Source organism: Silene latifolia, chromosome 11, assembly GCF_048544455.1.
Source record: "Silene latifolia isolate original U9 population chromosome 11, ASM4854445v1, whole genome shotgun sequence".
NCBI lineage: Eukaryota > Viridiplantae > Streptophyta > Magnoliopsida > Caryophyllales > Caryophyllaceae > Silene > Silene latifolia.
The window spans coordinates 42,260,381-42,332,469 of NC_133536.1; the positions used below are offsets into that span (position 1 = coordinate 42,260,381).

At 39.3% G+C, this 72,089-nt stretch overlaps 1 protein-coding gene across 1 annotated transcript; it reads right to left on the reverse strand.

Moving 5' to 3' along the window:
• Positions 1-20,602: 20,602 nt before the first annotated feature.
• LOC141613295 (protein FAR1-RELATED SEQUENCE 5-like) lies at positions 20,603-43,029 on the reverse strand. The gene is made up of 7 exons (XM_074432031.1): positions 42,817-43,029; positions 41,500-41,595; positions 41,349-41,417; positions 24,313-24,331; positions 23,400-23,947; positions 21,555-22,589; positions 20,603-21,127 (listed from the first exon to the last, which is right to left on the reverse strand). The coding sequence occupies exons 1-7, from the start codon at positions 43,027-43,029 to the stop codon at positions 20,603-20,605; spliced, it is 2,505 nt and encodes an 834-aa protein (XP_074288132.1).
• Positions 43,030-72,089: the final 29,060 nt, after the last annotated feature.

Consider the following 72,089-nt stretch of genomic DNA (forward strand, 5'->3'; position numbering starts at 1 on the left):
CTATAAGCCAAAGCTAACTGTATCTTGGTCCAATTATCTTTCATCGGCAAAAAGTGAGGTGACTTAGTCAGACGGTCAACTATAACCCATACCATGTTATTACCCTGTTGACTCCTCGGCAAACCCACTATAAAATCCATAGAAATGGACTCCTACTTCCACTCGGATACCTCAAGAGACCGAATCTTACCTTGTGGTCGTCGCTGCTCCCCTTTAACTCTTTGACATGTCAAACAACGAGCCACAAACTCAGCTTTTTCCTTATTCATCCCAGGCCACCGGAAATTCTTCTTCAAATATTTATATAACTTTTCAGCGCCTGGATGTACCGAATATGGTATGCAATGAGCCTCTGTCATGATCAGCTTCCTCAATTCCTCATCATTAGGAACACACCATCTCCCATCAAATATCACACTACCATCTGTATGAATAGAGAATCTAGACACCGTCTCGTTCCCTACTCCAGCTCTCCACTCCTCAATCTTAGGATCCAAAGCCTGTTTCCTGCGAATATCATCATAAAGGTCTGGCTCTACTGTCAAATCTCCTCTAGCATCCCTTTTCTGTATCATATGTATCCCCATCTTTCCCACCTCATCTCTCAACCTCATTAAAGACATAGCTGTGCATAGAGAATGCACACACTTCATGCTCAAGGCATCTGCAACCACATTAACTTTCCCTTCATGGTATATAATATCCATGTCATAATCCCCATTCAGCTCCATCCACCTCCTCTGTCTCATGTTCAACTCCTTTTGAGTGAAGATGTACTTGAGACTCTTGTGATCTAAAAACACCTTAAAGGTCGCCCTATAAAGATAGTGCCTCCAAATCTTGAGAGCAAACACAACCGCACCCAACTCTAGATCATGTGTCGGGTAGTTCTCCTCATAAGGCTTCAATTGCCTAGAAGCATAGGCAATCACTTTCCCGTTCTGCATTGATACCGTCGTTTCAGTACCAAAAATAAATACCTAAGTACTACTAACAGAAGTCAGTGGTAAGTAGGGTCGATCTCCACAGGGAGGAGGTCACTATCTACTTGTCAATTCGATCTGTCTACGGTCACAATTTGGAGGTTTGAGTGTTGTTACTAAACTAATGAAGTCAAGGCAAGTCAGCTGAAGATAGTTCAGTCGATCTAATGTGAGAAGGGTAAATGAAAGGTCCTTTCGGTCCGCTATCCGCCCTAAAATAAACATAGCTTAGCTTCCGCCCTCACTAGTGTAGTCTATTGCTCATAACTAGTTCAATTGCACGCATTCAACCAATCGATTATAATTAAATTGTTAATGAAACAATTCTCACATAAAATCTCCTAACCAATTAAAGCATCATCGCTATACTACCATGACTCCCCTAATCCTAGCTTTAGAGAATTAGCTACATATAAATATAAATAAAACAAGAACAAGAGAAGAAGAAATAATAACCATCGCAAATTAAAGAGAGTAAAGAGAGAACTACAAGTTAAGATCTGGAGTAAAGAGAGGAAAGAACAAAGTAGCAGCAATTAAGAGAGAAGAACAGTGTTTAAGAGTGTATGAGATTATTATTAACCTAATGATGACTTCCTTTATATAGGGAAGTGTTTATTAACATAAAATAAAACTAACACGGAATAAAAATCCCGAGTATATATGCTAGACACTCGATCGAACAACTTTATATCACTTGATCGAATAAATCCAAACTAAAACCTCTCGACCGAAGACTTTAGGTACTCGATCGAATACTATCAAAAATAAGCCATTCGATCGAAGATAATAACCACTCGATCGAACAAGATAGTACTCGATCGAGTACTTTCCAGCGCACAATTCCTGCTTCGCGCATTGAACTTCAAACGGCCGCCATTTCTTTGTTACTTGGGAAAACAGAGCGTTTCCGTTGGCATTGGAAAGAAAAGAGGCAAGCTGTGATCTCCAATTGGAATCACCTGAAAATCAGTTGCAGAACTCGAGATGTGGCTCTTCAAAGTAGGCACTAGTAATTTGAAGCTCTTCCTTTGCTCCCCTAGCTATCTTACTTCTTTGCGCATCTCAATTAGTAGTTTCCAAGCTCCGGCTCAACTCCTCTCCTAAATGCAAGCATAGGGACATGTATTAAGCTTGACTTTGCTCCTCTCCGGTTCATTCCTGCAAATAAAACAAGAGAAACCAAAGTAGACAATTCGGGGGACATTTGTAGTTGAACATTACACAAAATACATAGAGATGCGTGCAAATATGATACAAAAAGTCTATATAAAATGCACGCATCAAACTTCCCCAAACCAAACCTTTGCTTGTCCCCAAGCAAACTATATGCAAAACTAATGAAACAGAAAAGAAAACTCAGAGCTAGCTACAAATTGACCACTTAAACCAATTTAATGCAGCAAACTAACACTAATAGCAAAACTGTCAAATGCAAACGAGTTGTAAGATGTTTATAATAAAGTTGAACTGTCGACCTTGGAGGACCTTTAATGATGGACTCTCACGGGTCATTCTTCTCTCATGAAGGAAAGGGTAAGCATATGAATTATAAGAGAAGAAGAAAAATAGTCGCTCACCTAAACTACGACCCATATAAACATGCATGCAACTAATATGATAGACAATTCTAGCTACCGTACACATACATTCCAACCAAGCAAGGTCCGTCACAGCCGAGGGCTTACAAAAATATGGTAAAGTGAGGTAATTGGTAAGAAAAGGCAAAACATTTAAGGGATATGTAAGGTAATAGTCAAGCTAGCTACCTAACGAAACCATACGGAACAATATCCGATTCTTAGCCATCTCAAAATTCAAGAATAATGCCCTTAATTTGGTATACAAACTCACCAAACCAAACCAAACATACTCCTCAATAGAGAATGATAAAAGCATAGGAGTAAAAAACGTCAACAACCAAACTTTTTTCCTTACTTTTTCATTCGATTTTTTTCTTTTCCACGGTTTTCTTTTTTCTGTTTTTATTTTCGAATTCTTTTTTTTCCTTTTCAACTTCTTTTTTTTTTCATCCTTCGTCTTCTTCATAAATTACCAACTCCAAATCAAAACAATACAAGCAAAACTCGGCACGATAAATTATATACCGCAAAAACATACACTAAACTAGCTTGACAAGGCAGGCTAAATTTGGATGTAGTTAAGGGTCAAGAGGCAAATTTGGCTAAATGTGGAGTTTAATGGGCAAAAATGAAAGAAAGGAAAAATTTAAGCGCCTCCCTGCATGTGACACCAACCACTAACCCGAATGTATGTAGGCAAAAAGCAACTGAATTTCATATACATGCAAATTAATGAACATGTTATGCAAAGAGTAACTACTCAAAATCGTACATGAATCTGGTCACAAATGACACCGGTTTATACGGCTCTAAATCTTAGAAATTATAAGTAGTTTGCCAAAATTTCAGGTCAAGTCTAATCGTTCATCTAAAATTTAAAATGACAAAGCTAAAAGATATTAGTTTATGCAAGGCTTAAGCAAAAGGATGAATTATAGTGCAATATCATCATTGAAATCTACCATTCCGACTCGACCTATATGCAAAAGTAAACATGAATTTTTTGAATTTTTCAGTTTTTTTACTTTTTATGATATTTTGAATTTTATAAAAAATGAACAACAATGCATACAGAAATTAAACGTGATAGCAGAAATGCAATAAAAACAATATGCAGACACAGATATGGATGCATAACCTCTCCAAACCAAACCGTACAATGCCCTCATTGTACCAAAAAATAGGGAAAGGAAATGCAAACTAGAAAGAAGAGTGAAGATGCGGAAAACTTACAAGATAATGCGAAGTAGGGAACTCCCCAAATCAGCCAGCAACATGGGAGGTCACAAACAGCTCCAGAATAACGTCACAGGAAGCAACACAAAACAGGCCTACTCGTGATACTCGATCGCGAAGATATAACACTCGATTGAGTACAATCAGCTTCCAAAGTATTCGATCGAAGAAAACAATTACTCGATCGAATGGTCCTGCAGGCTACAAATTTCGACCAAAAACCAAGTTCAAAATTATTCACAGTCTATGGTTGTAAAAACCAATTATTAAGCATGCAAAAAAAACTAAAATGTTTAAAAAAATAACTAAATAGTTTAAACTCCAGGTTGCCTCCCGGACGGCGCTAGTTTCAGATAGGTCCCAGCTCGACCTTCTTCTTATCATCCACCGACAGAAATTAATGGCCCACGACAAGGCTGCTGACTGAATGAGTTCCCATCAACGTCCATCAGCTTGACCTTAGGCCTCCATACCATCGCAACAACAGGAGAACAGAAAGTTATTGCAGCATAATGGTCCCTACCTTTGGCTCTCTTTCGCGCTTTCTTCTTGTACGGCCTAGCCTCGTCCAATCCTCCGCCTGGGTCATCAATCAACATTGTTCCAGTCTCCAAAGTCAACATATGATGCCCACCTCCTGGGTCCGTCAACCTATCAGTACCTATAGAAGAAGTAACAAAGGAATTATCCTTAATTGAAGAATTATCGTCTAAAATAAATTTGGAAGGCCATTTATTATTATCAGCAAAAAAATTACTCGATCGAGCACTTATGTAACCCGATCGAAGTATTTTTTTCAGCATTTATACTCGATCGAGCAACTTGTGTCACTCGATCGAGGACCTGATTTTCCTCATTGCTCGATCGAGAACAGTAATCCTCTCGATCGAGTACTTCCTCAGTAATTTCATTCGATCGAGCAAAGTAGGGCTCTCGATCGAATGTTTGAACATGGGTAGGCGAGATTGCATTGTATTCTCCCTCTTGAACGGTATCCTTAGCATCTAAGCCATCATTTTCGGCATCAATAGGCAGAACTAGTCCTTCATAGGGAGTATCAATCCAGGTGCGAATAGCATAGACCGTCTCAGGTTGGTTAGAAGTTTGCTCGGCAATTACTTAAGCCAACTGAGTCTCAAGTCTCTTGATAATGGCGTCTTTAGCTTGCATAACCTCTTGCATTTGCAGTGCAAATGCCTTTACTAAAGATGTCAATTCAGCAATCTCTTCTTTCTGCTTATCAGGAGGAGGAGTTTGTTGTGGTGATGGCCAAACAAATGGAGGCTTTTGATAGCCTCGTTGCTGCAACGGGTGCCGCGGCACATAAGCAAAAGATTGACTAGCTTGTCTACACCGCCTAAATGCATAGACTTTGCCGTCTCTTGGTAGACAAATAACAGCAGTGTGCCCCGCAGTACCACATCTCTCATAGTAGATCGCCTGTTGTGCCACAGTATGGAACTGAGGGGAACTACCCCAAGATCGTCTACTCTCCAGCAGGTCAAATCTTGAATTCTGTTCTTCAAACTATGCTATAATTCTGGAGACACTAGACATCTTGGCAGAAGAATCAAAGGTACTCAAGCCTTCCCTTTGATAATCTTTCCCCTAAAATCCTCTCTATATAGGTCCTGCGGGACCTATCAAAACAACACTAAAGGAAAAAGATAAAAACTGCCTCAAGGAATAAATTCCTTGAGGCGAAAGACAGACAAAAATAAAACAAGTAAATAAAATAGTTGCCTCCCCGGCAACGACGCCAAAATTTGATACCGTCGTTTCAGTAGCAAAAATAAATACCTAAGTACTACTAATAGAAGTCAGCGGTAAGTAGGGTCGATCTCCACAGGAAGGCGACCACTATCTACTTGTCAATTCGATCTGTCTACGGTCACAATTTGGGGGTTTGAGTGTTGTTACTAAACTAATGAAGGCAAGGGAAGGGATGAAGTAAGAGAGAAATCAAAAAGAGAGAAAAATTCCAGGATGTCGAGTTATCATGATAGATGCACAAGTCAGCTTAAGATAGGTCAGTCGATCTAATGTGAGAAGGGTAAAGGAAAGGTCCTTCCGGTCCGCTACCCGCCCTAAAATACAACTAGCTTAGCTTCCGCCCTCACTAGTGTAGTCTATTGCTCATAACAGGTCTATTCATTCCAATCTTCCGATCTAGGATTGAACTTAACCAGATTAACTAGTTCAATTGCACGCATTCAACCAAACGATTATAATTAAATTGTTAATGAAACAATTCTCACATAAAATCTCCTAACCAATTAAAGCATCATCGCTACACTACCATGAATCCCTTAATCCTAGCATTAGAAAATTAGCTACGCATAAATATAAATAAAGCAAGAACAAGAGATGAAGAAATAATAACCATTGCAAATTAAAGAGAGTAAAGAGACAATTACAAGTTAAGATCCAGAGTAAAGAGAGGAAAGAACAAAGTAGCAGCAATTATTAGAGAAAAACAGTGTTTAAGAGTGTATGAGGTCATTATTAACCTAATGACGACTTCCTTTATATAAGGAAGTGTTTATTAACATAAAATAAACCTAACACGGAATAAAAATCCCGAGTATATATGCTAGTCACTCGATAGAACAACTTTATATCACTCGATCGAATAAATCCAAGCTAAAACCTCTCGATCAAAGTCTTTAGGTACTCGATCAAATACTATCAAAAATAAGCCATTCGATCAAAGACAATAACCACTCGATCGAACAAGATAGTACTCGATCAAGTACTTTCCAGCGCACAATTCCTACTTCGCACACTGAACTTCAAACGCCCGCTATTTCTTCGTTACTTGGGCAAACAGAGCGTTTCCGGTGGTGTTGGAAAGCTAATAGGACAGGCTTTCATATCCAGTTAGAATATCCTGAAAATCAGTTGTAGAACTAGAGATATGGCTCTTCAAAATAGGCACTAGTAATTTAAAGCTCTTCCTTTGCTCGCCTAGCTATCTTATTTCTTTGTGCATCTCAATTAGTAGTTTCCAAGCTTCGACTCAACTCATCTCCTAAATGCATGCATAGGGACATGTATTAAGCTTGATTTTGCTCCTCTCTGGTTTATTCCTGCAAATAAGACAAGGGAAACCAAAGTAGACAATTTGGGGGACATTTGTAGCTGAACATTACACAAAATGCATAGAGATGCGTGCAAATATGATACATAAAGTCTATATAAAATGCGCACATCAAACTTCTCCAAACCAAACCTTTGCTTGTCCCCAAACAAACTATATGCAAAACTAATGAAACAGAAAAGAAAACTCAGAGCTAGCTACAAATTGACCACTTAAACCAATTTAATGCAGCAAACTAACACTTATAGCAAAACTGTCAAAGTCAAACGAGTTGTAAGATGTTTATAATAAAGCTGAACTGTCGACCTTGCAGGACCTTTAATGATAGACTCTCTGTTGGGGCTGGTGTCCTTTACAGTTAGTGCAAGGACTTAAAAATCTCTAAAAGGATCAAAGGGTATACTTTTGTATCATAATCAGTTGGTCCACGTTTATCAATAGCGGTTGGCTTGCTAGATAAGTTTGACGTTATTGTCATACAGATGGCGGTGATCAACTGGTCCCTAAAAGTCACACCTATAGGATACGTTTGAGAGATGTGACGGTATGAAAATACAGTCATGTAGATGCCAAATTTGACTAACCAGTTAGTCCGAGTTATTTGACTAATAATTAGTCAAGATGTGATGTTGAGATATTTTATTTAATTCGGATTAAATAAAAATGGCTAAGACGAATTAAGCGGTTAATTCGTAAATTGAATATAAGCGTTTTATATTTAATTAAATGTATATTGAATATAATTATACAATATTGTTTTTGTCGGACATGTATTAATAATTCAACTAATCCGTGTTATTAGTTGATGATTTAATATCCGATAACCGATGACAGTTTATAATAAACACCGCGTCGTATACATTTTAGCCTCGGACCACGAGTTAAAAATAAGGAGAAAATGGAAGCCCATTTCCTCCTAGTCCACTCGGTTTGGCCGAATGAGAGGAAACAAAAAGGAGACCTTCTCCTCTCTTGTAACCTAATTTTCATTTGCAAAACCAAATTAGGGTTTTGAGAAACATTTCTCTCAAAACTTTTAGATCTCACATCTAAATAAAATTCACAAAACAATCCTCTCAATATTGCAAGGCAATTAGAGGATTCATTCTAGCACAAGGGCATTTCTCAGACGATCTTGGGTGCATCATTTAGGAGGAGATCTACTTTGATCTCTCATTGCCAATTTGCACTAGGACCGAAGGTTAATCCTTGTTCTTTATCGTTTCATTGTTGTTTTCGTTTATGACTATAAATCACGTATTAAATTTGCGTTATAATCCTTCAAATTATGGGTTTTATACGGATATTACCCTACACTCTCACGGGTCACTCTTCTCTCATGAAGGAAAGGGTAAGCATATGAATTGTAATAGAAGAAGAAAAATAGTCGCTCACCTAAACTACGACCCACATAAATATGCATGCAACTAATATGATAGACAATTCTAGCTACCGTACATATACATTCCAACCAAGCAAGGTCCGTCACAGCCGAGGGCTTACAAAAATATGGTAAAGTGAGGTAATGGGTAAGAAAAGGCAAAACATTTATGGGATATGTAAGGTAATAGTCAAGCTAGCTACCTAACGGAACCATACGGAACAATATCCGATTCTTACAAACATGATTCTTCAACAATGTGAATAAAACCATTCTCAATTATCACATGAATGAAAAGTATGATTATTACAATCCTTTGATGCTTTCTTAAGACCATTCTAGGATCTCTTAAGTAAGCTTTGCATAATATATTAGGATTCTTATATCTTTATCTAAGGTTTTGTGTTCCGTACACATCTTTCTCTAAATTCCCATTTTAGAAAAGCAAATTTTTAATATCATTTGCCATTCTTCATCAAAATGATATGTGGCAATTCCTAACATGATTTATATTGATTAACATCTTCATGTTTATATTTTATTTTAGGAACTCTAAAGCTCTATTTACCTTAAATAGACCATCGCCTTAAAGCAAATCTACTCTTGAGATTGTAATGTTATGGCTTGTATGCAACGAAGTCGATTTGGGACTACTCGCAATTTATCATTCAATAGGTCATAATTCCATTACTTTCGAAAAGTAACATATTAACAATAAGACATGTGTACTATACTCCCACTCTATCTTAATAGATTATAGTTCCATTACTTTCAAAAAGTAACACATTAACTATAAGACATGTTTGTGACGATCTACTCCCACTCTATCTCTTAGAAATACTTCTCTGCTTAAGAGATAGCTTTGTGAGTTACAAACATATATGGTGAAGTAATACAAGTTCGTCTTGACTGACGTGTTAGCTCATAAATAGACCAGCTCTATTATGGCAGCTTGATTCATTTAATATGCGAGTCTGATCTATGTCATTTGTTAAATAGACTTGCTATTTTAGGTATCTCCAGGTTTACCAGTCGTTAAAATAATGTGTCCGTTTTGGATCGCAAATCCCAAAAAGTGAGTTCGACAAATAAACCCGACTTATATTAGTTTGATCTTATAGGTAGTGACACAAGGTCATAATCAATAAGTGAGAATCAAATTCATTACTTAGATATTCGCCACCACAATCCGATTGTAATGCTTTAATTCTTTTGTTCAATTAGCTCTCTACTTCATTTAGAAATTCTTTAAATTTCACAAATGATTCACTTTTATATTTGATTTAAGTAAACATACCCATATCTACTTAAATCATCGGTAAAAGTGATGAAGTAGTCATAATTTCCCCTTGCGGTGATGCTCATTGGACCACATACATCGGTATGCATTGGTCCCAACAAATCACATGGTCGTGTCCCTTTACCACTAAAGGGGGCACAAATTATTTTTCAAACGAGACAAGATTTGCATACCCCATATGATTAGAAATCAAATGGCTCAATAATTCCAGTCGACACTAGCCTTTTAATGCGTTTCTCATTTATGAGACCTAATCGACAATACCAAATGTATAAATCATTTGGATCACTTGTTTGAGTCTTTTGGATCGTTTGATATAGATACATTTGCGTGAGTTGGAAGTGTCTAAAACATAAATACCATTAAGAGAAGTGACTTGGCTCACGGCCAAGTCATTTTTAAACAAAAAACAACGATTGTTTTTGATGGTGAAAGAAAATCCTTCCATGTCTAACATAGAAATAGAAATTATGTTTTTAGACAAAGTGGGTACATAATAACAATTATTTAGATGCAACTTAAAATCACTTAGCCAAGGCAATCACATAGGTTTCATTTGAAATGGCGGCTACTCTAGATCCATTTGCTAATCGGAGATCCACATCACCCTTGCTAAGTGCTTCCACATTACTTAAATCCAACTAGAGTGATAAGTCCAACTTTGATATTTGCCAAATATTTGGGGCAATTTCGCTTCCAATGGCCCATGACATTACAATAATGACATTTATCGTAGGATTGGGCACCCTTCTTGGTTTTGGTTGTGGTAGTCTCACTATCCACTTCCAATCTATTATCGGGTTTGGGTTTCTGACCCTTCTTTGCCTTTCCTTTAATAATACCATTACTCCTTTCAGTTGCAAGGACATTCTTGCTAGAACTCCCACTCAATATAATATTTCTCCTTGCTTCTACAAACAAGGATGCCTTGAAATTAGTAAGATTTTCTTCACAAGATTCTCTTACCAAAGAGGTGGGCATGTATATGGGAGTGGGAGGTGTGGAAGTGGTAAGGTAGCAAAGATTTCCATCCTCACCAATGCCAAAGAGTAGTTCTCTAGTCGTATCATTGTCATACAAGGAGCATTTTTCATTGAATGATTGGAGCCACGAATTAATGGTGATCGGTATAAGAGTATTAGATGAATCCATTGCGGAAAAATAACTACAAAAACGGATATGAAGGAAAATAATTAACATTTATCGTTATAATACTTGTAAATATTAATACAAGTATAGCATTTATATAGTGACCTCTACCCAACTATAATACATGATTCCGAGATCCAAAATTTATATTAACTTGGATGTGAGCCTCCGGGCCCTCTACGTCTTTACTTATATAACTTGGTGGGTTAACCCTCTTAACCGATTCTACAATTAGAACTCTCGGTCGATGATTTTACATTAAATTCATCTTTAGCCCGAACCTATTGCGGCTACGGTCCCAAAATACCTTCGTTGAGATCAATCAAATTTTCGAAGTGTAATAACTACTTATTACCCCACTTACCCAACGTCAATAGAAGCACCCCGAAAAATCGTATTGTACCCCTTATGAAATTGAGATTCATGGGCTCCTACTATTTGGTAAGCTAAGTCTTAATCTTTTAAAAGTACAGGTCTTGTCAATTTATTATCTATCAATTTTAAGTGAACTAAAAGTCGAATTCTCGATAATTATAATTGACACGGTCAAAGACTCGATATGATATGCATGTTTTGTTATGGCGATTTGGCAATGCATGCAAGATATTAAAAGAAATGCAAAGCAAATAATAAATACCTAGTATGGCCTTCCTAAAATAGAAAATCAAATAATCTATTACAAATTCGGAAACCAACTCCTTTGGTCCCTTGAATCTTCAAGTGGCACGCCTCCCAAGAACACCGTCTTTGTCGGAACGCCTTTCCGAATGGCATTGTCTTGAAGGAACTCCGGAAAATAATAAAATACAAACCTATTCCTATTATACACTTGTAATATGAAAAACTATTAAAATAAAAGTGATACGAGATCACATTAAATTACAACCGAATCAATATCCCCTTACATTACGGGTAATATTGATTAAAACGAAGGCCATACTAAGATAAAATTACATAATTTAAAATTACATAAATAAAATATGACATTCAAAAATGAAATATGCAGTATTATAATATGTGTCTATCTTGCCAAATTATGTGCCAAATCGCCCTATTTAACTTATATCAATCATATAACCCGGTTTTATGGAAATGCACGATTTTAACTTATATCAATCATAAATAAAATATGACATTCAAAAATGAAATATGCAGTATTATAATACAAGAATTTTAAACCATTTAAAAACAAACACCTTTCACGCCGTCGACATAATGGCCTTTTCAAAAACACATTTGCGTTGACATAATGGCCTTTTCAAATCCCAAAAATGACACACCGTTTTCGAGACCACCACAATTTCAAACTTTTCAAATCTCGATTTTCAAAACATTCACCTTTTCAATTTCGAAAACCCGTCTTCGAAAACAATGCATCATTTTCAAGGCCGTAATAACTCTATCTCAAATCGTCTTTTGAAAACAAACCTAAGACGACCTTTTCAATCTCAACTAGCCAGTTTTTAAAGATCCCTATTTTTGGAAACCGTGTATAAAGCAATAAACGTATTTTGAAAATTCCTATTTTAGAAATTTCAGTCCACTACTCCGATTCAGCCTCGTGTCTACCGAGTTAAAGAAATTGTACTTATGGGTCTTTACTTATGAGTCATCTCACCATCGAGACTCGTTTAACGGCGTCACACCATCATGTTGAACCTGAGTCAAGCCAAGTCAACATAGTCACACCGTCAATCGAGTCAGCACCGAGGCGCCATACATGGTCGCCCTCGTCTCTTTAAGTCCGAGATGTTTTTCTGCCCGTATGATTTTTGCTTCAGACAATGACCTCGTCTTCATCTTTGTCCAACAACAATGATGATAACAATTGAGACCCGTATCGACCCTCTGGAGAGCAAAGAGCAGGAGAACATAACCCTCCACCTTTAACCGAAATTGAGAAAAGGCTTAAGCTCTTGGAAGAGGAACTCCTAGTCCGTTGGAACAACATTATAATACTACGGTTTTATGTGTCGATGGGTACTCTATCGGGTGGGGCTTACTCTGTCGAGTAAGTAGCTTTTCACGCAAAACAATAGTCTGCCTGTAGGGTACTCGATCGAGTAAGTTGGGGACTCGATCGAGTAAGGGTCACTCGATCAAGTAAGTCACTTACTCGATCGAGTAAGTGTGTTTTACGGGTTGATTTTGACGGGTTTTGTTAATAACGCGAGATTAATATAAAAGGGTTCGTCATTATTTCTTAAACACCTTTTCAACATTCTAAACTTTTCAAGAGACGCTTAGAAGTTATATTCAGTGCATCTCTCGCGTTATTGGCAAATCCCATGGCTTGGTTAGTTAGATCATCTCATTCTTTACGCCGTTGTGATCGTTGTGTCGAGGGTAAGCTTCTTATATAATTTTTATAATATTTTGATAAGTTTGGTTAAACCCTAATTGGGTAATGTTGAGGTTTTTGGGTGTTTTGTATGGCATTGGTGGTAATTGTATGTATATATGTTATAGGAGGACAATTCATTGAGAAGAGATTCTGATTAGCTGCTAGATCGTCTGTGGTGATTGCTATTTCAGGTAGGGTTTCCCTACTTAGTATTGGTTACATAATGTGTTGGTGATTGTTGTTGTTGTTGTTGTTGTTATTGTTTTTATTGTTATATATCATATCGATAGTGGGGTGCGTCTCTGGCTGAGTGGAGTCACTTGTGGGAGTGGCTTCACGCCTTTAATTCGCCTTTTGTTGAACCAGCCACAGAAGGGATGTGCACATTAATGAACATGGGTTTATCTCTCGGATGAGATAAGCGGGGCTTAGGTGGGAAGGGTTGCGGTCCCCCACTGGCGGCGAGGAGTACTTATTGCGATGGGTATTCTGGCAGGGATACACACTTCAGTGTGTAGTCAGGTGTGTGGAGATGAGATGAAGTTGTGGTGATTGAGTTGTGCTGATTGAGTTGTTTGTAATACTGTTCCATTGCAGCTGTTGTTTTATGTATAATCAGTACTGACCCCGTTTAATTATTTTAAAAACTGTGGTGATCCATTAGGGGATGGTGAGCAGTTGTTAATCAGGTATGATGGCTTATGCGAGGGATAGCCGGGATGGAGTCATCACATGTCGTAGAGTCTTCCGCTGTGCTATGAACTAGTTCTTTTAGTCGTTTGGATTTTGAGAAAATTTGTACTTCTTTTTGTTAGTTTTTTATTTGACTTGTATCACTTAAACTTTATTATTATTTAAGTACGTTTCATTATTGTCCATTTGATTATCATTGCCTCGGGTAACCGGGATGGTAGCATTCTCATACCTTAAGTGGTCCTGGTAAGGCACTTGGAGTATAGGGGTATTACAAAGTGGTATCAGAGCGACGATCCTGAAACCTGTAACCAATGAACCTAATTAACATAGGGTGTGAAACTAAAATGAACCTGGGTAGGAGTTGTAGGAGCTAATGCAAAGACTTGGGAGACGCCTAAATTCGCGAACTCGCCTTACGACTTTGAACCAGTCACTATGGGGTGTGTGTCGGGATCGCTATGTGTTTATCTTGTGTTATGTATCTATATAGTAATATGTTGTGTGAATTGGTGGATGCAAGCATGTGGAGGATAGGAGATGTGAGGTAAAAAATGAAGATGATATGATTATATATGTTGTTGAATGAATGGTGTAATTGCATGATAGTTGATTTATAATGTGGCTTGTTAGAAAACAGGTGAAGTAAGTTGTTGTTTATCATATATATATATATATATATATATATATATATATATATATATATATATATATATATATATATAGAGAGAGAGAGAGAGAGAGAGAGAGAGAGAGAGAAAGGATCATGTAAGTCCTAGTTTTTTGGTTGAGTCCGTAAGTCTTAATATTGACCCTTAGATTAAGTTTGATGGATGGTTGAGATTAATTTGCCTTGACCCACATGTTTTACTCTCTCCCACACTAATCATTGCACTTTGTAATTTCCTATGCATGCAATTAAAATATTCAGTTGTCTTTCACGGTTTTTGAAACATGCAAATTAACTCTTCCGGCCTCTCTCATCCTTCCCATTTTCCAACCCTATTTTCATAGAATACAAACAGTTTCTACACTTTCATCCCCATAATCCGTTTCAGAGGAAGAAAAAATCCCCAAATATTCATTTACTCCTACGGTTTTCTACATTCTTCATCGAGCATCATCTTCTTCATCATTTATTTCCTTCATTACTTGCATCATCTTCTCCATCATCGACTTGTTCATCAGTGATACGGTATTCTTCTTCTTTATTGTCTACTATTTTCACTTTTTGAAGTATTATGCAAGATGAAATTTCTTAAATAACCTTTTATGCTATTGAATTACTTGATTCTTTGTTCTTACTTTTGTTTCTCGGATTAATAGAGATAGGTACATGTCTTTTTTTTGTGTATAATTTTTACTTAATTGTAATTTTAATTCATCTGCTTTTTTCTATGCTTTTCTGTATTAATTATTTTTTTTGTTGAAATCAACTTATCATGATCATTGCTCTGCTAAATCAGTGTTTTTTGTCGGATTTTTGATTGTATTTTCATTTTTTTTTTTGCATTAGCTATGTTGATTCTGTCTTTTGGTCTATTAAATTGCTAGATCTGACAATATATTTGTGTCAAACTTTGTATTAATTGTATTCGATGATTTTGTAATTTCAATCCAGTTGTTGTGTAACTTTAACCCAGATCTGACAATCTATTAGTGTCAAACTTTAGTCTTTTATTATTTAACCCCAGTCAGCCTTGTTTGTAACTTTAACCCAAAAAGATGGCCTAAATCAGTCAACAGTTTATTACCTTTGTAACTACAGTCTTTGATTTTGTAACTTCAGTCGACTATGTTTGTAACTTTAACCCAGATTTTGTGTAACTTTAACCCAAAATTATGTCCTGAAATCATTCAATACTCCATTAACTTTGTAACTGAAGTGATTAATTTTGTAACTTTGGTCATACTGTTTGTAACTTTAACCCAGGGAAAGACATTTGCAGTCTCAAGTACACCCTAAAATTGACCCAGATTAAAACCATGATTGGACACTTTGTAATTGCAGTCCTTTTGTTTGGAACTTCATTTTAGCTTTGGTGTAATTTTAACCCAGATTAAGACCATGATATAATACTTTGAGACGTCTTGTAACTTCAGTCCAATACTTTGTAACTGCATTCCTTTAATTTGTAACTTCATTTGGGCTGCTGTTTAACTATACTATTATTGTCTGTTTAATGTAGATGTCTGACGAACAATATGAGCCTGAAGTTGCAGAAGTTGAAGAGGGGGACCCTCCTACTCAACAAATTTCCGTGAAATGTCGTGCGAAGAGGTTATACGATCTACTACCTAAGCTGAATGAAGCTCAGCGATCCACCGTCAAGAGGATTGCTTTTGGTGGTATGTTGGAGTTGAAGTTCGAGAAATTCCCTCTTGAACATGTACTACTCTTTCTTGAAGCTTTTAAGGATGGCACATAAGTGTTTAGGTTGCCTGATTCGAAGGAATTTATGGTGAGCAAACACGATGTTCATGATTGCTTTCTTCTACCACTTGGCCCCAACGAGCTCGATCTTGTCCCTACTGGACAAATGAAAGGTTCACAGACCCCTGAAAACAAGGCCTTGAAAGATGGTTGGAGGAGGATGTTTGGTGTGAAAACTCCAAATGGGTCTATTTCGTTAGGAGTGATTAAAAATGAAATTGAGGCTGACAAAGAAGGAGGAGATAACTAACAATTGTCAGCTTGTTATTGGATCTACTTCTCGCACGACGACTGATAAGAAGTTCATTCAAATTGAGCTACCTGAAGGAGTCGAGGATGATGACCAGTTGAAAGCCCGTTATGTCGATGTATGTTTTTTTTTAAAACCATTTAAATAAATATTTAAATTTAATTACATACATTTCTGAATTTATTTTATTTTTTGATGTCGAACTTTAATGGTAAATTATGTAACTTTAACCATAAATTTTGTAACTTCTGTTGTACATTTTGTAACTTCAGTTTCTGATGTTTATTTTTCATCTTCAGGACGTGCATGAGCACTACTTAAAGATTCAGAGGAATGCGGTCGCATTTCACTCATGGTATGCCAATGCTATTTCGGTGATCAAAAATCTCACATCTAACAAAATTGGTCCACCTCCTCTCGTACCTTCGCAGTCAACCCAAGAATTTTGGGAATGTGAGGAGTTGCATCGATTTTGTGATGAAGTTGAAGGTGTAGCCGAACGGTTGAAACAATTAGTGGCCAATGCACCTGTACTCCAGCCACGCCCTTCAAAGGGTAATGTTAATGATGAAGACCAAGATGCTACAATTCTAGTAAGTGAAGTTCTTTTTTACCTTCAAAAAGGTCCATTGGAGGTAGATGTATCGGCGGGTGAAGGTCCTTCTGATCTTGATGCCGTGCGTCTGGACACTGATGAAGTGCCATCAGCAAATGAAAAAACTGCCCCTGATGAAATTTGTGACAGCGGGGTGTTATATAGCACGGCTGAAGTCAATGATATTTTGTTAGCCAACAAAGTTGTCATTCAAGGTCCTGAGGGGGACGTATCACATAATCAGTCAACTGAACAGCCCACTGAGCAATTTACACGTGCATGTCTACAAGAGGCTGGTTATACTGCTGATGAAATAGATGAGTCTATTCGAAAAACTCAGCTTGAGAATGCAATGATGATGGATAATGTTGCCCCTGAAGATGATGGTACCCATGTAAGTCGTAATGTGGAGGTCGTTCATAATGTGGATGTTGGTATTGATGGTGGGGAAGCTGTACCCAAGAGGAGTATTGATGATGACGGGAACTGCAATGTTTTTTATAAACGCCGTCGTTCCTCTACGTCTGAGACCGCTACACCAATTGTCATCAGGGATCCTGTGGCGACCCCCTCTGTTCGTGAACCGCTTTCACCTATCAGTAGCCGACGTCGCGGTAAGGGTGATGGCCTTGGTTGTTCCATCCATTGTGGGCAGGCCACTGGTATTGGTTTGACCGTCGTCTCTAATTTCCTAAGGAATAACCTAACATTATTCAAGAACGTGAAAGATGTGAGGAAACACGTGGCTGACTACTTTTTCCTAGACGACCACCCCTTGCCAGACTCGTAAGTTAACTGTCACTCTTAAAATGAATATTTTCTTAGCTAATGAACTTTAATCGTTAATATTTGTAATTTTTCTTAATTTTAGAGATGCCGCAGCTCACTACGGACCCAATGCTACGCTGCAAAGGAAAGACATCCTTTCTATGCTACCTGATAGATTAATGTCGTCCTCTGTGATTGAGTGCTGGGCAATGTTGGTAAACAGGCTAGAGTCAGAGGACAACACAGTTTCAACGATGGCTTTCTTTGGTCTAGGGCACACGGTACTACTCTGATTCTCTTTTAGTATTCGTTAACTCTCATGGCGTGTTATTCAATTTAGTCATTAATTCTGTAACTTTACTTCGCAACTTTAAAACTTCATAGTTGGAGCTAATGTAACTTTTTTTCCATTTCTGATTTTGTAATTTCATACGAAAATCAAGTAATTTCAGTGATGCACTTTGTAACTCCAGCTGCACTTCTTACTTCATAACTGTTGTTAGAAGTTCTATAACTTCAGTATCATTTTCTAACTTTAAGCGACATTCCTGTAACTTCAGTGCTAGACTTTATAACTTCAAGAATATTATTGACAATTATGTTTAACCATTTACATTTACTACTTTGCAGGACATTCTCATGCAACTTATGGATACACCTTCTCAGTCCACCCCTAGTGATAACAACTATGACTTGCTTTTTAAAGCTTGGGACACCTATGTTGGCGATTGTGGTAGCACCATCAACTTGTGTGCAAATTTTATTTTCATACCAATCAACATAGACGACCATCTATCATGTGCTTGTATCAACTTCAAGGCAAGATCTGTGGACATCCTTGACAACCAGAAATACACTGACCCCGACAACTCCCGCATTTTTAAAGCGTCTTCCATACTGGTAAGTATTACACCTATATTTATTTTAATGTCTGTCCTTGACATTTGCAAATCGTCTTATATACTACATTACTTATAGGTCTCCACTATGAGTGACTATTTGGACTCTAAAGGTTTTGAAAGACGAGGAAGCGACATTGCGGGTTTTAATCATCGTTTCGTTAAATTTGATTGGACTCGCCCTACCCCTAATAATGAAGAGTCCGGCATTTTCACCATGGCTCACATGTTAATTTATGAAGGTCAGCCTTTCAAACACGAAGACCTTGGCTCTAAGACCAATCGGCGTTTCTTGATTATTGAACTGGCTGCCTCCCTTGTCCTAGCTGATATGAACAGCCATCGTGATCAAGTTATGGAGAAGGTCGGTCAATTCATAGCCGGAGAAGAGGAACTTTGGGAAAATATTCAAGCCCGGCGCAAAATTTCAAAGATACTTTTAAAATCTTCCAAATCGCAGGGGAAGTCTAAAGTTAATTAGATGATGTTTTAATTGTTATCAAACTTGAATGAATGGTGGGTCGTTTTGTATCTGGAGAAAACAATATTTTGCTTCTCTTTAGACATTGTTTTTATGTAGCAAACAATATTTCCTTAAGATTATCTACCCTTGTGTTCATGAATCATTTTCACCATTTTTTTTTTAGCAAACTCATACTCACTTTTCAATTCATTCTTGTACTAGGTTACTTCACTTTCCCATGATACACTATCGTAGATTTATCTAATCCCCTACCACATATGTGATTGAGTAAGATACGCTATATAGTTACACTGTTATTCTTTGAAGTTACACAATTAACCACTGAAGTTATCCTCCATGAACATATTTTTAATCATTAATTTATGTAACTTCAGTCATATTTCTTGTAACTTAAGGCAAAGACTGTGTAACTCCATCTGAAATTACACATCACACGTACATAAGTTGAAGCCTCATTTAATAAAGTTCATATTCATAAACTATTATTAAATGGGGCTTCAACTTTATTTGTTACTGTAACTTCATGTCGCATAAAATATAACTTCACTAAAATTTTCATCCATCAACATATTTTTTTTATCAATAAATTTTATAACTTCAGTCATAATTCATGTAACTATAATCCAAGAATGTGTAACTCCAACTGAAATTAAACATTACACGGACAAAAGTTGAAGTTACACAATTAACCACTGAAGTTATCCTCCATGAACATATTTTTAATCATTAGTTTTTGTAACTTCAGTCATATTTCCTGTAACTTAAGACAAAGAATGTGTAACTCCAACTGAAATTACACATTACACGTACAAAAGTTGAAGCCTCATTTAATAAAGTTCATATTCATAAACTATTTTTGGAGAAACCAAATTAGATAAATTTATTACTGTAACTTCATGTCGCATAACATATAACTTCACTGAAGTTTTCATCCCTGAACATATTTTTTTATCAATAAATTATATAACTTCAGTCATAATTCCTGTAACTTTAATCCAAGAATGTGTAACTCCAACTGAAATTACACATTAAAGTTGAAGCCCCATTTAATAAAGTTCATAGTCATAAAGTATTTTTGCAGAAACGAAAATAAAAAAATCTGTTACTGTAACTTTATGTTGTATAACATATAATTTCAGTCATACATTGTGTAACTCCAATGGTCAACCAATTTGGAAATTTTTGCAACAACTTTGTTATCTATGATTATAATATACACTACGGAATCTCAAGTGCGCAACCATACTTAAAACAAAGAATTGGAAAACCAAAATAATTAAATTACGAACTGTAACTTCATTTCACAAAACATATAACTTCAGTCCTACATTTTGTAACTACATCTGCAAAATAAACTGCTCACTAACAGTTTTCCCAAAAAATATGAAAAGTTATTCAAATTGCTACTCCCAGTCCTCTTCTTCTTCTTCTGCCTCATTCTCACTCTCCTCTGAAGAAGATTGAACTGAAATCGGTGGACGCTCTGCAAACGGGTTGGGGCAATTTCTCTTGTCATGGTGTGCCATTTGCTTACAGTTGTTGCACATCCTCTTTGGTTTAGCATTTTTTGCAGCAACTTTACTCTTCGTCGACAACATTATTTTTCCATTCCCCTTGTTTTTCGCCTGCTTAGGAGGAAGTATTGTAATTTTCTCGATAGGCTTACATCCAAGTAACTGTTCTATTTCTTGTTCCTTCGTCAACTCGTCCAATGATGGTCTTAACTCTTCTTTAAACTCCCGAATTAAAATGCCCAACCTCTCTACATTAGTCTTATCCCTATCTCTCAATAATCCAACTGTTTCATAAACTTCTGACCACAACTTTGTCATTTCAATTTCTTTCCCATCAATAATATCCTTTACATCAGACGCGTAGCCGACTGCATCCTTTGTCCATCTTCTAGCCACGTAAGCATCCGGTATTTCCTTCACACCATTACCTGAGTAAACCGAAATTATGTGTCTACAAAGTATTCCAGAACGTTCGAACATTCTACACGTGCATGTCGCCTCATGTGTTCCTTGTTGACGCACAAAGAAAAAACAAAGTTAATTCAATATGGTGTCGTCATCCAGTAAAACTAAAGTAAAACTTCAGTAAACACAATATTTCAACAATACAATAAGTTATCCTGTTTTAATTACATTATTTATCACTTAAGTTACAAATTAATTGAACAAAAGTTCTAAACTATGATAGTAAAATTTTAAGGAGACAAATATATTAATTAATACCTGGTTTTTACTGAATGTCGTAGACTCTTCCCGTCATTCCATCTTTCCGGTTTGTCACCTCGACACCATTTCTCTCGTTGGATCCCCGATTACTAAGTCCGGTTGTTGATCTAATTACCTCCTCTTGGAACACATCGAATACCACATGTGTATACACTCTTGCCCCGTGGCTCTCTATTGGCAACCGAGTTGCTAATTTCGGTGATGTCTGCCTGTTCTCATTGTCAAGCTTTTTTTGTGTGTGTCTTTGCTGGTCTATAGCACTCTCATACCGCGACCAGAACTCGACTAACGTTCCCGAATTATTCTCAAATTTCTTAAACAAACTGTTTTCGCTCTCGGATCTCTGCGTTGTCCTCATAACACTCCCCATATTTAAGTCCCTACAATGGGCCATCACCCACTGCCTTCTTTTCTTGTACACTTCCTCAAACCAGTCACGTTCGGGACCAACTCCATGTTCCTTCATTATCTCACACCAACGCATGTCAAACTCATCTGGTTCAATGCTTTCGTCCCACACTATGGCATTCAACTTCTTCGTGAAATCTGTAAAATCTTTCGCGTTGCCCCCGTATTTCACAGGTACCTTGTTCATGATGTGCCACATGCAAAAACGGTGCCTAGCCGTCTTGAATATGTGCTGAACAGGTGATATAATTCCTGGGTCTTGGTCTGTTATAATATACTCTGGTTCCTTACCACCCATCGCAACCAAAAACCGGCTGAAAACCCAATCAAAATACTCATCCTTCTCCCTAAAAATCAATGCACCCGCAAATGTTACCGATCTTTTATGATTATCAACACCTGTGAAAGGTGTAAAAACCATGTCGTACTTGTTTGTTGAGTATGTCGGGTCGAAAGACACAGCATCACCATATACCGAGTAGTTTCTTCTACCAACTCCATCCGCCCATATTGCCCTGATCAGGCTCCCATCAACATCTACCTCATAATCGAAAAAGAAATCATCACGCGTTTCTTCCATGTTCTTAAAACGGTCTATGAACAATTGACCATCCTTGTCATTAATGTAGCACTTTACGTCTCTGTGAAAATTCTTGAAGTCGGTTACACTCGCTCCTATATTCTGAAACCCATTAACATGTTCCTTGCACATTTTGTATGTCTTTGTTGCACCTATCTTCAGCTGCAGTTAATCTCAATGTCAGTTCAATTACTGTAACTTAAACACTCAATAGTATAACTGTAATGATAAGTAGTGTAACTCTAATAAAACTACTAGATTCAAGTGCTCAAAAACAATGCAAAATTTTTAGTGTAATCTCTTTGTCATGCTTAACATTCTTCAATGTCATTCATATGTAATTTTATGTCATTTTTCTCACATTTCAGCTTCATTATAACTTTAGCAATGACAACTGTAATTTTACTTCAGAAACACTGTAACTTTTGTTAATTTCTTCACATAACATTTAACATGTAACTTAACCCCTGACTGTTGTCATTTTACTTCTGAAGAACTGTAACTTTACTACAACTTTTAACATTAAAGCAAAAATATAACTTCAACAATGACAATTGTGATTTTACATCACTAGTACTGTAACTTCACTTAAGTTTTTCAAAAAAACCTAACATGTAACTATAACTATGACTATTCTAATTTTACTCTACAATTACTGTAACTTTAACTACTTTTTAGACTTAGCAATCAAAGTGTAACTTAACCCCTAACAACTGTCATTTTACTACACAATTACTGTAACTTTACTACACGTTTTAACATTACAGCAAAACAATAATTTTAACAATTACAATTTATCAAATTTGTAACTTTATCAATCATAACAAATTTTACTTCAGTAGTACTGTAACTTCAGTTCTTTTTTTCATAACAGCTAACCTGAAACTTTAACTATGACTATTGTAATTTAATACTACAAATATGTAACTCTAACAAACAAATTAATTAACTAATACAACTAAAAGTACTAACCCTTGAGTTACAGACAATGAGCCCCTTGTGATATTTGTGTAACCGCCTTGACAGTTTCTGAAATTCCCTATCTTTAAATTCCACAATCTCGTGACTGTGTCCCGCATGAAATTGATCAACTACTAGAAGGCCGTTCATCAAGAACAATCTAACCCTAGCTTTGCATCCAACCCTCCTCACTTTAGTTTTCCTTCTTTGTTTATCTCCACTCTCTTCCACCTCCTGTGTGCTTCCACCAACTACAACATCTTTGGATTTGCCCACCTTCTTTGCATACATGAACCCCTCTCGGTTACATACTAGGAGTTTCGATCTAATAGTTCCGTCACGCCACTTCTTCGTTGTGTATTTACGCACATCAAATCCACAGGCCAGCGCGTACGTCTTATAGAATTGAACAGCTTCTTCTATGGAATCGAATTGTTGTCCTACATATGGCATAAATTGGCTTTCCACTATCCTACAAAATTCATCCTCCCCTACACCTTGCAATACTTTAGAGAATTCCTCTTCCCCTACATTTTCAACATCCTCACAACATTCTTCCACTGTAAAAATACAAAAAAACCATTTATTATTTCACCAATAACAAAACCCATAAAAAACTCATCAATAATATTGTAACTCTACCGCCGTAAAACAAAACTGTGCCACGTAAAGTATGTAACTTCAACAAATTTTTACACAAAAAAATTGCCTTTTAAACTGACCTTACAAATTCCTTTCACCATAAGTTAAATAGAACACAATAATATTCCTGGAAACAAATAACTTCAATAGACAATAAATCATGCGTCTGACTTATCATATAAAAACAGTTTCATATAACTTTACACAAAAATTTCGTCCGACTTCTCATCTTCCAATTATGCTTTAACAAAAAAAAAAAATTGTTGAATACCAGTAAACTTACCATTGTTCACTTGTACAATCTGCATTTCATCCATGAAATCAATAACCAAAAGAAGCTGAAGTGCTTAAAAAAAGACACTATATTCTCTCTTTCAAATTTGCATGCAAAATCGGTCACAAATACAAAGCTCAAGAACCTGTTATTTTTTTAAAATTGTAACAAAGAAGAAGATGAAAGAATAAACTGAAAAAAAAAAAAGATAGAAAGGAAGATGAATGTTTGAAGGTAATGAAAGCTTGAAACAACGTGATACATACCCTAATTATTATTTAGTTAGAGCATTAAACAATGCTTGAAAAACGTGGACAGCGTTGGAAAACTAAGCCCTCACACCTTTTTTTTTTTTTTATAATTAATGCCTACTTTTGTCCACTTAATCTCCACCATCCATCCAACTTAATCCTAGGTTTGAAAATAGGACTTATGGACTCAACCAAAACTAAGGACTCATCTGAACCTATCTCTCTCTCTCTCTCTCTCTCTCTCTCTCTATATATATATATATATATATATATATATATATATATATATATATATATATATATATATATATATATATATATATATATATATATATATATAAAAAGTATGCATGATTGTCGTTTTGTGTGTAAGAGAGTTAGGTGGAGGTGTTGAGTTGAGCATGCGGGTAGTATATGAGTCAGCATGACTCGATCGAGTTGGTGAGTGACTCAATCGAGTGGATGTGACTCGATCGAGTAGGTAGTTTTTCGTTTCTGGGCAGTAGTCTGTTTTTGGGCACTCGATCGAGCAAGTTTGGGCACTCGATTTAGTGGGGTTAACTCGATCGAGTAAGGAGGTGGCTCGATCGAGTACGTTTTTGGGTGCTTTCTGGTAAGGTTCTGGAGTCGAGGCACTCGATCGAGTAAGTGGGCAACTCGATCGAGTGACCCCAACTAGATCGAGTGGGTGTGGCATTCGATCGAGTAGGTGTTGTACAGGTCATTTTCGTGTTTTGAGATATTAGTAATAATTAAGGGTTCATTACTACATAATATCTAGTTAACATTAGTAGTAATTTTTGGGTTAAATCTTGGGTGCAACCAAAGGGGGGCTCCTAATATAGAGTCTTGGATGATCATCCTAATACTTATAATAGCTCAAGAACAAGTGAAGGTAGGAGACCTTACTTGTGCCCATTTCGAGCCATAGAACAATGTAAGGAACATTGTTTTTCCTTCTTTATTCTTTTATTTCGTTATGCATGCACTAGATCCACTATGACAAATTTAATATGTTGATTAAATCGCTATTGGAAGAGTCTAATAATAGGTATATGAACCTAATAATTGGTATCAGAGCATAAGATGTTGCATGCATAATCGATTTATATTTTTTTCGAGTTATTAGTAACTTAATTAAAACTAAAAATTTGTGATTTATTAGATAAAGCAACGAAATCTTAATGCATGTTTTATATTATGGTCCTAAAATGTATTTAGGTCATTTTTGTGATTTATGGTATTTTATTGCTCATTTTAATGATTTTTAGTAATTTTATTATATTTTAATGGCTAAAATGGTATTTAAAATACTAAAAACAGTTAAACATAGTCTCTGACCTTGAAATTTTATATGACTTCACATGCATATTTTACTTATTGTATGTAAAATTTCGTATAAATTTGATTTATTTTGCATTATTTATGATTTTTATGAGATAAAAATGAATTAAATGGAGGTAAAATGATTAAATATAGTTAAATTAGAAATAGGCCATAAAATTTTAATATGTCGTCACATGCATATTTTACTCATTGTGTGTAAAATTTAAGATGAACTTGAATCATTTTGCATGATTTATGAATTTTTAGAGTAAAAATAACATAAATAGTGACTATTTTAGCATAAATAGCTAAAATAAATTACATGGCATGGGAAACTTATTTTAGGTTGCATTTATATTCCACTTATCAGATCAAAAGTTGTAAAATTTATTAGATTAATTTTTGAATACTTTAGATGTTTTATTTGATAAAACCGATAAATCGCAACTACATTTTTCTCGAAATAAATTCGAAAATTATAACCATGATTTTTGATATTATGAGTGTCATGAATATATTCCATAATGTTCAAAAATTTAAAATTAGGTTGTGGGCCCGGACAAGGAATCCGGCTTATGACCGTAATATCAAATGGAGCACTTGAACCAAGACCTCGTTCGAGTATCACCATCTAGGGATCAAAAAGACACAAGTGTCCTTGTTTTCCCCAGCGGAGTTGCAAATTTGTGGCATGTAGCGGTCTGAAAGCCACGTTCCGATACGTAGAAATGCTATCGACTAGATCGCTTTAGATCGGTCGGTTTCATCTCGATGAAGGTCTTAAAATAATGTAGAGATGTTCGGAGTCACTACCAAGCAATTATGGGATGCTTGGAAACCGTTCGAATCCACTTTATACCTCGGTCAAACGAAGTACAAAGAAGTGCGTGACATAGGTACTAAAGATAAGGACTCATCCCTCTTTTAGCATCTTATCGCTAGAATGACTCTATAGATACCCAGTATCATTCGAGTCTCCAACAAACACCTAATGATTATCAGACTAAAACATGCTTAGGAATCGAAGCGTTTGATCGACAGTTTTATACAACTATACATCCGAAAGCTTAAAACGATTTCGAAAACAAAACATTTTAAAACTCTTCAAAAGTACCTGGGGTGTTTAATGCACGACGACGGGGTCGCAATGACACTAATTAGAGACAAAAACGACGCCAGACCAAAAACCGACTCAAAAATTCAAATCCCGACTCCAACAACGAGTCAAACACAAAAAACGAACTTCTCAAAACTTCCATGTTAAGTATTCCCGGAATGCTTCATGGTCATTTACAAACCATGTCATCCAAAACATAGGTTAGAACAAATCATGATTTCAATTGCGTGATAGTGACAAGACAGCTCGAAGACCCGCGAAATGGCTCGCGCCTCTTCGAGTAGCCCATGCAGCCACGTCCGCTCAAAACGCACACAACCACCCATATCTCTCTAAATACCCACCTTCACACAGCATAATCCTCACGCGAGTGTCCGCCCCCTCTTCTCTCCCCTAAAATTCTAGACTTGACTTCTCAAGTCACAAACCGACGCGTGTTTTCGACCTACTGATCGAAAATACAAGCCTTACACATTGTTTGGTACCGTCATCGTGCATTCAATCACTTGACCAACCATCTCGACCAACTACACCATCACTAAACTTAACAAAACACTCTTTTACATTGCTAAAACGGTTTTCAACCGAGTTTTCCGAACAAACAAGTTGATACACTTTCGTCGATTTCTCGTCTCAAGCCTAGCATGTAAGTATGAGGGTGTTAAAATGCTCTTCTTTCATGTTGTTCATCTGTTTTATGACTATAACATGCTAAAACATGCATAACATGATTCAAATATAGGTTAGATGAGCCAAAAACGGCCGGAGATAGGGGCTGCTTGCATAGCAGGAGGGTTCGCGCCTCAATCCCCTCTCAGGCCTTAATCCGTGTTTCATTTCTTATTTGTAATCAGTTTTTACCATTTCAAATATGTCAAATCATTTTCATGATAAACTTTTAACCATAAAACATTTTCACCCTTGGTTCCTCATACCATCACGGTTTAAATCCGTGTTTTGGTGATAATATTTGGTTAATCACGTTTTAAAAGGTTTTTAAAGCCTTTTATTTCATTTCCTTACATTTCAAAACAAGCACCTTAGTCATAAATACAAAGTCATCCTTGGTTCCACATACCATGTCGGTTTTAAACCCGAGTACAATGATAAACATTGACTAATTACAAACAAAAGAACTTAAAACAATTAGTTCATAATCATTTTTCAAAACTATTCATGTCAAGCTTGCAAAACTGAACCCGACATCGAATATCATCAATACAATGGTGATTATTCAAGTCCCGTTCCTCATATTAACGCAAAAACGGTCCAAACGACCTTTTCAAACCAAGACGGGTTCAAACACCCTATTTTCAAACCAATTTACAAACATTTTAACAGTCAGAAGACGTCCCTTAGACAGTCTGCTGACTCGCACCTAAACAGGCCAACCATTTTCCAATTTTCAAACCAGGACATGCCTGTTTGTAACGCCTAATGGCTCGCACCTCAATAGGCTGCCTGATACAGACCCTACTTCCTTTCTAGCACTTGTCTAGGACGATACTGACTTCGGTTAACCTGAATACAGGACGGATCAGATGATAAATCTGCCCCTTTTATATATTATTTGCAAAACGCCATTTTAAGACAAACGGATCATGTTATGCACTATAAACCTAACTCTGTAAATGGATGTTTAATTTCCGTCTTGCATGCAAATCAACACTAAATCTAACTTGACATCAATTACTTGATATTTGGATAAACAACCGACATAGAAAGCTCACATGTTATGTTCAAACTTGTGGATGCGCATTCATGCATTTACCCGTTTTATCAATTTTTGCAATTAACTAACCAAGATCGATCAGTAGAGGCCGTTACCGTGGGCGGGGTTGGGTGTCCGATTAAAGGGCATCCCAATACATACCTTCACCTCTTACTCAAAAATATTGGATAGTGGACGACCTTATCCAGGGCGTACGAGAGTCATTCTAGAGATAAGATGCTAAAGAGGGACGACTCCTTATCTTTAGTACTTATGCCAAACACCGATTTTTCCCTTGCTTGACCTAGGTGTAAAGTGGATTTGAACGGGTTCCAAGCATCTCACAAATTCTTGGTGGCGACTACAAACATCTCTTGCATCGTTTCGAGACCCTTGCCTAGACAAAACCGGCCGATCTAAAACGTCCGGTCGAAAGCATTTTTACGCCACCGAGCGTGGCTTTCATAAGACCGCTATAAGTCCACATATTGGCTTGGCGTGTGGGTGGCATTTCCACAGATTGGCGACTCCGCTGGGGAAAACTAGGACACTTGTGTCTTTGTGATCCCTAGATGGTGAGACTCGAATGAGGTCTTGGTTGAAATACATTAATTGATATTACGGTCATATGTCAGGTTCCTTGTCCGGGCCCACAACCTAACCATTTTCGACCAATTGGCTCGTCTCGTCGGCGTGAGTTTTCTCATCCCCGCGTTTTGAATCCCGATTGAGTCAAGCCTACCGTTGACGTTACATATTCTGTTTCGTTAAAGAGCTTTCATTTCCTTCGAGCACAAGGCTAGGGCAACCTCCTTACACATTTTGTTTGGATTGGTATCCCTTTAGAAAATCGGGGTTTGATCACTTGGTGTGTAACCCACCCTTTTAAGCCAAAATCCGTGTCAGCATGATGCATAATATAATGAAACCGCGAGTGCTTATGTGGTCATAAGTCATTCCGTGTCATTTCAAACCTTAAAAAACACCTTCTGCGCCGTTAGAATGGCCGTCTCAAACCTCGGTCTTTCGACATCCATTGCATTTCAAAAAAGCACGCCTTTTTAGGTCGTCGTAATGACGATTTTCAAACTCGATTTTCTACAACCATTTCAAAAGCATGCCTTTTTAGGCCATTGGAATGACGATTTTCAAACCCGGTTTTCTATAACCATTTCAAAAGCACGCCTTTTTAGGCCGTCGTAATGACCATTCTCAAACCCGGTTTTCTACAACCATTTCAAAAGCACGCCTTTTTAGGCCGTCATAATGGCGATTTTCAAACCCGATTTTCTACAACCATTTCAAAAGCACGCCTTTTTAGGCCGGCATAATGACGATTTTCAATCTTGGTTTTCACAACCATCTCAAAAACACCTTTTTTATGCCGTTATAATCGTCGCGTCAAGACACGGATTTTAACCAGTCTCGCGCCGACACGATGGCTCTTTCGAAACCCGAGAATGGCACACACCCCTTCTGGAGGCTTTTTCAAATACCGAAGACCATACACCGTCCCCAAGACCTTTTCAAACCTTTCAAAACTTGATTTTCAAAACATACAATTTTGAATTTCAATAACCGTCTTTGGGAACAGCACATTGTTTTCCGAGCCGCCTGAACTCGAACTTAAACCGTCTTTTAAAAACAAACTTAAGACAACTTTTCAACTGATCGACTTTCGAAGATCCCTATTCTTCGGGAGCCGTCTATAAAGCGACAAGCGAATCTTTTTGAAAAGCTCTATTTTGGAAAACTTCAGTCCACCATTCCAATTTCACCTCGTGTCTATCGAGTCGAAGCAAGCATACTTATAGGTCTTTACTTATGAGTCGTCTCACCAAGAGACTCGTTTAACAGTGTCACGCCACTACGTTGAACGCGAGTCAAAATCTGGTCAACACCGCCACATTATAAATCAAGTCAGCACCAAGGCACCACACATGGTTGCCCTCGTCTTGTCGAGTCTGAAATGTCTTTCTGTCTCTTGTGTTGTATGCGTTTAGTCGTTAAATCGTGTCAGATTGGGATGTAACGTGAGCCATTTTTGTGCCTCAAAGCCATAGCCTCGTCTTCAACTTCGTCCAACAACAAAGATGAAAACAAAGATCTCACGACTGCTCAGCTGGCCAGCCTACTCACCGCTCTTAAGGTCACCCTAAACCGTGTCAAGAACCGTATCGACACCTTCGAAAATAAGGAAACCGGAGAACACAACACTCCGCATTTAACTGAAACCGAGAAAAGGCTCAAGCTCTTGGAAGAACAACTCTTAGCCCGTGGTAACAACATCCACCTTGAGAACAATCAAAGATTCGAGCCTGTTGGGGATCAATTGCCCGACAACTTTACCTTGATTGATGGACCCAAGTTTAAGGGAGTGGAGGACCCGCTCAATCACATTCGGGCCTTTAAGGATTATATATCTACTAAGGGGGTCAAACAGGAACTCTATACCCGGATTATCCCATCATCCCTGGAACCAATTCCCTGCCAATGGTACTATTCCCTTGAACCCAAGAACCTCACTACTTGGGACGAAGTCACCGATGAATTTGCCAATCAATATGCCGACAACGTCGAAATACAAGCTAACACCCGCAATCTTGAGGTCCTGACTCAGAATGATAAGGAAGGGTTCACAGAATTCCTAACCTGTTGAAGGAGGGTAAGCACTCAATTGGTCAGTAAGCCGAGTGAATCAACTCTGGTGGAGAAATTTGTTAACAGCCTCCCCCAGTTTATGCCAACCTGCTGAGATATCAAAACATCAAAACATCCTAGGACCTACAAATCCTTAGGACCCGCATTGAAGACGATCTCCGCAAGGGTGTCCTAGCCAAAACCACTGGTAGAGGCTATCAGGGATTTATATCGACTGGATCTCGCCCCTATGGTCAAACAAGCAAAATCGATGAGGTCAACCCCTTCGAACCAACCACAAAGAAAACTGAGCGTCCTCAAAGGGTATTCACAAACTTGGGAACAACCTATGCCAGTGCCCTAAAACGACTCATGGACCAAGGGAAACTGCAACCGATTGGGCCTATTCCTGAGCCGTCTGAGGCCAAGAGAACCCGTTTCTAGAATCCCAATGCCTACAGCCAATACCACCAGGGTAAAGGTCATAACATAGAGGCCTGCTTTAAACTGAAACACGCCATTCAAGATATGATCGAGAAAAGGGAACTACCTTTACCTCCACCCACTAAACCAAACAACAAAACAAACTCCTTGGGAATCCATGTCATCTCTGATGAGAGCCAACCTTGGATTGCTCACACCTCCTCCTACCTGTTGATGACGAGGTGAATGCCTTGAAAATGATACCCCGGACGGGATGTTCGTGCCCAGTGCCGCAACTATGCTCACCATGTTCGAACAGGTTGAAGAAGCCATAGCCAGTCTCTCAGAAAGGATTACCCGACTTGAGGACGCCTACCACCGGTTGATTTTCAACCCACCAACACCACGCCCGAGGGAGGGTCCTCCGAGCACCCAAAACTACGCTCATCAGAAAGGATTTCTCCTGCAACCATTTTGGCATGCACCCCACAATAATCAACCCCACAATAATCAACCCCACAAAATTATCCCAACAAGAACTTCCCCTACAAAAAACCATCTGCCGAAGAATGCCCCTCCAAGGTACCCTCGAGATCCCGAAACCAACGGTATTTGGAGAGACGACACAGAAGATGTCTACATTGTTCCAGGAAAGAGCAAACAAGCGAAAGAGATCGGTCATCTTACTTGGTCCGGACACCCCTATCAAAACCCAAATAGTACAACAACCATTCCAACAACAAATGACCAAGTTATCCCTAACATGGACACTCAACCCAAGGTTTCCGAAAACTCGATCCTTAAACAACTGCAAAAGGCGAAGGCCGAAAGTTCAATTTGGCAACTGATTGCTACATCCTTTGAGCAACGGCAGGCTTTGCTACAAGCCTTGGGAAAGTTAACGGTTCCCTCTACCTCCTCTCTCCTGAAGAAGTGGTAGCACACATGACAAGGGATGTCCCTAACCTGAGCAACTCGGTCATCTTCTCCGACGAAGACATCCCTCCATTCGGAGCCAACCATAACCTGGTCCTATACATCACCATAGAATGCCTCAAGAAGAACGTGCATATGGTTCTAGTGGATGACGGATCTATGGTCAATGTCATTCCCCTCAAGACGGCTCACAAACTGGGCATCAAAGAAGCTGATTTGGTCCCAACTAATCAAGGAGTACGCGTCTATGACGGCACTCGTCGTAAGGTTGCGGGGCTTATCACCTTGACCATTGCAACTGGACCCTTGGAAAGACAAGCCAGTTTTCCGGTGGTCGACATCGATGCCTCTTTCAACATTCTCCTGGGGCACCCTTGCATTCACGTCGTCAAGGCCGTCACCTCAACCCTCTATCATAAAATCAGGTTCCCTTTCAAGAGGAAGACAAACACAATTCCCGCTTCCCCGATCAAGGCTAACATGGAGATGGGAATAGCCTCTCAGGTCATTGAGGAAGACGAAAGTGAAATGTGGGGATTTCAAGCTGTGAATGCCCTAACCGATGAATCAGCACCTTTTGATTGTGACTCATTCTACAACCTCACAGTCAACCGCATTCTGATGCGCCAGGGTTAATTTCCGGGCTTCCCTCTCAATCCGCTGAACAGCACCTTGCCTCCTATGAAACAGGACAAGGTCCCCAATATACCCTTCGGGTTAGGCTATGAGCCTACCGATGAAGACATCTAGGAGATGAACCTCCTAATACGGAAGCGCAAAAAGCACGGAGTCATCCTCCGTCTCTACATTTGACTCTTAATGCATACTTCGTCCCAACGGCTTTCCCGAGCTAATCTATGACTCCGTAGCTAAGGTCAAGCACTCGGGTGTAGAAGTCTTCCAAGACTGCTACTTCATCCCCGACAACACCAAAGCTGCGTCGACCAAATTTGAGTCGACACCATGCCTCGACGGACAAGTCGTCGGTCTCCTCTTCGAGGAAGACAATATCAAGCACCTCGGCTATGAGGACATCATCAACATTGCCCTAAAGGATAACCAATTCGATCCCACCGACTTAATCTCTGATACTGACCCAGAGAAAACTACACAAGGCTCGAGAAAAACTGTCAAATGGACCGATCGCCAAGGCCGCATTCTTAAGGTCACAACTGGAGAAGGTCATATGTTCAAAGAGGAAAGTGAAGCTAGAAGAGTCTGAATCTGAGTCTATCCTAGCTCCCAGCACTCCTGATGTCCCGGTCAAGGTCCCATTTCAACTGTTTTATCGCAAGCTTGTGGCTGCTTCAGAGGCCGATTCAACTAAGGTTATCCCCACTCCCATGGAAGGTAGCAACCTGGAGCTTGTTCCAGGGGTCACCTCCTCTGATGTGTCGCCGCTAACTGCCTATGAGATGTCTGTCCTATCCGAGCTTTTTGCTCAAGTCGACTTAGTGAACGTTAATTTTGTTTATGACTCGTCTCAATTTAACTGCAATGCAATTCTGAATGAACATGAGGAATTTGACTTGAGTGACTACCCACTTCACCTAGACAAAGAACTTGACAAACGAGAAGATAGGACCCCCCATCTTCGAGGAGACCGAACCTATTAACGTAGGGACCGATAACACACCTCAAGAACTTAGGTTAGGAACCATCCTTGACCCCTCAGAAAGACAGCTGTTCATCAACCTCCTACACGAATACAAGGACGTATTTGCTTGGTCCTACAAAGACATGCCTAGGATCGACAGGGAGATTGCAGAACACAAGATACCCATCAAACCCGGACCTAAGCCCGTGAAACAAAAGTTGCGCCGTATGCGCCCTAAATGGGCCTTGAAAATTAAGGAAGAGGTAAACAAACAGTTCAAAGCCGGATTAATCAAAGTGTTTGAATACTCGGACTGGGTGGCCAACATAGTTCCTATACCGAAGAAAGACGGGAGAATTCGGGTTTGCGTCGACTTCAGGGACCTGAACAAAGCAAGTCCAAAAGGCGACTTCCCTCGGCCACATGTCGACATCCTGGTGGATAACACCGCCGAGCACGCCCTATTATCATTCATGGACGGGTATGCTGGGTACAACCAGATCAAAATGGCTGAGGAAGATGTGCACAAGACTGCATTCACTACACAGTGGGGTATATACTACTACATTGTCATGCCCTTCGGTCTAATCATTGCCGGAACAACCTACCAAAGAATCGCCACCACGCTTCTACATGACATGATGCACAAGGAGGTGGAAGTATATGTCGATGACATGATCTTCAAATGAAAAGAGCGGGACGGCCACATAAACGCCTTTCGGAAATTCTTCGCTCGCCTTCAGAAATATAACATGAGACTAAATCCTCAGAAGTGTGCATTCGGGGTCACCTCCGGAAAACTCCTGGGACACATCGTTAGCAAAATAGGCATCGAGATTGATCCTACCAAAATCAAAGCTCTTCAACAAATGCCCCGGCCTGAGAACGAGAAGGAGATTCAAGGATTTCTCGGTCAAGTCAAATACATCAGCCGCTTCATAGCCAAGCTCACTTTGATTTGTGATCCAATCTTCAAGAAACTTCGCGCCTCCGATCACACTAATTGGGACGACGACTGTCAAAAGGCCTTCGACGAGATAAAGGAAATCCTATCCAAACCTCCTGTCCTCATGCCACCTCAACAAGCAATTCCCTTATCCCTATACCTGACTATCACCAACACGGCCATGGGAGACATGCTAGTACAAACAGTCAATGGCGAAGAATGAGCCATCTACTAATCTGCAAAAAGTTCATCGAATACGAGACAAGGTACACCTAACCGGAAAAGACATACCTTGCCCTAGTCTGGTCAACAAAGAAGTTGCGACACTACATGCCCAGGTACACGGTTCACATCTACTCCAAGATGGACCCGGTCAAATACCTCTTCAAAAAACCTGTACTAAACAGAAGGTTGTCTACATGGACACTCATGTTATCTTAATTTGACCATACCCCTCAAGGTTTTCAAGGGAAGGGCAGTCGCCGATTTCCTAGCAGAAAACCCCGTCAACGAGGACCCAACGACCGACACATGGTCACTTCCTGACCAAGACATCCTTTATGCCGACACCGACGCATAGGACCTATACTTCGACGGTGCAACGAACTTGAGAGGCTTCGGGGTTGGAATCTTTCTAATATCACCGGAAGGAGAACATGTTCCGATCTCTGTCAAGCTAGACTTCAGCGTCACCAACAATACCGCCGAATACGAAGCATGCCTCATCGGCCTACAACCAGTCATAACACTTGGCATTAAGAAGTTGAGGGTCCACGGCGATTCCTCACTCATCATCAATCAGGTGTCCGGATCATGGAAAATCCGAAACGACAGCTTAGCACCCTACCAAGCAAAAATCAATCAAGAGGCCAAATTCTTCGACCAAGTCGACTCCTTCCACCTGCCACGAGAGGAAAATCAATTTGTTGATGTCCTAGCAAAACTTGCCGCGCTCGTCAACATACCAGACAACATGACATCGATGCCCCTATGTGTCGAGAGAAGGAGCGAACCAGCTCACATCTGCGCCATCAACAACAACGAGGAGAACCATGTCGAACCTTGGTACCAAGTCGTCCTCAATTACAAAATCAAAAAGGAATTCCCTCCCAACCTGATACAAGAGGACAAAGAGCCATCCGTTTACTTGCATCACAATTCGTGATAAACCAATAACAACTATACAAAAGAACACCCTAAGGGATCCTTCTCCTTTGCGTCGATCACCACAAAGCCAAAAAAGTCATGGAAGAGGTCCACGACGGAGAATGCGGCCCTCACATGAGCGCAATGATGCTAGCCCGAAAAACCACGCGATTAGGCTACTACAAGACCACCATGGAAGCCGATTGCAGAGACTACGTCAAACATTGCCACAATTGCCAAATCTTTGCCAACATACAACACATACAATCATCCCTTTTGTACACCATGACATCACACTGGCCTTTCTCGACCTGGAGCATCGACATCATCGGGAAAGTAAACACTACAAGAAATCACGACAAGGGCGACTAAGAAAGGCGAGTGTTCTCAGTCGCCATTAAAAATTCGGCGACTAAGGACAGTCGCCCGCATTTGGTAGTAAGGTTTAGTCGCATTTGGCGACGGATCAAAGTCGCTAAATTTGGCGACTGTAATTTTTAAAGCGGGCGACGGATAACAGTCGCCAAATTGGGACTGATATTCGACTTCAGTCGCCAAATTGGGGATTGATATTCCACTTCAGTTGCAACCCGATAGGCACCAAAGGACATTGCTTCGTCCTCGTCGCAATCGACTACTTTACCAAATGGGTGGAAGCCCAGTCCTATGCAGTCTTGACCGCCAAACAAGTGGCCAAGTTCATCCAGGACAACATCATCTCCAGATATGGTGTACCCCATGAAATCATCAGCGACCAAGGCTCTGACTTCTGGGCGGAAACACAGGCCTTGTTGGACAAATACAAAATCAAGCGTCATCGATCATCTCCCTATTGTTCCCAAAGCAACGGGGCGGTAGAGGCAACAAACAAAACTCTTGTCACCATCATCAGAAAGATTAAAGATAATTACTGCGATTAGCCGAGTAAACTCCCATTCTAACTTTGACGATATCGAACCTCCATTCGAACACCAACCGGAGCCACACCCTTCTACCTAGTATGCGGCATGGAGGCAGTTCAACCAGTAGAGTTGGAGGTCCCATCTCTACGCATCCTACTGGAGAGTCAAGTTCCTGAGGCGGAATGGACTTGTCGAAGGTTCAAATAACTCACGCTTCTAGACAAGCGGGGACTCAACGCCTTGCACAACGTCCAGATATACCAACGACGTATACAATGGGCATTTAACAAAAAGGTCAAACCCAGGAACATCAAAGAAGGAGACTTGGTCCTCAAGTCGGTTCGAGCAACACTACCTGTCGATCCGAGGGGAATATTCAAGCCCAATTGGGTCGGGCCATACCTGGTCAAGAAAATACTTTCGGGAGGCGCAGTGAGACTGAGTGACATAAAGGGGGAGGATTTCACAAACCCGACCAACCTAGTCCAACTCAAGAAATACTACCCTTGAACCCTAGTAACCACAAACCTTGCCCTAGTCTCACAACTAGAGACCATAATATGCCTTTCAAGTCAAGTTCCTCAACGCGTTATGATTTGAAATTGCATGTTTTACCGGGTCTAAGTTATGGCACCTTGCCATGTTTCAAAACAACCTTTGATTGTTAAAGGCAACATCCAATTGCACTCAAACAAAAAAACTGAACTACGAGCATGGTTTGATTTCACCTTCTCAGGTGGATACGTAGACAGTCCTTTCTTACACAAGAAGGATACAACCACAAAACCCAAATAAAATTAACAAACTTTCAAACTACGATCATGGTTTGATTTCACTTTCTCAGGTGGATACGTAGGCAATCCTTTCTTACACAAGAAGGATACAACCATCCCCACACACACAAAAAAAAAAAACAACACCACCCATATCAACTTCAAAAAAAAAAGGGAAAAACATTCCCTTTCCCACAAAAATACAAAAAAAGAAGCCTTTCTCCCTTCCCACAAAAATTCCCTTTCACATGTGCAATGTTTAGGATAATTCAAACCGAATTACCTTTACAAAATGGATGGAAGAAACAAGCAGTCACTTCTTTTAACACAAGCAATCCTCTTATTTAATTAATAATGAGAAGGATTACAAATTTGACAACAATAAAACTAAGCAAGTCTACAACTTGTCAAAGCTAGGATGTCGACTAAGACATCTCACATAGTAAAACTAGCACAAAATACACAATACGTAGCTAGTACAACATAATAAAAATACACAAACACTAATACAACGTAATAGTAAAATGGAGGTCTTTATTCTTCCATTCTACCGTTGCCTTTTCCCTCGGGGTACATCTTCCCTCTGTTCTTCTTGTTGGCCCGCCTAGCATGGACTTCCTCTTCGGAACGGATCCTCAATGGATCTACAACCGCGACGGCCTCCGGTCTCTTGCAAGACCCCACACTCGGCCCAAGCCAAGCCCATACACGGCCCATTAACTCTTTGGGACCCGAGCTTCTCCTCTTTGTTGGCCTCATTACATCCGGGCTAGCTCCATCGACAAAATCATCAAAGAAGGCACGGTTGGCCTTGCCAACCTCTCTATACTTCAAGTCGACAACCTCGTCCTTTCGAGATTTGGACATTTCCTCCAAGGTTTGGGCTCTTGACCACTTGACATAAGCGGGAGTCACCCATGGCATGGCAACGGGGTTTGGTACCTCCCAAATCGGCCGAGTGGCCCACCACCATTCGAAGACCTCCACAAGCTCGGAGTTCCGAAAAAAACTCTCTTGGAAGAGAGTATCATGAGCTGCGACGTTTTGTTGACGCCCCATTTGCCTCATAAGCCTTTCAAGATAAATGAAGGAAGCAGCCTTCAAGCCCACCACCATCAAAGAACAAGAACTAGCGGTCAAAGCGGACAACCCCGTGAAGGACCTCAAGTGCCACCATAGCACCACCCAACGGATATGAGGACCACCCTCTCCCACCAATATCGAGGTCCAATAGGCCTCGGTGGATGCAAAACTATCCGAGTACAACTTCTTCCTCATAGTAAGGTGACGGAAGGAGTAAGAAGAAGAATGGCCGGAGGCTTTACATACCTTAGCCTCTCCAAGAACCACACTTGGAGGATCCTTGGAGATCCGGACGTAGGGGCTTCTCCACAATAGCCCTTCTTATCCAAAGCTTGAATGATCTCGCCAAGCACCAACCATGATGGATCTCAACCATGCTCCATGTGCTCAACTATATGCACAAGGGTCATACAACCATACCATCTAGACCCCTCCTTCTTCAAGGCATCGATAAGGAGGTATGCATGCACTAGGAAAAAGGCAAGAGCCCTTCTTATAGCCACCGCCGAGACATTAACATCCAACCGATTAGAGAAAATGTTGATAAGAGCCAACATATCCACACCATGGGGAGAAAGGACAGAGTTCACTTGGCTCGTTGACAAGCCCAACATTGAACGAAACTTCTCTTTGTAACACAATCGAGTCGGAGGAAGCACCGGAGTACAACCAGGCCATCCACCAATGGCGCCCACTTCTTCGGTAAGAGGACAAATTTCACCTTTCGGGAAGACAAAAACATCATGTTTCGAATCCCAAAACCGAGAGCATGCTTCAAGGAACGAGGATTCCACATTGACTTGACGAAGCACCAACAATTGACCAACTCCCATTACAACGAGTTGATACTTCTCAGGAGGCGACAAATCCCGACTCCAATGTCGCAACCTATTTTCGAAAGCATCCATGAATTATTTTGTGGGAGAAGAAGAAAGGTTTTCGTAGAGAAGTTTTTCATGTTCCGGATGATGAAACAATGGAGCACAAACATCCCAATTTATACAAAACAATCAGTGCTTTTTTCCGAAAAAAGAGAAAGCTCACTTCCATCGCCTATGGCCTCGCGCCTCTTTGGGTTGGTCATCAGGATCCGTACCTTGATTTGTCCTTATGAAGTTGTGTTTCTTCCTGACACCTAGAATTTCTGGCCTCGAGGTTCGCGCCTCTTCGGGCCTATTCGGAAATATTTGTATTTTCTCATAATCACATTTCCTTGTTTTCACATTTCACGAAATCCGACACGGTTTCCATGACGCAACTTTAAACATACGGGGTTTTTTTTCTTCTTTTTTTAGGGGGGAAGGGCTAGTCGCCCCGATCCGCGACGGATCATTTACATGTCAGTCGAAAATTCCAAAAAATTTTTCGCTTTCTTCACAAAAATCGAGAATTGATAACACGACGTCAATTTTCTTCAAAAATTAACAAACTCTTGCAAATCCGATTCTTGATTTCACAAATATCAAATCAAATACACTCGCAAAATCTCTTTTAAAATTCATCTGTGACGGATTGAGTTTTAGTTTTTTCGAGTTACAAATCAATTTTTAGCAAAATTCGATGCAATTTAATTCAAACACGAGTTAATTGCTCAAAATTTCAAATCAATTTAACTTGAAAATCCAAACGTGACGACTGGTCGCGGAATTTTCAAAATTTCTTTTCGATTTCAATTTTAACTTCGAGTCATCGTGGTTATTTTTGTTTTCATCAAATGCTTTTGCGTGATTACGTGTGTGCATACGTACTACATGTTGCCTGTTTTCTACACTAACGATGAAGGAACAAATGGAAAGCAAAGGGGAATCAGCTGCTGAGCGTGCTTCTCCGAAACACAACACAAAAAAATCCAAACAAAATAAAATACAATCCAAAAACACATATACATAAACCGCCTCACGCAAAATGTATAAAAACAAAAGTCCAAAACACGTGCAAACAGCTACAACTACTCAACGCCTCCTGGTGGACCAGTCTCGGTCTCACGAGGAGTCGCGGGCAAAGCAGACACCACCTCCTGCTCGGTCCCCCTCTCAGGAGAACTCTCCAACGTCTTGTACACCATCATGATGCAAGGCTCCTCCGCCCCAGCAACCTGAGCCCTAAGAGAGGCAATCCTCGCATTTGGGCTCCGCAACCCATCCTCGCGACGCTTCAGCTCCTGGTCCCGACTGATGACCCCCAGCTCCTATGCCTGGATCATCGACCTCGCTGCGTCCAACTCATCACGGGCCCGAGCAAGCTCCGCCGAATCCGCAGTGCCCTACAGAACACAATACGGGTCATTAAGATCTAAAACGTGAAATGCAACACAAAAACACACAAAAATAACCAACAAAAAGTACATGTGCAAGCCGAGACTCCCTCACAGCCAGGTCACCAGTAAGTGCCCTCCACCGGTTAGCCATCCGCCACAAAGCCTGATAACTAACTGTTGACACCTGTAACCAGAAAAGCCTTTCAACACGACAAAAATGCAAGGCAAAATACAAACAAAGAGGAGTATTCAAATCAGAAACTCACCCTCGGAACTGCCAACCTCTACTTTATGCCAGTGTCGGTCACCTCAGCAGTCGCAGGCTCTAGCAGACACAGCTGTAACTCATCACCACCCGACCCCTAGAAGGTGGTCTATGTCGGGAAAGATGAGGGTTGGGTCCTCATGAGCGTGTCGACACCCTACAACAGGAATCCAAGTCGAAGGTAACAAACTCTTCCACCAAAGCCCAAAAAGAGGCAATGAAAATGAAGAACAGAAGAAAACATACCTCGATCGGGTATCAGGCAAACCTTGACAAGCGGAAGGTGTCGTAGTCTCTCGTAACAACAGCTCCTCACCCCCACGCCGGTGGAGGTGCTCCTCAACCTCATCCGCCGTCGACTCCTGGAACAACACCCTAGGCGGATCGACCGGCACCACAAAGGTCTCACTGAAACACTGACGAGCTAAATGCTCGCCAGGTACCAAACCGGCTCGATCTCCGTCTCGAGATACAAGCAATGGCAACTATGAGGTTGCAGACGCTCCCTGACAGTAGCCAGTACGCTTATGTAGTGCCCATAAAGCCACCCGATAAACTGCACTCAAGGCAAAGCTAATAAACTAACCGGGGGCTTTCTGAGCTATTACTCATCCTATTTCTATCCTTTTCTACAAAACAAATTAGATAAGAAGCAGCGACTTACGTCACCAACTCAAAGAGCGTTCACCCGACGCCTACAGCCCTTGTTAGTCGACTTCTTCCGAGCCACCGTCCAACCCATCACATCAGGGTAAGCCGAAGGCACGTCACCCGTCATCTTCGGGCGCAGGGGGTCAAAGTAAGCAAATACCCAAGCCTTCAACAAAACACAGCAACCACAAATCGGCCAGTGTTTTTTTTCAAAATTGCCAAAACTCAAAAATCAATCAAAAATCAAAATTAAAATCAAAATCAAAACAAAAAATCCACAAAAATGCTCCTACCTCCAAGATGAGTCCGGGACCAACCAAAGCGAGAGAACTCCCATCCCCCATCACCTCCGAACGAATCGCCGCGAGCAAGTAACGGGTAAAACTCGCCAAAGCCGGCGTCAGCTAGTCGTACTGACCCAGGGCGTCCACGTCAGCAAGCAGAGGAAGTACCTTGGTCGACAAGCGCTCACCCTTGTCACCAAAGTACGTGGTACCCAAGAAGTGCCTCAGCCTCAGCCTCTGGATTCGCCAACGGCGCCGGAATAAAGCCAGCCACTCTCCCCCTAAAGTGGTCCCTCACATAGGAGTTCGCAATCAGGAAAGGAGTGATGTCATTCGGTGCAGGAAAAACATTACCGATCAAACCCGTGACCATGGCGAAATACACTATCTCCGGTGTCTCCGGAAACTCAACATGCATTTTACCACAGGGAAGGCCCGATATCATGGCAAAGTCCTCCAAGGTGACACCGACCTCCCGAACTCCATGTGGAACGACGACGTCGTGTCCCAATAACGGTCTAACATGGCGCGAATCAGAAACAGGTTCGACCTAATCGAAGCCCTCTGAATCTCGCACAAGGCAGCCCCATAGCCGATCTCTCTATCAACGCCCTCGTACCGGCCCGAAGAACGTCGTAAAGTCCCATGCAAGTCGGGAATCCTGAGAAAGTTCGCATGGTAGCAATCTCCTGAAATTGGAAAAAAAAAACAGCATCAGAACACTTATTCAGGTCTGAAACAACAAAAACAACAAAAGCTCAACAAAGCAGCAAGCTCACCAAGCCCTCATGTGCATGGTAAGAGATGTGAGGGTCTAGCCGTAACAACAACTGGCTACCGTCAAAGCCCTAGGCCCAAGCAGGCGCCGCCCACAAGTTCAACCCACGTGGGACTGTAACCCGTCTTGCCTCCTAGTTCTCGATAAAGACGTCATCCGTCTCCATCTCCACTCTCCTTCTTTTCCCCTCGAAAGACTCCAAGGGACGAGGAGGAGGCCTCTCAATGACCCTCTCAATGTTCTGAAGCCCCCATCTAGAGGGCCGAGGACCCCTCCTCCCAGTATAAAACCTCCTCCCAGAGGTACTGGCCTCAGACTCTGTCTGAGCCCTCTGATGTAACTCTTAATTGCGCACATTTAGTCCCTTAATTGAACCCATTTTGCATACTAATATAGCATTTCATGACCATTTCATGACCATTTTATCCGCCAATTCCTTCCTATTTTGCTTTCCTATTGCATTGTATATGTCTTGTAGGAAAGAAGATAATGAGGCGGAATTTCCGTCTCTCGTGTATATTCGGAAGCTTTTTTATGATCTTAAATGGACTAGTATGAATAGAAGGCAAGAATGATGACCAAGGATGTAGGAATGAAGAGTATATAGAAGGATCATAGGCTTAAAAGCAAGGATGACGAGAAGGAAGCCATTACAAGAAGAAATTGCTCGAAACCAAACAAAGAGTTGCTTGTTTGGCTCTGAAAATATTCTAAATGAAACAGCGTTGAAAAATCAAGTGGTCTAGGCTTTTGAATCACTCCAATAGGAGTCTGGATGAGGAAATGACGTCTGTTTTACAATCCGAGCTCAAATAGACAAGTAGTTCCAGGATCCGCGTGTCCCGAACGCAATCCGGGAGTCCCAGACTCAATCCGGGCATCCCAGACTCAAGATGATTGTCCCAGACCCAGGCCGGGCATCCCGGACTTAGGACGAGCGGATTGTTAGGCAGTCAAGAATGGAGAAGTACCCTATCCCAGGATCCGAGCGTCCCGAGCTCAGGACGAGCATCCCAGACCAGGATCCAGGCGTCCCAATGTCCGGTCCGAGCAGATCCCCTCATAGGAAAAGCTGTGCTTCAAGCCAATATGCGTGGATTTCCTTGGGAGTTGCTACATGATCCGGGCATTTCCCTCGGGACTTGCAAAGCTCTATTCAACACTTAAGCATTGTTATTTACTAATCTACCCTTACTTAACCTAATGATGTACCACTATATATACTCCATTGTATTACCTAGCTAATAACCAAGTTTTCTTAGATTAAATCAAGCCCTCTCAGTGGAGGCAAACCTTCCTTAGATTAGATTAGGAGTAGATTAGAATAGATTAATCTCAATCATTCCACATTAATCTTTCCTTTATTATTGTTCAAGTTTGTTATTGGGTAATTGAAGATTATTGGGTTATTATTGGAGAATTGACAACTCTTCATCAATCAATCAAGTTTTCTTCTATTATTCTTTCCTTTCCAATTGTTCATCTTAAGTTTGGTATAATTCCTTTACTCTTTACTCTTTATTTCTTATTTCTTGACTCTTTTATCAAGTTTATACTTGTTGTGATGATGGACACCATTGATGACGTGTTTTCCATGATAATAAGTGAGTAGTTACTTAACTAGGATTAGTGGGGGATTAGGGGAGTTAATCATGGGATAGATTTATGCTTAACGAGTTCATATAAATGCTTGCTTATTGTTCTTCAATTTATACACATGTTATGTTTGATGAAATGCTAGATTATGAAACCTTGCATTTTTTTACCATCCCTTATCTTTTCAATGAGGCTTGTAAGATATAAACCAACTCAAGCCTTATTAGACCATGCATAGTGTTGAATAGGGAAAACCCAAGTCGACTTTTAGGTGTTGTAAAGTCTTAACCGACTCGGCTCCGAGACGTAAGTTTCCCTAGGATTTGGTTTATCATGCATGTAGTTAAATAGGAAGAACTAATTCGACTTGTAGGTGTTGTAAAGTCACAAATGACTCGGCTCCGGGGCCCAAATCTTCTTATGAATTATATGATATGAACTAACTTAATTCCAACAATAATAAATTTCTTGCATCTACATAACTCATTTATGCTATCTTACCGCGATTCCCTTATGATCCCGTGACATCCTAGTATCTTTATTAATTGTTTAAATCTCTTAATTTATTGTTTGTTTTACTTTATTAGTTCTATTAGTTTAGACTCACCAACTCCAACCCAAATCAATTGTGACACTAGCATAAATTGAGATAGATAGACTTAGAACCCAAAGCAGACCGTCCCGTGGATCGACCTCGACTTAACCACTAACTAGTTCTTTGTTAAGAAATATAAATGTGTTTGATGGAGTGAACAACGACTCGCTCGCCATCAAAATGGTGCCGTTGCCGGGGATGGTGTTATGTATTTGAATCGTTCTTTTGTCTAGTTTTAGTTGTGCTTCTTCTTAAGGATCTTTGGTTCCTTGGGAATTTCGTTCCTTCTGCTTTAATCTTGAGGAACTTGTTCCTCAAGGTTCGTTCTTACCGTTTTTGTGTAGTTTCCTTGGTTGTAGTTGTTTCCTTGTCTTAGGTATGATGATGGCTCAAGACTTGACATATGGAGTATGTGGTGGATCTTTTGACTATGACTACAATGGTTATGGGAAGTTTGAGGAGAAAGTCAATACAAACCTACCTTACTACACATATAATGAAAATCCTAACTACTACCCCAACTTTCCCCACCAAAACCACCACACCCATTATCCACAACAATCACCCTCCAAATACCCCCTTTACAATGAATTCCAAATGCCACAATACAACCACTCTCACACCCACCCACAACAAAAAGATGAACGTGAATTTGACATTCAAAATATGGTTCTCCAAATGATGGGAGATCAACAAAATTTCAATGAAAAATCTCTTGTGGAGGATTGGCTCTATTCCATTTTAAAGTGCCCATAGCTCTATCTTTGCTTATTTGAGGATTGTGCCCAAGCCTTTGACCTGTTATTGAGAGCATGGAGCAACATGCACAACATCAATAACCATGGCAACAAGGAATAAGTTTGGTGGAGTCCTCCCTCAAACCACCATTTGTAAGATATCCTATCCTTTGACTTTGCATTACATTTACACTTGCATTTAGTTATATACATATACATTTAGCTTGCATTTGTGAAATATTTCATATTGCATCTACATTAGTTAGTTCATATAGTACAATTGCATTGTAATATATCTCACATGATTCATTTAGTTAGTTGCATATAGACATCAGTTCATGCATAATCACTAATGACCCAACATCATTTCTCCTACACTAGAAATAGTGCTTAAATCAGTTTGGGGAGATTTGATCATAAGTGACCTAAGAATTTACATAGAGCATGCATCATCTAGTGTAGTTTTGATTGCATTCATTTGTTATATATGTCATATAAAATTGCATTTAGTTAGAGCATGCATTCATTCATATCATATCATTGCATTTGTACTTCATTTCCATAAAATCAAAAATCCAAAAACATGTATTTCTTTTTCATTCCTACTCCTACATGTACATTGAGGACAATGTCCAAAATAAAGTGGGGGATGGGAATTTTATTCCATAATACATAAAAATTGAAAATTTTTGAAAAATCTCAAAAATATGTTCTTTAATTTCATAAAAACAAAATCCATAAAAATTTGAAAATTTAAAAATTCCAAAAACATGTTCTTTCCTTTGTAGTGTAAAATTGTATATATTGTATATATTTGTTTGTTTGTTTGTCACTCTTATCCCATTGGGTCGACTATGCCACATTCGAGGCATGTAGGAAATAGAAGACTGCATGGTATGATCTTTCCAAATCTTCTTCCGCCTTTTTATATGTTAATGACAATGTGGCTATCTTTTGATTGATGTGGTATGAACCAATGTGTTGTCAGTAGTTGGCATTTAGTTCATGTGGCATAATAGTTGATAGAAACATATGCATTATGTTGTATATATATATGATAGTTGGATCATGGCATGTAGTTTCCATGGTAGAAAATATTGTGAAAATGTCTATTTGGGAAACTTGGCAAGTGAATATAAGGCTCTTGTAGAGAATTTTTCTCCTTGAGACTTTGTTTGCTAGAATACTCTCAAAACACTCTAGGATGTGTCATACTAGTATCTTTTGACCCATGGACTAAGGCCTAGTCAAGAGTACCTTATGGTGTGATAACGCATTGGCTACCGTTTATTCCATGGTGACCTTTGAAGCCATGCAACCGCGCTTACACTTCTATCATCTTGTCAACAAAAAGGGAATGGGCACAAAAAAATCTCCAAATTGAGTTCAAGTACCAAAATGAAAATCAAAAAGTTTGCACAAATTGCATCAAAGAAAAGAGGAGTAAAAAAATAAACTCCTATGCTTTAATAAAAGCACCCTTGCTACAAAATGAGGTTACTTTGAAAATTGTTCAAAAATGCAAAGATTGAAAAATTTGCCAAGTATCAAAATGCCAAACATCAAAAGTGGCAAAAGAAATGTTCTCAAAAAGTCAAATACCACTAGAAATTGGAGGGAAAAACAAATCAAAAAGCAAACTACAAATGTGAAACTCAAAACATCTTGATCCCTTTTATCCATTGATCTTATATGTTGCATGGTGGAAAGGGGACGATCCTTCTTCTTGTCTAGGAAAGAGGGGGAATTTCGCGATCCTACAGTGTTTCTAACACCATAGGCAGCTTACTCTTGACAAAAGCATTTAGCGATTGAGGATAAAAGTACCCTAGTTTGACACAACTTGAAGGTGATTTGTTGGTATCCTTTTAGACTTAATAGTTTGGATAAACAATATCTATGATGGAGTGTGTACCCTTAAATTGCTTCCCTTGTATATGATTTCCGCCACTTAGATGAGGAAAGTAGCTATTCTTTTGTAGATGTATCAATTACTTATTTTGTGTGCTTAATGCTTGGATGTATTGCCATTTTGGCAAGCCCCACCTTGCCTTGCAAGAGGGCATCTTACCTCATAGATGTCTTGTTTTGAGTTGAAGGGGCGGACTGAGACCCGCTAATTGTCTCACATCGGTTATATTATTAGTAGGATAGATTAAATAAAGGTCTAGTTCTAGTCACCTCTTTACTCGGACGAGTAAAGGTCCGGTTTGGGGATGTTTGATGTGACTCTTAATTGTGCACATTTAGTCCCCTAATTGAACACATTTTGAATACAAATATAGCATTTCATGACCATTTTATCCGTCAATTCCTTCCTATTTTGCTTTCCTATTGCATTGTATATGTCTTGTAGGAAAGAAGATAATGAGGCGGAATTCCCATCTCTTGTGCATATTCAGAAGCTTGTTGACGATCTTGGATGGATTAGTATGAAGAGGAAGCAAGAATGATGACCAGGGATGTAGGAATGAAGAGTATATAGAAGGATCATAGGCTTAAAAGCAAGGATGCCGAGAAGGAAGTCATTACAAGAAGAAATTACTTGGAACAAAACCAATAGTTGCTTGTTTGGCTCTGAAAATATGCTAGATGAAACGGCGTCGAAAAATCAAGTGGTCTAGGTGACTCCAATAGGAGTCCGGATGAGGAAATAACGTCCATTTTACAATCCGAGCTCAAATAGACAAGTTGTCCCAGGATCCGCGCGTCACGAACTGAATCCGAGCGTCCCAGACTCAGGCCGGGCATCCCGGACTTAGGACGAGTGGATTGTTAGGCAGTCAAGAATGGAGAAGAACCTTGTCCCAGGATCCGAGCATCCCGAGCTCATAACGAGCGTCCTAGACTAGGATCTGGGCATCCCGATGCCCAGTCCGAGCGGATCCTCTCACAGGAAAAGCTGTGCTTCAAGCCAATCCGCGCGGATTTCCTTGGGAGTTGCTAGATGATCCGCGCATTTCCCTCGAGAGTTGAAAAGCTCTATTCAACACTTAAGCATTGTTATTTACTAATCTACCCTTGCTTAACCTAATGATGTACTACTATATATACTCCATTGTATTACCTAGCTAATAACAAAGTTTTCTTATATTAAATCAAGTCCTCTCAGTGGAGGCAAACCATCCTTGGATTAGATTAGGAGTAGATTAGAATAGATTAATCTCAATCATTCCACATTAATCTTTCCTTAATTATTGTTCAAGTTTATTATTGGGTAATTAAAGATCACTGGGTTATTATTGGAGAATTGATAACTCTTCATTAATAAATCATGTTTTCTTCTATTATTCTTTCCTTTCCAATTGTTTATCTTAAGTTTGGTATAATTCCTTTACTCTTTACTCTTTATTGCTTATTTATTCACTCTTTTATCATGTTTATACTTGTTGTGATGATTGACACCATTGATGACATGTTTTCCATGATAATAAGTGAGTAGTTACTTAACTAGGATTAGTGGAGGATTAGGGGAGTTAATCATGGGATAGATTTATACTTAATGAGTTAATATGAATGCTTGCTTATTGTTCTTTAACTTATGCACATGTTATGTTTGATGAAATGCTAGATTATGAAACCTTGCATTTTTTTACCATCCCTTATCTTTTCAATGAGGCTTGTAAGATATAAACCAACTCAACCCTTATTAGACCACGCATAGAGTTGAATAGGGAAAACCCAAGTCGACTTGTAGGTGTTGTAAAGCCTTAACCGACTCGTCTCCGAGACGTAAGTTTCCCTAGGATTTGGTTTATCATGCATATAGTTGAATATGAAGAATTAAGTCGACTTGTAGGTGTTGTAAAGTCACAAATGACTCGGCTCCGGGACCTAAATCTTCTTATGAATTATATGATATGAACAAACTTAATTCCAATAATAATAATAAATTGCTTGCATCTACATAACTCATTTATGCTATCTTACCGTGATTCCATTATGATCCCATGACATCCTAGTATCTTTATTAACTATTTACATCTCTTAATTTATTGTTTGTTTTACTTTATTACTTCTATTAGTTTAGACTCACCAACTCCAACCCAAATCAATTGTGACACTAGCATAAACTGAGATAGATAGACTTAGAACCCAAAGCACACCGTCCCGTGGATCGACCTCGACTTAACCACTAATTAGTTGTTTGTTGAGAAATATAAATGTGTTTGATGGAGTGAACAATAACTCGCTCACCATCACCCTCCCAGGACCAACAAGCTCAACAATGGGCTCCTCCCGAGCCCTCCTGGCTCCCTCAGCACCAACGGCCCCAACAACGGCCTCCTGACGAGCCCCCGCAGCTTTCTCAACTCTAACAGCCTCCTCAGTGGGCTCCTCCTAGGAAGCGTCCTCTACCACCGTCCCGGGCGCACTTGCCGGAGTATTAACCTGCCCAGTCCCGAAAGCCTGGAACGGGCCCAGTAGGCCCAGAACACTCGGCTGCAATCAGGACAAAACAAAAAAACGTCAGCCGAAATTTCGGCATTACATTACGACGGCACAAAACAGACAAATCCAAAAAAAAAAAATAAACCACCTGCAAATGCAAAACAAAACAAGGGCAAACCCGCCCAAACCCATCCAACAAAAACACTTCATAAAAATCGCACAAAAAAAAATGACTCGCCCTTCTTTTCAAGCAAAAGACGAGTCAAAACAACGACAAAAGGCACAAAAATCACTCAACACCTCGAGGCCCACACAAGGCCCACAAAATAAACAATAAAAATTCTCGACACAACTCGGTATTTTTCACAACTCAAAAAAGGCAATTTTACGCCAATTCGAGCACAGACAGGTCAAAAATTCAAAATACGACCACAACAGAACAACGTGATTTAATCACATCTCAAAGTGACCTAAACTATCGTTAAGGTCTATTTCAAGACAAACCGACTCAGTTTGAGCCAAAACAGGCTCTTATTTCATCGGCATAAGACCGTCTCACAATGGCACAAATTCAAATTTTGCCCACAACGCCCAACAAATGTTTAATACAGCAAAAACGGCCTTCCCCGACTATAATGCAACCTAGTGGGGCACACAACTCAAGCAAACAAACATGGCATTGTGAAATAAGACGATTTTCCGTATCATTCACTTTTTTGGAGCCTAGGGAGTGGGAACGGGGACCAAAATGGAAACTAAAAGCACCCATATACTCCTAAATAGGTTTCTAACCTAATGCAATCATCAATTTCACTCAAAAGCAGACAAAACAAAAACGCTCAAATCGATTTTTCGAAGGGTTAGGGTTTCGTCCTAATTCAATCAACAAAAGACAAACAAATTCAAATGAATTCAAGAGGATTTACATACCTTAAGATGACATAAAGACAATGGCATGAAATCAAGCAAGCAACAAAGTCGAAAAATGGCGATTTTTTGTGGTTTTTGTGGTTTTGTGTCGAGGAAGACGAAGTGAAATGAGAGCAACCTGATCTCGCGTCTTTTTACAGAAAAAGGAGAGCCTCATTCCCTCGCAGAGAGGCTCGTGCCTCAATGAGGTGTTCCCTGCTTTGTTCAGCGGAATTTTGGGCTTTGTCCCAATTCCCACGCCATTTCAAATTTTTCGACGGAATTAAAACTCGTCATTTTTCAAATACAGACGCCAAATAGTGAAATTCAAATTCACTACTTTCACAAAAATTTCATTGACGGAATTAAAAACCGTCATTTTTCAAATACACAAAGAAAATAGTGAAATTCAAATTCGCTATTTTCACAAATTTTCGACGACGGAATTAAAAACCGTCATTTTTCAAATACAAAAACTAGATAGTGAAATTCAAATTCGCTATTTTCACAATCCTCAACGACGGCATTAAAAACCGTCATTGTCAAATCACAAAAATAAAGTAGTGAAAATTCAAATTCGCTATTTCCACAAATTTCAAAATTCAAAACAACGGCATTAAAAACCGCCACTCCGTCGAACAAGATGGTGGAATTCAAATTCACTACTCCTTATAAATTTCAAATCACTAGAAGATGGGACTAAAACCGTTATCTCCCTAAACAAACATTGGATGGGGGAATTCGCGTCCGCTATTTCGACAGATTTAGACAAACGGCAATAAAAGCCGTTATCTCTCTTCAAAATTCAAAATCACCGTCGACCACAGGAGCCAGGCTCACGAGCCTATCCCTTTTCAGCGCCACAAACATCCAATATAAACACCAAAATTCCCCAGCAGGATATCGGAGGACTCCCCACAGAGCCCGCTAAACTCAAACGACCTCTCGAAATAGGCCCGTTCAACATGGTTGGCGAGCCTCACAACGCATATTCAATATGGCCGGCGAGCCTCAAAACGCATCACACTCAATATGGCTGGCAAGCCTCAAAATGCACCACACTCAATATGGTTGGCGAGCCTCACAACGCACACTCAATATGGTTGGCGAGCCTCACAACACACACTCAACATGGCTGGTGAGCCTCATAACGCACATTCAACATGGCTGGCGAGCCTCATAACGCAAATCCAATGCGGCTGGCGAGCCCCATCATATCCGTAACACGGCTGGCGAGCCTTTGCCCACAAACAAGAAACAACCAAGGACATATCCTAAATATGCCTCAGGTGTGACTCCTTCTTATGGCTGGCGAGCCTTCATACGTAGTCTAACTGACTTTAAACAACCCGCATGAATAGTCGGCAGACTCTAAACTGTTCCTGACGATAGGTCCTTGACTCGTATCCCCGAGCCGCCTTGGCGTCGCCCTTCTCGACGGCAGATCCTTGGCCGAACCTATTCGAGCCGCCTCGAAGTCGCTTCGGTCTCCAGGTTGTAATATTCGATTTACCTGGGGCCTATACTTTGACTTTCACCCTATTCAAGCCTCAGTTAAAGTGGGGGCTCTGTAGATACCAGTATTTGTCGAGTCTTCAGCAAACACCCGATGATTATCGGACTACAACATGCTCAGGAATCGCAGCGTTTGATCGACAGTTTTGTACAAGTATACGTCGGAAAACTTAAAACGATTTTGAAAATAAAACATTTCAAAAGTACCTAGAGTGTTTAATGCACGATGACGGGGTCGCAATGACACTAACTAGAGTCAAAACCGACAACGGACCAAAAACCGACTCAAAAATTCAAATTCCGACTCCAACAACGAGTCAAACCGAGTCAAACACAAAAAACAAACTTCTCAAAACCTACATGTTAAGTTCTCCCGGAATGCTTCATGGTCAAGTACAAACCATGACATCCAAAACATAGGATAGAACAAATCATGATTTAAATTGCGTGATAGTGACAAGACAGCTTAAAGATCCGCGAAATAGCCCGCGCCTCTTCGAGTAGCCCATACGGTCACATCGCTCAAAACGCACACAACCACCCATTTCTCTATAAATACCCACCTTCACACACTATAATCCTTATGTGAGTGTGCGCTCCCTCATCTCTCCCTTAAAATTCTAGACTCGACTTCTCAAGTCACAAACCACACGTGTTTTTGACCTACCGATCAAAAATACAAGCCATACACATTGTTTGGTACCTTCATCGTGCATTAAATCACTTGACCGACCATCTCGACCAACTACACCATCACTAAACTTAAAAAAACACTCTTTTACATGGCTAAAACGGGTTTCAACCGAGTTTTCCGACCAAACAAGTTGATAAACTTCCGTCGATTTCTCGTCTCAAGCCTAGCATGTTAGTATGAGGGTGTTAAAATCCTCTTATTTCATGTTGTTCATCTTTTTTATGACTATAACATGCTAAACATGCATAACATGATTCAAATATAGGTTAGATGGGCCAAAACCGGACTTTGGCCGGAGACTGGGGTTGCTTGCATAACAGGAGGGCTCGCGCCTCAATCCCCTCTCAGGCATTAATCCAGCCGTGTTTGATCTCATCTTTCCTTTTTATTTCATTTTTTTATTTGTAATCAGTTTTTACCATTTCAAATATGTAAAATCATTTTCATGATAAACTTTTAACTATAAAACATTTTCACCCTTGGTTCCTCATACCATGACGGTTTAAATCCGTGTTTCGGTGATAATATTTGGTTAATCACATTTTAAAAGGTATTTTAAAACCTTTTATTTCATTTCCTTACATTTCAAAACAAGCATGTTAGTGATAAATTCAAAGTCTTCCTTGGTTCCACATACCATGTCGGTTTTAAACCCGAGTACGATGATAAACATTGACTAATTACAAACAAATGAACTTAAAACAATTAGTTCATAATCATTTTTTGAAAACTATTCATGTCAAGCTTGCAAAACTGAACCTGACATCGAATATCATCAATACAATGGCGATTGTTCAAGTCCAGTTCCTTATATTAACGCAAAAGCGGTCCAAATGACCTTTTAAAACCAAGACGGGTTCAAACACCCTCTTTTCAAATACAACCATTTTAACAGTCAAAAGACGTCCCTTGGACAATCTGCTGACTCGCTCCTAAACACGCCAACCATTTTCCAATTTTCAAACCACGTTAGGCCTATTTGCATCGCCAAACGGCTCGCGCCTCAATAGGCTGCCTGATGCAGACTCTGCTTCCTTTCCAGTACTTGTCTAGGACAATCCCGACTTCGGTTAACCCGAATACAGGACGGATCAGATGACAAGCATGCCTTTTTACTTCGTATTTTCAAAATGCCTTTCTAAGACAAATGGATCACGTTATGCACCATAAACCTAACTCGGTAAATGGATGTTTAATTACCATCTTGCATTCAAATCAACACTAAATCCAACTTGACATCAATTACTTGATATTTGGATAAACAACCGAAATAGAAAGCTCACATGTTAGGTTCAAACTTGTGGATGCGCATTCATGCATTTACCCGTTTTATCAAATTTTGCATTTAACTAACCAAGATCAATCAGTAGAGGCCGCTATCGTCGGCGAGTTGGGTGTCCGATTAAAGAGCATCCCAATACGTACCTTCACCTCTTACTCAAAAACATTGGATATTGGACGACCTTATCCAGGGCGTACGAGAGTCATTCTAGAGATAGGATGCTAAAGAGGGAGGACTCCTTATCTTTAGTACCTATGTCAAACACCGCTTTTTGCCTTGGTTGACCTAGGTATTAAGTGGATTCGAACGGGTTCCAAGCATCCTACAAATGCTTGGTGGTGACTCTGAACATCTCTTGCATCGTTTTGAGACCCTTGCCTAGACGAAATCGACCGATCTAAAATGATCCGGACGAAAGCATTTTTACGCCAACCAGCGTGGCTTTCAAATGACCACTATACGTCCACAGATTAGCTTGGCGTATAAGTGGCATGTCCACAAACTCTCGTGCGCCTTGGATAAAGTCATCCACTATCCAAAGGTTCTGAGTAAGAGGTGAGGGTACGTATTAGGAAGCTCTTTAATCGAACACCCAATCCTACCCACGGTAGCGGCCCTTATTGATCGATCTTGGTTGGTTAAGTGCAAAAGTTGATAAAATGGGTTTAATGCATGATTGCGCATCCACAAGTTTAAACCTCACATGTAATATTTGTTATGTCGGTTGTTTATCCAAATATCAAGTAATTGATGTCGACTTGGATTTAAATGTTGATTTGTATGCAAACATGGAAATTAAACATCCATTTACCAAGTTAGGTTTAGGTGCTTAACAAGATCCATTTGTCTTAGAAAAGTGCTTGAAAATGATAAAATATAAAATGTGAACTCGTTAATCTGATCCGTCATATTTTCGGGTTAACTGAAATCAAGATCGTCCTGGACAAGTGCTGGAAATGAAGCAGAGTGAGACCAGGCAGCCCCTTTGGGGCGCGAGCCTATGGGCTGTGCAAGGGAGCTTCCCTTGGTTTTACAAAAGGCAAAGAACAAAAGAGCATTGAGCGTGTCAGACGGCAGCCTAAGTGATCCTTCTGGGCTTGCTAAAAGTTGGTAAAACCATTATAAAATGTCCTTAAAACCGCTTTTGTTGAAAATATCGTCAAGACCGCTTTTATGTTAAAGTGTAGAACATGACTCGAAATATTCATCATTATGTTGATGATACTCGTTGTTGGGTTTGAATTTGTAAGCTTAACATGAATAGTTTTGTAAATAAACATGTAAAATGTATTCGCTCAACCGTTCCATCAACCTACTCAAAATAAATCGACATGGCACTTATATTAGCCAAGGATGAGATGCAATATGGTCAAAATAAAGAAAAAAATTAAAATGAAATAAAATGAAAGGTGTTTGAAATGAACTAATTATATTAATTTCATTGCTTTTTAATTAGTCAATATTTATCATCGTACTCGGGATTAAGCCGACATGGTATATGTGAACCACAGATGATTATGAATATGACTAAAATGCTTGCAAATATGAATAAATGAGAAAATGAAAGAAATAAGAGATGAAAATGTTCAAATCTCCGTAAATTTGTTACTAACAACAATATCATCGCTACACAGGATAAAACCGTCATGGTTGAATAACCAAGGTTGATTTCGTTAATGGTGAAAAATGTTGATCCTAGAAATGATTTGAAATGGTAAAACCCGTTTGAACAAAGGAAAGAAAAAATGAACTAAAACATGAGGAATAATGAACTCAAACACGTTGAGTTCTGACCTGAGAAGCCATATGAGGCGCGGGCCCCTAAGCGAGGCAACGAGCCTCTATCTCAGGCCAAAACTCGGTTTTGGCTCGATCTTTCCAAGTTTTGAATCGTGTTATGCATGATTTATGATGTTAAAGTCATGAAAACAGTAAAAATAACATGAAATACAAGGATTAATTACACCCTCATACTTACATGCTCGGTTGCTTGACGAGAAATCGACAAAGTGTGAAACTTATGAGTCGGAAAGCTCGATTTGAAAAAACCGTTTTGTAATTATGGAGTGTTGCTCTGCTTTAGTGTGAGTGTAGTTGGTCGAAGTGGTAAGTCAAGTGCTTTTAATGAACGATGATGGTACCAAACATTGTGTATGGTTCGTGTTTTCAATCGGTAGGTCAAAAACACGTGTCAGTTTTTGACTTTAGAAGTCGATGTCTAGAATTTTAAGGGAGAAAGAAAGGGCGGACTCTCGCGTGTTTGTAAATGGTGGTGCGTGAAGGGTATTTATAGAGGAATGCGTGGTGTTGTGCGTTTTGGGCGACGTGGCCATACAGGCCACCCATTGATGCGCGAGTATATTGCCAACACAAGGGGCTGTCTTGTCCCTTTCGCAAATTTGGAATTTGTGGTTTGTTCCATCCTAGGTTTTGTTGGATATGTTTTGTGGTTATTGTGTTTGCATCATATACAATAAGATGTGGGTGATATTTGGGGTGGGTTTTTTGTGTACGACCCGGTTTTGACTCGTGTTTGAGTCAGGATTTGAATTTTGAGTCGGTTTTTGGTCCGGTGTCGGTTTTGACTCTAATTAGTGTCATTGCGACCCCGTCTTCGTGCATAAAATACTCCAGGTATTTTTAAAATGTTTTATCATGTTTTTCACTTTCGAAAACGTCTTTTGTGCTTTCCGATACACGGTTATACAAATTGTCGATCAAACAAAGTTATTTCCAAAACATGTTGTAGTCCGATAATCATCGGGTGTTTGTTGAGGATTCCACAGATACCGGGTATCTACAGTAGTTCATTAATTATTATAGAAGAGACTTGATGGAGGAGTAATACTAGAAAGTTGGTGGCTTTTATGGAGTTTGCTAAAAGATAGGTTAATCCTACTTGGTTTCAATAAGTATAAATGGTTGCATTTGTCATTATTATGTTGTTATTACATTATAACATGATTATTGTGGATAATTGTTGTTAGTCTCATAGTATTGTTGGGATTTTTTAATAACATGATAATGAGTTATTAGTGTTGGTTTTATAATGTCATTGGATTTGCATTATAACATGTGGTTTTGGTATACATGGGTATGTGGCATGATTAACATTCATGATATATGAGAAAGAGGCACAATTGGTAAGAGTTATGCATATTCATTGTGAACCAGGCATGTGATACATGTGGTTAGACTTGGCAAGTCGGATTAAGGGTCGGGTTCGGGTCGGGCCAATTCGGGTCAGGCCATTTTGGGTTTCTCAAATTTTCGGGTTAGCTTAGGTCGAGCCGGGTCATTTCGGATTCCGGGTCTGTTTCGAGTTTGTTGGTCGGGTCTGTTTCGGGATAAGCGAGTCGGGTTATTTTTGGTAGGGTCATTTTCGGGCCAGTGATTAAGAGAGAAAAAGGCATTTCAAGTCTTTTGGGGTCAATTAGAGTTATATTTTGTCGGGTCATTTTTGGATTGAGTGGTTTCGGGTCGGGTTTGTTATGGGTCCATGAAAGCTCGGGTCATTTTCGAGCCGGGTCGGGTCAATTCGGGCTTCGTGTGTCATTCGGGTGCGACAGGTCGGGTCGATTTCGGGTCTCGGGTCAACCTTTTCGGGTCGGATTGATTTTGCCAGGTCTACATGTGGTGATGACATATGGTTGTTGAGGAGACGTAAGGTGGTTGAGAGACCGCCTTACGCTTGAGTCACCTTTTGGAGCTTCCTACTCCAAGAGGGTTGTACACATTAATGACTTGAGTACAGAGGGACTCGTGTGTTTGAGGCACGGCGTCTGGCAGGGGATCCGGTTGGCTTCCGGACCCGGTACTACGGGCATCGAGTACCTATTTGTGAGGTGTGGTGTCGTGGGTGTGTCCCTGGCATCGGTCTAGTTGTCGGTACGGTTAGGCGTGTCCCGGTACAGGGGTGGTGTTATATAGTCATGGGTTATGCATTTCATTGGCATGTTGCATACTTACATATTGCATCGTGTTCTACGTTTATTTATTGAAACTGACATGTTTGGGTTGTGTGTAAATTATCACCTAGTTCTGAGGTGCCATGTGTCAATCTATATGATATTTCCGATCATATGGGGAGCAGGTTGAGTACAGGTTGATTTGATAGCACGTGCAACAAGCTTGGAGTCGAGTTGCCATGTGATAATCGACATAGTCTTCTTTAGAGAGTCGTAGTAGTATGACTTGTATTCTTTATTATTCATTCATGGTTATGTAATTCATTAAATACCATATTTATATTAATTGTTTCTTAATTACAACTTTGATTTACCACCTTGGAAAACCGAGATGGTAATATCCTCCCATTACGTTAGTCGGAAAAGAAGGGAGTGTTGCAATTGTAGAATAACGTAATCTCCTTAATTGGGTGATTAGCATATCATTAACAGATATACCAAAATACATGAGTAGTTACCTAATTACAAGACTACAAAAAAGGCTACAAAAATTCATGAATGTATTTACATATATTCTGCCAGACCTAATACGATTTACAATAAATATCTACTAACACACCCCCCGCAGTCAGAGCGGGAGAAGGACGAACGCTCAGGCTGGATTGGAACCGAGTAAACAAATGGCGAGGGAGTCCCTTAGTAAAAATATCAGCGTATTGGCAGCGGCGTATCCAGGATTTGAGGTGAGGGGGGTGATACGTGCATTTTATATAGTCTTTCTAGCCTAATTTATGCACGTATTTCTATGCTTTTATCGTAGTTTTATGCTATGAAATGCCCCGAATAGGCTACTTTGGGTTATTTTGTCTTATTTGCAGGAATGAACCCGAAAGTAATGAAATCGAGCCATTTATCGTCCGTTTTGCATGCATTTGGAGGAAAAGTGAATTTGGAGCGGGAATATAGCTTCTTGGGATGCGTGAAGCTGTTTCAGGAGTTAAAAGGACAAGTCAAAGTCAAACTAACGAGAATTATGAGCTGCTGAAGTTAGTATTCATTCGATCGAGCACTTTATTAGTCGATCGAGTGGTTTTAAATTGAATAACTAGTCGATCGAGTAAGATTATTGGTTGATCGAACATTGCATAATTTGGCTTTAGTCGATCGAGTAGAAATAATGGTCGATCGAGCAGTTTTGAGCTTAGTTTGCTCGATCGAGTGGTTTTATTCCACTCGATCGAGTGGATTCGCTATGGGCTGGGCTTTTTAAGCTTTATTTCCGTCATTAGGTTTATCAATACTCCTATTATCTTATAAATAGGAGTTGGGACGTCATTTGTAAGATCATGAGGGATCATACGTTACTTTCCACTGTGACATTAGACAGACTGAGTTAAACAGATAATTAGCAAAATAGCCTCCATGTGGAGATCGACCCTACTTACCGCTGACTTCTGTTAGTAGTAATCTAGGTATTTTATTTTTGGTACATAACGACCGTATCAAATTTTGGCGCCGTTGCCGGGGAGGCGACGCTTTTTTATCTGTTTTATTTTGTTTGTCTTTCGCCTCAAGGGAAGACTAAGTACCTTGAGGCTGTTCTTATCTTTCTCTTTAAGTGCTGTTTTGATAGGCCTACAGGTTTATTAGACGGGCTACAGAGGGAGATTATCGAAGGGAAGGCTTGAGTACCTTCGATCCCTCTTGCCAAGATGACATCTGTCTCCCGACTAATCGCTCGGTTTGAAACCCAATCTAAAAAACCTGCTAGTTGGGAAAGGAAGAAATCTTGGGGATGTGGTGCTGCTGAGCACGATGCAGCCCTTTGCATGGCAGTAACTGACGAGGTCCTCGAGTTCAGGCCTTGGGGACGAGCTAGTCAGGCAGCTGTAGTTGTGCCGCCACATCCACCCTATCAATGGCCACCGCAACAAGATCCTCCGGATATACAAGAAGAAAAGATGGCGGAGCTGGAGTCTTTGTTGGAGACACTTGCATACCAAGCGCAGGAATATGATAGACAATTCTTTTCGCGAGTTGCTAAGCTCGAGTCTGTAATCGCTCAGTTAGCAGCTGAAATACAAGAAGAAGAGATTAAGGAGCTGTGGTCTTTGATGAAGGCACTTGTATTCCGAGTTCAAGAAGTTGATAGAGACACTTTTTCGCGATTTGATAAGCTCGAGTCACAAATAGCTCAGTTAGAAGCTGAGTCGGATAGTTGGCAACCAGAAGAGGTATGGTCTACTGAGAGCGGTTTTCCCCATGAAGAAACCGTGTTGCCCAATGCAGAAGATGACTTTTATGACTCAGACGATGAATTTCTATCATATTTCACTAGTTCACACGAAGATTTCAGCGCTGTAAACTCATAGAGGATAGATTGTGTAATTAACATTGTATAGGTGTTGTTTTCTCTAGTGGATAGTTTTTGTAAATCCTTATTGTAATTTCTTTCTTAATGAAATGAAATGATAATTTTTTGCAAAAAAAAAAAGATTTCAGCGCTGTACAGGATGAATCACTCGATCGAGTAACTTATATTGGTCGATCGAGTGAATTTCCAGAAGGAAGTGCTCGATCGAGTGATATTTCTGCTCGATCGAGTGGAATTCAGGAGGAAAGTGGTCGATCGACTGAATTGGCCATTGGGAGCTTTGATTCGTCACTTGGGTTCATTTTAGATGACGATTTTTATGATGATAACGGTTATGGTGAATCTCCCTTATTCAAAGCCGAGTCGGATACATTTGAAGCTACGATTTACGGGATGGATTCCACTGAGGAGGGTGACGAGGAAGCAGCTGAGTCGGTAATTGCTCCGAGCACGGAAGAGGTAATAAATTCCTTTATCTATGATTCCATTTTTGAGAGCAAGCAACCTGAGGTAGTAAACGACAATTTTATTATTGTTTGTTTTAACAGTATATTGCCTTGTTTGATTTGTGCTTCTTCTTTTAATGCTATACCATCTCATATGCGGACGCGTAATTTAACGATTTTTCACCATCCTTATCATTTCAAGTTCGTTAATCTGAAACGGGGCCCTACTTTATTGACAATTGCTCCCGCGCTCCTTTATGATGTGGATAAATTTAGGAGCTCCCATAGGAAATTTGTTAAGCTTAAACAGTTAAACATTTTTATTTCCTATATTTTTGTTCCACTTTGGTGCTACTTATGCTTCTATGTAGCACATGCGCAGATTCATCATCTCATGCTGCGCGCTTTGAGCTGTTTTGATTGTGATTAATTAGAGAGCCTCGAAGAAAAGAAGGTCGAGCTGGGACCTGACTGAAGCTAGCGCTACCCGGGAGGCAACCCAGAGAGTTTATTTTTAATTTTCTATTTCATTTCAGTTGTAATAAATGGTTTTCATACCATAGACTATCTCAGTATGCTTGTTTAGTTAAATTGCGGGCTGTTTTTAATTGCATTTTGCAGGAACACATTGAGGATCACTCGATCGAGTACTTTTTGTATTCGATCGAGCATTTTTGTTGCTAAATCCACTCGATCGAGTGATTATTTTTCTCGATCGAGCACCTGCAAAAAGATAACTACTCGATCGACTGCTATTCTTCTCGATCGAGCAGTTTTAGACGCTCAGTTCACTCGATCGACCACTGTTCGACTGCTATCGAGTGTTTTTGACTTGGATTCGCGTGACGATATTTAAGCTGTTTAGCGACCTCCCACGTTGCTGGCTGGTTTGGGGAGGTCCCTTATTCGCGCAATCTTGTGAGTTTCCCGTATTTACTCTCTTTATCTTTTAGTTTGCGTTTCCTTTCCATGTTTTGGTACAATGGGGGCATTGTACGATTTGGTTTGGGGAGGTTATGCATCCATATTTGTGTCTGCATATTATTTTTATTGCATTTCTGTTATCATATTTAATTTATGTATGCATTGTTGTTTATTTTTATAAAATTCAAAAATCTCATAAAAATTGAAAAAATTGAAAAATTCAAAAAATTTCACGTTTATTTTAGCATATAGGTTGAGTCGGAACGGTAGATTTCAATGATGAAATTGCACTATAAATTGTCTTTTTGCTTAAGCCTTGCATTAAACTATTATTCTCTTTAGCATTCTCTTATTGCATATCTACGAGTTAATGTTAAAATATAGCTGAATATATAGACTTGACCTGAAATTTTGGCAACCTACTTATAATTTCTAAGGATTAGAGCCTTATAAACTGGTGTCATTTATGACCGGTTTCATGTAGGATTGCGAGTAGTTACTCCTTGCATAACATGTATCGTCAATTTTGCACGTATATGAAATTCAATTGCTTTTTGCCTGTATACATTTGGGTTAGTGGTTGGTGTCACATGCAGGGAGGTGCTTACAATTTCCCCTTTCTTTCATTTTTACCCATTTAACTCCACATTAGCCAAATTTGCCTGTTGACCCTTAGCTACATCCAAATTTAGCCTGCCTTGTCAAGCTAGTTTAGATTGTTTCTACGGTATATTGTCTATCGTATCAAGTTTGGCTCGTATTCTGTTGATTCGGAGTTGGTAATTATTGAAGAAAAGGAGGATGATGAAAAAAAACGTGAAAAAGAAAAAAAAAAAGGAAAAAAAAAAGAAGAAATGAAAAAATGAAAAAAAAAGGATTTCGAAAAGAAAAGAAAAGAAACCGAGAAAATAGAAAGAAAAATCAAAACAAGAAAAGAGATGTTGTTTGGTTGACGGTTTCTGCTCCTATGCTTTATTTACATTTATTGACGAGTATTTTCAGTTCAGTTTGGTGAGTTTTGTGCCAAATAAAGGGCATATGTGCTTAATTCATAATTGAGTTGGAAATGGATGTTGTTATATGGTTTTGTTTAGGTACTAGCTTGATCACCTATACCTCCACATTCCCACAAATGTTTTGCCTTTTCTTACCCATTGCCTCACTTTACCATATTTTTGTAAGCCCTCGGCTGTGACAGGATCTTGTTTGGTTGGAATGTATGTACGGTAGCTAGAATTGTCTATCATATTAGTTGCATGCATGTTTATGTAGGTCGTAGTCTAGGTGAGCGACTATTTTTCTTTCTCTCTTACATATATATGTTCACCCCTTGCTTCATGAGAGAAGAGTGACCCGTGAGAGTCCATTATTAAAGGTCTTGCAAGGTCGACGGTTCAGCTTTATTTTAAACATCTTACAACTCGTTTGCATTTGATTGTTTGCTATAAGTGTTAGTTTGCTTGCATTAAATTGGTTTAAGTGGGCATTTGTAGCTAGCTCTGAGTTATCTATTCCGTTCCATTAGTTTGCATTTAGTTTACTCGAGGACGAGTAAAGGTTTGGTTTGGGGAGATTTGATACGTGCATTTTATAGTCTTTTTAGCCTAATTTATGCACGTATTTCTATGCTTTTATCGTAGTTTTATGCTACGAAATGCCCCGAATAGGCTACTTTGGGTTATTTTGTCTTATTTGCAGGAATGAACCCGAAAGTAATGAAATCGAGCCATTTATCGTCCGTTTTGCAAGAGTGAATTTGGAGCGGGAATATAGCTTCTTGGGATGCGTGAAGCTGTTTCGGGAGTTAAAAGGACAAGTCAAAGTCAAACTAACGAGAATTATGAGCTGCTGAAGTTAGTATTCATTCGATCGAGCACTTTAATAATCGATCGAGTGGTTTTAAATTGAATAATTAGTCGATCGAGTAAGATTATTGGTTGATGGAACATTGCATAATTTGGCTTTAATCGATCGAGTAGAAATAATGGTCGATCGAGCAGTTTTGAGCTTAGTTTTCTCGACCGAGTTGTTTTATTCCACTCGATCGAGTGGATTCGCTATGGGATGGGTTTTTTAAGCTTTATTTCAGTCATTAGGTTTATCAATACTCCTATTTTCTTATAAATAGGAGTTGGGACGTCATTTGTAAGATCATGAGGGATCCTACGTTACTTTCCACTGTGACATTAGACAGACTGAGTTAAACAGATAAATAGCAAAATAGCCTCCCTGTGGAGATCGACCCTACTTACCGCTGACTTCTGTTAGTAGTAATCTAGGTATTTTATTTTTGGTACATAAAAACCGTATCAGGGGGCAGACTAAAAAAAAATTGCGGACAACATTTATACATTAAAATGAGACCGAGAAATTAAAGGGGGTAAAACCGGATATTCCGATTCCGATTAGGCTATGGGAAACTTGGCAGATAAATTGCCTTGCTGTGCAACATCAAACAATTGCCCTACTGCTACAAGCCACTAGCAGCAAAAAAAATAGTGTACACAGAAATTGACCATAATAAAAATTGACCTCCCGAACCGAGCACCAAACTCGTACATATGAGACCACGCGTACACAGAAATTTACACACACACGCACGCACACAAACAGACAGCTCCAATATCAAACATAGCAGCCTTGTTCGATATTTTGTCAAAGAAAGTTTACATCAAACAAATAGTAAACATGCCACAAACAGACAGCTCACAATAACGACATCAGTAAGATTGGTGCCGAAGATTAGGCTAGAGTATCTCCCATTCGTCATTTGATATAATTATTGATTATAAGGGTTTCGTTTGATTAGTCGAACAAGATATTCAAGATACACCAAGCAATACTTCATACTTGTTAGCAATACACAAGTAATAGTATGTAAGTGAGTGATTTAGGCCTTTAGGTTTGAGAAAAATGAGATAATTAACCAAATAATCAATCTACACTAACCCAAGCCAATAATTACACAAATAGATGAATAAATTTACAAACTAATAAGAACAAATTTGGGATCTAGGTTTTGGAGAACAAATTAATCAAACTAACAAGAACAAATTAATTGAATTTGGGGAACAAATTAATCGTATTAATCAAACTAATAACTAATAAGAACAAATTAATCGAATTAATCAAAACAAGCAACAACAAATTAATCGAATTAATAAGATTATAAGAACACATACCGACTAGTCGAATACCGCGAGTGATGAACTGAGCCGTGAGGCAGACAGTGACGCCGTGACGGCCGGAGGAAAGATGAGCCAAGGAGGAGGCCGACGGCAGGTGGGGGCGTCGAGGAGGTGGTATTGTGGTAACTGGTAAGTCGATTATTGTCTTATTGTTTTGTTTGTGTTTGTGTTTATCAATGTTTGGGTTGTGTTTATCGCAGTCTCTCTCTCATTTTTTCAGTTTTTTTTTTTTTTGTTTTCTCCCCTCACGTGAGGGCACGTGCCCTCACTCCCCCCCCCAGATCCGCCCCTGCGTATTGGTATTCAGACGGGACATGAACCCCAGATCCGCCCCTGCGTATTGGTATTCAGACGGGACATGAAGTACTCGAACAGTGCCAAGACGTACCTTTTCACGTACAAAATGAATGAACATGATTACAAGATAACTACACAGCGGAAATGTTATCACAATAAACGAGAATTCAGCAACCAACTAATTTCGGCAACGATATTGGCAACACCTCTATAACTCAGCTTTGAGTGAAGCCTTCACAAATTTACTCTTAGGGTCCTTCCTAAAAGGGCTCGTAATATTATATTTGATGACACTTATAAAGATAATTTTTCATCTTTTCACTACCGATGTGGGATATGAGTTTGCACCTTTAACAAATATGTTGAATGTCGAACACGTCTTAACGATTACTCCCCCGGTTCTTTGGATTACTCCATTTAATTAAAATGCTCCTCACAAATCCTAAATAGTGTAGAAATTTCAAAGAATTGGAGGTAGTATTATTTTAATATGACCCGCCCTTTCCTATTTGATTGTTTTACTTAAAAGATTCAAGAATAGCAAAATTATTGTCAACTTATTTAAGAATGAGATCTTGTAACGACGATCAATCAACTTTAATTTGTACTCCATTTGTTTTTTTATATATGTCATTCTCACTTTTTGAGACACTTAATTCTTTCTTTAATATCTTCTAAAATATTAGAAAAAATATCATAAAATGTACTGTATACTGATATAAATACTCTTTTCATAAGAAATTTAATGATGGAGTTTTTATAATTGTTGGATCACCATATTTTTGTAAAAAAATTAAATTCAAAAGATCAACTCTTAAAACAAAAAACGTTATGTATACAAAAACGGTGGAAGTCATTTCGCACTCATGCACTCAATAACTACTTTGTCGATGTTAGTGTTTTAAAACGAACGTAGGATATCTCAAGACAAGTCCTTTAGCTCCCTCCACGGACCGTCGCTCATAATATGAACAGAAGAAATAAATGTAAGGGTAATAGTCAGTCAAGTAAAATGTATTTTGTTGAATGAAAAATAAATGTAAGGACAATTTCTAGATTTCTTACCATATGACTTCCAACATATTGACTTATCCGGTTATCCCTATCGAATATCCATCCCGCCATACAATTACTGTAGTAGTGTAGTGGTATGTGGTCATATTTAGCGGAAGAATCATGGGATGATGACGACGATGATGATGACCCATATCTGACTTTTGATCACTTGATGTCTTGTGTTAGAACTTCTCTTTTCTTTTTGATAATTGGGTTTTGGAATACGAAAAATGCACGCGGTGTCCTTAAATGTTGATACTTTGTTCGAAATAACCAATTTTTTTATTTGGAAGACATTAAGAGGCTATATAACTCATATTTACGAGCTCAGAAAGTGACGTTTTTTTTTTCAAATTGATTATCTTTTCGAGAACTACGACTTGAAAAAAAAAATTGTCGAGTTTGAAATTCGTGACCAACAGATATGGTCACTCAAAGTTTGTTCGGTAAAAAAACTTTGACGGGTACAAAAATTCCTAGCCAAGGGATACAAATACGACAATTTTTTTTTTCAAACCGTAGTTCTAGAAAAGATAATCGATTTGAAATAAAAAATTATCACTTTCAGAATTTGTAGACACGAGTTACAACCTCTTAAAGTTTGCCGGAACAAAAAATTGGATATTTCGGGCAAAATGTGAAACTTCAAGGACACCACGCATTTTCCCTTTGAAATATAATCGTGGAATAAGTGTTTTGTAGAACGGTTTTACAATATCACATTGTAAAATTATACTTCTTACATTACATAGAATTCTATACATTTGTTTTATATACGTACATCAATGCCCGTTTTTTTATTCATATCTTAGTTACATATTAATAAAAATTATAAAAATTTGATATAGACCATTTAAACAAGATATCACATGACTATTTTTTGTGCTATATATTAGAAGTTGTATCGAAGATTCTCCCCACTTATGAATAGTGCCCAAAAAGCAAATGATATATTTAGGGTTGTCAATGATATGAGCCGGCTCGTTGAGCCCTCAAAATCGGCTCGGTCAAAGCTCGCCTCGTGCTCGGTCAAAACGAGCTCGAGCCGAGCTTGACTAAATACGAGGGGAGCCCGAGCTCGTCAAGGCTCGGCTCAAAAGCTTGTTTGGGCTCGTTTATAAACTTTTTTTTGTATAATCTTTATGTTTTAGTATTATATTTATTTTAAATTATATGTTATTTAGACATTTATATAAGTATATTATGATATAATATTTTTTAGTATTTTATATTTTAGTTGTTTTTTAAAAATATTTATATGTAATTAGATTTAAAAGGTGAGAAAGTGAAAATATATAATGACAAAACGAGCTTTATTCGAACTCGAGCCGAGCTCGAGCTTTTCCCGAGCCAAGCTCGACCCTCAATTTTTTAGGCTCGACGAGCTTCGAGCCGAGCTCGGGCCTACCCGAGCTCAAGCTCAGCTCGGCTCATTTACACCCCTAAATGTATAGAATTGAACGAAATAGAGGAAGTATAACGTAGAATTTGTTGCCCTTATTATGGAAGTATTGATTGATGGAAATTATTTAATGGGGTTTTAGGTAAATAATCACTTGGTTTTATAATAATGATTATGTAAAACGGGTTTATATAAGAATTGTTGTATGATCGTGGTATTATACAAAGTTCAAGTCCAAATTTATTTGTGCGTCAGTTTACGCATTGTGTTTTATTTGAGTCGGTTACAACATAATTGTTATGTATCTCATTTTTTTTTCGTGTCAAATGAGCCATAAGGGTAGTAAAATAGCGGGGTGCAGGATTCGAACCTAGAATCTATTATCCACTACACCTCATTCTTAACTACTAGCCTAAGACATCTTCGATATTATTATGTATATATTTTCCGTTCATCCACTTTTATTATTACTCTCCATTCAAAATGTATTTAAAATTAATTATCTTCTTTTTAAATTTAGTATACTAAATGACTAAACTACCAAGATTGACCCTCATTTACAAACAAGCAAGATATCATTCACTCCTTCAAAACTACCAAGATTGACCCTCATTTACTTAACCAGCAAGATACCATTCACTCCTTCAAAATTACTTGTGTCACCATTATATTTAATTATAATGTAATTTGTACGTAACTTCACACATTTATGACTGTAGAAGATTAGCAGTCAAAAAATGAAAAACAATGGAATAAAAATCTGACCAAATTAATGCATACGTTGTTAACCACCAACCCCAATCAGAATCTATGATATAATATGCAACTAATATCTATATGTTCCTGAAATAATGGGAATGCAAACGCACTGTAGTAATTCGAAAATTTAGGAAAGAACAAGTACAGAATGTGAGAAGTAATGAGAATTGAGTGAAAAACTCTGGGATGAGTGTGATGTTTAGAAAGAGCGTATACGGTTGATAAACATGTGAGGTGCGAGAGAATGCATGAGATTTGAGGAAACGAGAGAGTGAGGTGAACTTCAGGGACGAAGTTCTTTTTAAGGAGGGAAAATTATAATACCTCGTAGTTTCTAAGGCATTCACTCGACTGAGTAGACCGAGTGGACCGAGTATAACTAATACTAGACTTGGTGGAGTTGTTATAATGTCCGCTTATAGAAGGGTCGTCTTAAAACTGTCATAACTTGAGATTTAGACATGCTATTGATGTGATTTCAATCGGAGGTGATATCTTGTTCTCTTAAGATTCCAAAGGTAGATCACATGCCCTAAATGACCAAGAAACGAGTGAGATATGACTGTTTTACGAAAACTGGTCATTACTAAGAATTGTGTCGCACTCGACCGAGTGAAGTTCACTCAACCGAATGGACCGGCACTCGACCGAGTGAGCGAAACTCTACCGAGTGAGTGACACTCGACCGAGTGAACTCGCCACTCGATCGAGTGCCGCTGTTTTCAGGACACGGGATTTATTCCTTTCTCCCCTAACCCTAAAATCATTTTAACCTTCCTCCTTATCTCTCCAAACTCTCTCCCTTCTCTCTAAAACCCTCACAAACACCATATTAGGGGATTCAAGCTTGGTTTAGTGGATTGCTCACCTTCCTCCTTCCTTTCTCTTGATTTGTAAGTTAATATCTACCCTTCTCTAGTCTTATGAACCCTAACTTTTGGGGTTTTCAATTGGGTTGATTAATTAGCAATTAGTATGTGTATATGGGTAATTAGAGGGTAATAATAAAGGGTTTATATTGTATAATAGATTAGGATGTATTATGATAGTTGTTATGTGATTATTGTAGGATGAGACGGTTTTATGAGATCGATTCTTGTTGTCTTGGATTAGCTTATGGAGTATGTCAAAAGGTAGGTTAATCCTACTCGGTTTCAATATTGTGGTTGTCACTTGTTTTATGGTGGATGTTGTAATTAGTCTCATGTAATTAGATTAGTTGCATTATAACATGCTTAGTCACTAATTATGTCATTAAGAGGTAATTATGGTAATTATGAGGTATCACAACACAAGGTTGGTCAAGATGAGTTCGTATTTAGTATACTAGTGTGATCCTGCATTTGTTATCGATTAACTTGTATAATGGCAATTTGTGATGGTGTTGTGGTTGTGGAGGAGACAGAAGGCGGTTGGGAGACCGTCTTCCGTTTAAGTCGCCTCTTGGAGATTCCCACTTCAAGAGAGATGTACACATTAATGGCTTGAGTTAGGAGGGACTCGTGTGGTTGAGACACGATGTCTTGCAGGGGATCCGGTTGGCTCCCGGACCCGGTACGTCTGGGCGTGTCCCGGTACCTATTGTGGTTGACGGTGTAACACCCCCCTACTCCAAGTGCATTACCAGGACCACCCAGGTATAAGGATGTTACCATCTCGGTTACCCGGGGCATGATAATAATAAGACAATAACGAAACAACATTTAATAGTATAACTTTAGTGAAAAGTACAAATCAAGTCAAATCCCAAAATACGGGTATAAGTTCTCAAACCAACTGTCTAACCAACTAAAGTAAAGTTTATTAAACGACTAAGCTATAGCGGAAGACTTCTATCATCTGACAGTGTCACATCCCAGCACTCCCATGTGACTCAACTCAAACCTGCTCAATTACTGCTCACCATCCCCGAATGGATCACCGCAGGTTTTACAAACAACAACACGGGGTCAGTACTAATCACACAATCTATATAAAACAACAATACGATAAACATATATCTCACACCGTCACACACACAATCACGTCAGTCCCATCAATCTCAGTCACCGACTGTCCACTGGACCAGCCCTGCCAGTGGGGACCGCAGCCGTACCCACCAAATCCCCGCTCCTCATAATGAGCGATAACCCTGTCTATTAATGTGCACATCCCCTTTCGTGGCGGGTTCCACGAAGGGCAAAACTAGGGCGTGAAGCCACTCCCGCAAGTGACTCCACTCAGCCGAGAACGCGTCTCGAGAACCAGAGACAACCAATCACAATCACAACCGTCACAATACAATTACTATATTATTCAAACAACCACAACACATCAACATCACATTATGGGACTAATACTGAGTAGGAAATCCTACCTGGAAAGCACAACTATCAGACGGTCTCAACAGCTGTATCAAAAAGCCTCTTCTACAAAACCTCCTCCTATCATACAAACACATAAACACTACAAAATCACAATCTACACAAAAACCCCCAAATCCCCATATTAGGGTTTAAACAACTTAAAGGAAATACCATAAAAATGGTACATAGGTCTTACCCTCGACGCAAGGATCTCAACGGTATAACGAACGATGAAATCCGACCTTCCAAACTCCGGGATTTGCTAACAATGCGATTAAAGT

Excerpts from the sequence above, each read along its gene's own strand:
- LOC141613295 (XM_074432031.1), bottom strand. The coding sequence starts at position 43,029 with ATGCATGTTGAGTTTCCGGAGACACCGGAGATAGTGTATTTCGCCATG. Across the intron at positions 41,596-42,816 it reads AGGCACTTCTTGGGTACCAC|GTGTCAACAGTTAGTTATCA; the intron begins GTACTTTGGTGA and ends TTCTGGTTACAG. Across the intron at positions 22,590-23,399 it reads TCATTGTCTGTAACTCAAGG|CTGAAGATAGGTGCAACAAA; the intron begins GTTAGTACTTTT and ends GATTAACTGCAG.